The sequence below is a fragment of the Mastacembelus armatus genome, chromosome 24 (assembly GCF_900324485.2).
Source record: "Mastacembelus armatus chromosome 24, fMasArm1.2, whole genome shotgun sequence".
Taxonomy (NCBI): domain Eukaryota; kingdom Metazoa; phylum Chordata; class Actinopteri; order Synbranchiformes; family Mastacembelidae; genus Mastacembelus; species Mastacembelus armatus.
In genome coordinates, this window is record NC_046656.1 from 1,061,015 (window position 1) to 1,133,103 (window position 72,089).

General features: G+C 41.0%; 1 protein-coding gene across 2 annotated transcripts; it reads right to left on the reverse strand.

Annotated features, from left to right (window-relative positions):
- Positions 1-231: 231 nt before the first annotated feature.
- cep85l (centrosomal protein 85L) lies at positions 232-50,935 on the reverse strand. 2 transcript variants are annotated; one of them, XM_026318550.1, is made up of 11 exons: positions 50,666-50,935; positions 35,291-36,114; positions 29,897-29,982; positions 28,495-28,612; positions 28,234-28,401; positions 27,855-28,007; positions 8,069-8,223; positions 7,548-7,665; positions 7,130-7,180; positions 3,167-3,353; positions 232-1,715 (listed from the first exon to the last, which is right to left on the reverse strand). In XM_026318550.1, exons 1-11 carry the CDS (start codon positions 50,712-50,714, stop codon positions 1,585-1,587), a joined length of 2,040 nt encoding a protein of 679 aa, XP_026174335.1. In that variant the 5' UTR covers positions 50,715-50,935; the 3' UTR covers positions 232-1,584. The 2 variants fall into 2 exon arrangements, with proteins under 2 accessions (XP_026174335.1, XP_026174336.1); XM_026318551.1 differs by having other exon boundaries at positions 233-1,715; positions 27,876-28,007.
- Positions 50,936-72,089: the final 21,154 nt, after the last annotated feature.

The window sequence follows — 72,089 nt, forward strand, 5'->3', positions numbered from 1 at the left end:
ATCTGATATTTGATATCTGATAGGGTAAGGGAGCTCAGTGCACCGATGGTCCTCGGGCAGTCTAGGCCTATAGCAGCATAACTAAGGGATGGTTCAGGGTTGCCTGAAGCCAGCCCTAACTATACGCTTTGTCAAAGAGGAAGGTTTTAAGTCTAGCCTTAAAAGTACAGAGAGTGTCTGCCTCCTGAACCCAGGCTGGGAGCTGGTTCCACAGGAGAGGAGCTTGATAACTAAAGGCTCTGCCTCCCAGTCTGCTTTTGGAAACTCTGGGAACCACAAGTAGACCTGCACTCTGAGAGCGAAGTGGTCTATTGGGATAATATGGTACTATGAGGTCTTTAATTGAGTTACTGTTGCCTTTCTATTATCTCGAACCATTCTCCTCTAATCTCTGACATTAACAAGGTCCACACAACTACCCCTCACTGGGTATTTTCTCTTTTTCAGGCCATTTTCTGTATATCTTAGAGATCATCTGGTTCAGCTGTCATTTTCTCTCTTTTGCTTTGGAATAAAAAAATCACTGCTTTGGAATAAAAATCACAGTTTGTTTGGTAGATAAGCCTTTGTCATGGAATTGATTTATTTTCTGATTTGTCTGGTACCTGTCCAAGATGTACCCCTGCCTTTCACTCAAAGAGAGCTGGGATCCCAGCAGATCCCTGTGACCCTGGTTAGGAATAGGGGGGTATAGGTGATGGATGGATTTGTCTGGTTGCACAGAAGAAAAAAAATCTAAAAAAGTGCACGTTTCATTTTGCCCTTACAGCTATTTTGGCTGCAAGATTTACTGTAAGGCTAATACGGAAACAAATTAGAACCAAACAGTGTCATATAATAAATTCATTGACGAACATAATATCATTATAGAAATTTATTTGCTGTACAAGTAACTGCTCATTTGGATGTGACAAACAGGATCACCTGATTAATCAAATTACTAATCTCCACAGAGCTTAGACTCCTAAAACTGAGTTTATTTAGGAGGTTAACAGCACAGTTCCAAGGCAATATTGCTTATTAAAACATGTAACAACAAAATATTAAAACATGCAAGTCTGATATACACTTCAGTATCCAGCATGAAATTACATAAGGAGAGATGCATGACATCCACATGAATATATAATGTGAACATGTGCATAAACCTTTGGTCTTATAGTTTAAAGTCAAAGCTATTTTTGCTTGTATGTATGTATGTCTACATATGTATGTATGTTTGTATGTAGACAAGTGAAACAAGCCTTCAGTTTTATTAAAACCATAAATTTCAAGTTTTGGGGCAAGTAAAAGGCATACAGTACTAAAAATAAATAAATTTTTTATCGAAATTGTTTTAGCAATCAATTGCTTATTTGCAGATTCAGCAGAGAAATCTTAAATTCTCCATAAAGAAGAGCATAGGTGTGCAGTTGAATATGTGTCTGACTGAGACATTTCGCATTACCGTCATTTGATCCAATGTCAGTATATAAACATGATTAGTATAGCTCTTTGTATATTTCTTCAGTCAGTGATAAATTCAGCTCTGAAAAAGCAGAAAGATGCCAGTTCTCACTGGGAGACAGAACTGTCATTCATATGCTAAGCACAGTGGTTTGAGATGCTTTTTCTCAATTCCTCAATGTCTCTCCTCAACTGTCCAACCTGGAGCAGTTTGAACTTCATTTCTTCCATCACTCTGCAGTCACTGTCCTCTGCTGGAACACTCAATGCTGGTCAGACAGCAAAGAACAAAAGGTTGTCATTAGGTGTAGGATAATATACAATGAGCCAGACTGTTAAATAAATCCAGCAACAGTGAATCAAGCTGCTAACATTAAGATACCTTAAGTAACAGCTGAGACTTGTACTTTTTACAACTTAAGCCATGTTTGCCTGTAGTAACCAAGCATTAAAATATTTTACTACAAGACAAGTGTTGTGTGATTTAGGGTGTGGAAGGATCGGAGCAGGGAAGTGCAGACAACACACTTTATTTTAGGATACATCAGGCTCAGGTACAGCTGATATCACTCTCAGCACTTAGGACACTAAAAAAGTCTTCTTGACAACTCCGCCACTTGGCGTGGAAACCAAACACAAAACACAACCCCTCACTAATGCAGGTACAAACATTATTAACATTCATCCTCCAAAAAGGAACAAAAGACACAGGGAAGTATTTATGCACTAGAAACAAAAGACTGAGAACACAGGTGAAATCAATCAGGAAAATTAAATGTAAAAAGCTAAAACAGGCTAGGGTGGAAAAACGATAAGTAAAACAAGAGTCCATACAGGAAATCAAATCACCGGACCATAACACCTGGTTAGTTTTTCAGAAGACAATAGTAGATACATAAATTAGCAAAATAAACCAGTTTGGTGGCAAATCTCCATAGGTGTGCATACATATTCAGAATTTGAAGTGCCTTCTCAATAAGGGACATTCATAGGGAAATAAATGCATTCACTTTCTTGTCAAGAGTGTGATAAAAATATCAATATCACTCTGTGTTAACTCCAGAGCTGGAATCATTAGGATAGTTTAACATAGTAAACATACAGTATCTATCAGGCTCAGAAATCCACCAATCAATCAGTATCTCTACCTCTGTGGCTCTTCATTTGATCAATTGTAAACATATACATTTAAAAACAGCAACTTGTTGTTTCAGGGGAAATTATGTGTGGGAAATATTTCTTGACAAACAGCAGTCATAAGCAGTGACAGTCACAAGTCTCAGCATCACTTCTATTCAGTGTCAGAAGTCCTGGATGGACAGGTAAAGTGTTTGTGTACCACACATGTACCACATATTGAAATCAACATCCTTATCTAACTCTTAGCATAAAATCATATGGCATCAAAGATAAGCCAGTCTGCCAAATCGATTTGATAAAACCAGAAATATAAAAATTCAGTGTAAAATTAGAGTTAGTACCATTAGTACTGCTGTACTCTGCTCTTCAAATAGAACCATGATTGTTTTACAGTCGGCAGCACCAGTAAATTCAGTAAAAAATAAAAATTCCACATTTAGATGTATAGTGTGTTCTTTAAGCCACTACCACAATTTGAATATTAAGAATGTATGTGAGTTCACCCTAATTAGCAATAAGCAGGTATAGATATTGAATAAATGAATGAATGTATGTGAGTATATGTGTGTTTTCCACATACATTTCAGGCCCAGAAGCAGAGACAAGTTGGGTTCTTTCCCTTCAGCTCTCTCAGCCAGGATGCTGCAGAGAGCCTGGAGATCTGGTAGGCACAAGGACATCTCTTTCAGCAGCTGGCCCAGTTCTGGGCTACACGGAGGATGGACCAACCGACCTTCATCCGCGTCCTGCAGCTTCTCAGTGGGAAACTAGGGCACACATTAATTTCCAGTAGCACACTATTGATCTCATGTGGCAGATAACCTTGCCTTTAAAGATACACCAATTTAACCTTATCTGTGCAGATATTATTACATTTAACTGGTCAGATGCCGGTGCTATTTTCATCTAAGCATTTTATTTGCCAAAAGTAATCACAACTGGGTGGCTGAAATGTGCAGAAAAAACAAAAATTAAGCAAATCTTTTAGTTTGTTCATTATCTTGTCATTATGTTATTTGTATACCACCAAACCACAATACAATCATCTCAAGGCACTTTACAAAAAACAAAAAGCCATCTAATCCTTTATGAGCAAGCACTTGGCCTTCTTTAATGGAAGAAGCCTTTAGGAGAACTCAGCTCAGTTTAGTCTACCGCAGTCAAGGTGTATAGCAGCATAACTAATGGATGGTTCAGGGTTACCTGAAGCCAGCCCTAACTATATGCTTTGTCAAAAAGGAAGGTTTTAAGTCTAGCCTTAAAAGTACAGAGAGTGTCTGCCTCCTGAACCCAGGCTGGGAGCTGGTTTCACAGAAGAGGAGCGTGATAGCTAAAGACTCTGCCTCCCATTCTAATTTTAGAAACTCTGGGAACCACAAGTAAGGATGATATGGTAGTCCTTTAAGGTATGAAGGAGCTTGATCATGAAGGGATGTGAGAAGAAGGATTTTAAATTCTATTTGGGATTTTACAGGGAGCTGATGAAGAGAAGCTAATATAGGAGAAATATGATCTCTCTTGCTAGTTCCTGTCAGGACTCTGGCTGCAACATTTTGGATTAACTGGAGGCTTTTTATGGAGATACTGGCACATACTGATAGTAATGAGTTACAGTAATCTAGCCTTGATGTAACAAATGCATGGACTAGTTTTCTGCATCATTTTGAGAAAGGATGTTCCTAATTTTGGCAATGTTGCGCAGGTGAAAGAAGGCAGTTCTAGAGATTTGTTTTATGAGTGATTAAAGAAAACTACAAGTCACCCAGACCTTTTTGTGCCTTCTAATAACATTGCCTAAGGGAATTATGTATAAGGTGAAGAGAATCGGCCCTAGCACAGAACCTCGTGGAACTCCTTGACTAACTTTTGAGACACTATGGATCTTCTTATATACATCTTATTATAGAAACTGGAGCATGTGATTGGGATTAATGAAACAGCTATCAGACAGCTTTATAATTTATTCATAAATTGTTGTTTATTGTTGTTCTGATGGAGGTTTCTTCTGTTAAAGGGAGTTTTTTCCTCTCCACTGTCACCACGTCTTGCTAATAAGAGATTTGTTGGGTTTTGTTTTTGTTTGCCTTGAGTTGACTGTATTGTGATTTGGTGCTTTACAAATAAAATAAAAGTAAATTGAATTGAACTAAAAATGCAAGAACTCTGCCAACATTAAGACAATATAGATTACATTGGCAAGCTTTATGGACCTTTATCATAATAGAAACACTAATAAACATGCTGTTACGATTATGAAGCAGTCATTATGCTTGGGCTCACAAATTAATTTGTTTAGGTTTAGCAACAAAGACTACTTGGTTATGTTTAGAAAAAGATTGTGGTTTGAGTTTAAAATCCTTTTTTTGCTAATCCAAAAAAAAAAAAGAAAAAGATCTGACTCTGTGATACAATCCCCATGTGAAAATGTGATTCGCAGGACAGACAAAAACAGAAAAGCATTTAACGAACACTCCCAACACTAATACCTGTGGGAAGACATGGGTGACCAGTCTCTTTTCCTGATAGAACTTTTGTTGGCGAGAAGGGCATGTTTGCTTTTGCAGTCTTGTATTGGTGGTCTAATAAAGACCAAAATGCACAGGTCTTATTCCCTGAAATACGGGGTCACAATTAGCCAAAACTATACTGAAGTAAAATAACTCCTTTGTAATAACAAGTACTGTGGAAGTACAATAATAGCTACTTGAGTGAAAGAAAAAGTATCTACAGGAAACCAGCTGTGAATAATGTGTAAAGGAAAAAAATACAGCTATACCGTCTTGGTAAAGAGGAGAATATATACTTGTGTTCATACCAATGTCACCTCTTAATGTCTTGTCACAATGTCTCTCTCCCCAGTTTGTGCTCTCTCCCTCTCTCTCTGTACCTTCTGCAGGTGTCCCCAGTCCTGGAGCTGTATATTGCTGATGTGCAGTTACTGGCCCTACCAACCTGCAGTGTCTATTTGTTGTTTATTGTTGCTGTTCTTTTCTCTCTCCTCTATCCACTCACCCCAACCGGTCGAGGCAGATGGCCGCCCAAACTGAGCCCGGTTCTGCTGGAGGTTTTTTTTCTTCCGTTAAAGGGAGTTTTTTCCTCTCCACTGTCGCCAAGTGCTTGCTCATTTGTTGGGTTTTTTTGTTTTTGTAAAGTGCCTTGAGATGATTTGTATTGTGATTTGGTGCTATACAAATAAATTGAATTGAATTGAATTGGATCTTGAGTAGATAATTGGTTAAAGCCCCAGTAATTGAGTGGTTTCGGGGGACCCACTAATGAATGCACACTGCCCACCTTTCGTTAGTTTCTTTTAGGCATTACCCCTGTAAAACTACAATGGTTTATTTATTTTACATGGTTCTTTGTTTAGGTTTGTTCTTCTGTGGGAAGAAACCCACAGAAGCAGTGCTGATTTTTGCTTTAAGGAAATTGGTTAATATTTGTATGTTATTGTTATGACCCTAGGGGTCATTATGTGTGTGTGGTTGTGTGTTATTGGCCCTCCCCATTACGTGTGTATGTGTGTGGGTGTGACGGAGGATGGAGTGGGCGTGGACGTAGGAAGCCCGTGGATTGGACTTCCGGGATTGGTCCAACACTTCCCGGAAGGACTATAAGAAGCCCACGGACTGCTGTTCAGGAGAGCTATTCTCCCACCTTGGCCATTCCCAGCTATTTGATAAAGACTTCGATTTCGTAATTAATTAGTTAGAGATTATGTTTTTGTTTCGATTTTGTAGGTTTTGTATTGATAGTATTTTCGTTATTTAGATTAGAAGTACTTAGAGATTTAGGCTACGTTTGTGTTTTGTTTTCTCCTGTTTGTTTTAGGAGTTTCCAGGCTAGCGACCTGTGATTTTGTGTTGTTTCTTTTGTTTGAGATCGTAGGGCTATTGTAGCGTTTCTGTTATTGATTTTCGTTTGTTTGATATCGTAGGGCTCACGGAGCGTTTTTGTTTGAGTAGGGCTAAATTAGCGTTTTGTTTGTGTTGTACATTCTGTATTGTATTCTGTGTTCAAACAGAATAAATATTCTTGTTAATTGTAGTTCGTCCAGTTCGTGTTTGTTGAGAGTGGAAGAGGTTTGGAGGAAAACTCCACAATCGTGTTACGCTCCGGCAACCCCTAGGCTGGGGGGTAACAGTTATGTTATTAAATGTTTATATTTTTTAAACAATTTAAATGTTGGAGGGATTGCTTGCAGTGACAAATTAACAGGGAATTATCACTTGATTCTACAGTTTTCTGCTGTACAAAGCTTTGTAGCATATTTCAGCTCATTGATCTGGTTTTCAGTCCTGCAAAATGTAAATGTGTCTAAACTCATACAGATTTGTTTTAGTGCACTACAACCTAGAAGTAAAATGGGTGTAGTACATTGTACATGGGAGTTTCATTTACATGAATGAAATGGTACAACAGTTGACCTGTGTGTGCTTTTGGGTCGCATGTGGTCAACAAAATTTAAATTATATTCCTGTTTAGGATCAAGAACAGAACAGGAGCCTAATTCTCTGATTGTGTGGATTGTTTATTATCCTACCAGTAGTTGTAACGTCAGTCTGTCAATCTGCTCTTTCTGATGCTCAATCAGCTGGTGGGGACAAGAGATAACATGTTAATGGGATTTGTTTACTTTGTGTACGTGTGCATATATCTGTGTGTGTGTGTGTGTGTGTGTGTGTACTTATATTTCTACTGTTGTGAGGATGATTTTGAGCACAATTCTATTCGAGTAAAGACATTTTGGGCAGTCCTCACTTTTTTTAGACTCCTGTTTACAGGGTTAATATTTGGTTTTACGGCTAAGGCTGGAATTAGGTGTAGGTTAATGAGTTAGGGTTAGGGTAAGGACTGAGGTTAGGCATTTAGTTTTGATGGGTAAGGTTGAGGTCAAGCTCTAGAGATTGCATTATGTTAATGTGTGTCCTCACAAAGACCGAAATATAAGTATTGTGTACCCAGCTGCTGTGGTCTTGCTGATCCAGAAGTTGAGTGTTTTCTACCTCAAGCTGTTTCAGGTCTTGCATAGGCAACCTCACCCCATCATCCAAACACTGCTGCACCTTTTGCTGCAGGCTTTAACAGGATAAGATAAAGAGAGAGAAAGAGGCTTCAAATGGCAGAACAAAATATATGCAATATAATTAATGACTACTATACAATATAATTAATTAATTAATAGACATTTTTCCATTCTGGGTGCTGTGAAAATATGACCATGTGAGATACAATGTTTCAAACTGAGGAAAAAGCTTATTTCTTGATTTTATGACTCTACTTCATTAATGTATACCTTCCCACAAACATAGTTGGTGAATCTTTTGCTAATTAACCAAACAAACAGCTTTACATATTGTACACTGGCTGCCCAGCAGTCAAATAAGCATGAATAAGACAAGAGGAAGATGTCCTTTGTGTTCATCCTGAATATACCTTAACAACAAATGTTTATCAGGGCAGGTATTAGTTAATTATATACCTGTGTACAGATCCGATCAACTCCTGCTCTCTCTTGGCCTGCATCTCTATCTTGATGTCTTTCTCCTTCATGAGCGCACATCCATCCTCTAGATTCTTCTGTAACCAAGAAATTTTTTTTTCCAGATCCTTGGCTTTCTGTTGTTTTTCCTTATGCTGAGCAAAACACAGATATACACAAAAAACACTTTGAGAGAGTGATGGCTGCAGAAACTGTTAATTAAAGACAAAGAAAAGTGCTCAACCCAATTTACACCATCTGGAACTAGATTGCTCCAAAAATTATCACCATCATCTGTCATGAGGTGGCCGGACTCTCTCTCTCTTTCCCTCTCTCTCTCCTGTTTTCCCCCTCTTGTTCTTTTTCCCTTTTTTTTGTTCCTCCTGTCTGTCTATTACTGTTCTAATGATTCACAGGTGCGCAAAGCGAGATGGCACGCCCCACTATTCATCCCACACAATATAAGCTCTGGATTTCCTCAGTCAGATCGCCAGTTTGTCCGTCTACCTATATGGTAGTATTGTACCTTTGGCTTCCTACAAATTTAGTTCTGCAAACTAATTGTAGACAATCCTCTTTTTTCAGGTCGCCAGCCTTGCCGCGCCACCTGTGCCCTTTCTCGGACGTTCGCCTACGCTCTTCGCTCGAGGCCATTTCGGAGACGCCACCGCGTTCCTTCTCCACGGTCCAGAGCACCTTCTTCGCTGCAGGAATCTTTAGCGTTGCCCGCCTACCCTTCAGCTCAATTCAAATAAACTATGTGTTACTTGGTATCTGCGTGTGGGTCCTCAGTTTTCAGACGCACACATTGCATAACATCATCACTCCATTAAGAAACACACAATTTATGTCAATACTAAACATTTCAGACTGATGCTTTTCTTGATCATGCCCAACAACAACACATTTACACACAGGTGTCTCCATGTCTGAAACTATGAGCATTTTTACAGTCCATAAATCTCAAATCATTAGGTGCATCTTCCTGGATACAGAACACCTGCCATAATGATGCCTAACTGAATACCAAATACAATATTTTTACACTGCGTTTTGCCTTACTTAATGTAAAATATATTTCATAGACATTAAATTACAGAAGAAGAAGAAGTACTTTATTAATCCCCAAGGGGAAATTCAGTTGTTACAGCAGTTATTAAATTTGAGATTATTTAAATTATATTGATTAATAGTAATTCATAAAGTAATTAATAAAGTAATAAAGTAATTAACTATCTATTTGGGGGGGTTTGTGTGTGTGTGTGTGTGTATGTGTGTGTGCGTACATGCGTGTGTGTGTGTGTACATGCGTGTGTGTGTGTGTGTTATTGTTTATATTGAGGAACTATAGAGTCTTATGGCCGTGGACACAAAAGACTTCCTGAATCTTTCAGTCTTGGCTTTAGGGGGAATTAGTCTGTGGCTGAATGTACTTCCCATTCGCCACAGTTCCTCATGAAGTGGGTGGGCAGGATTGTTATGGAGTTTATTTTGTCCACCATCCTCCTCTCTGCCACAGCCTCCAGACTGTCCAGTTCCAGTCCAACAACAGATTTTGCCTTCCTGATCAACTTATTTAGTCTGTTGGCCTCACCAGCCTTGATGCCACCTCCCCAGCACACAACTGCAAAGAACAGTGCACTCGCTACTACAGACTGACAGAACATCGTCAGTGCCTTGTTGCACACACCAAAAGAACAGAGTCTCCTGAGGAAGAACAGTCTGCTCTGTCCTTTCTTGAAGAGTGCATCTGTATTGTTTGACCAGTCCAGTTTGTTGTTAATGTGGGCTCCAAGGTATTTGTAGGAGTCCACAATCTCTACTTCGTCTCCAAGGATGGAGACAGGGACTGGGGTCTTCCTGTTCCTCCTAAAGTCCACCACCAGTTCTCTGGTTTTCTTGATATTGAGCTTTAGACAGTTGTTGTTACACCAATCAACAAAGCGTTTTATCAAGCGTCTGTATTCCTCATCGTTATTATTGTTGATGCATCCAATGATTGAAGAGTCATCAGAGAACTTTTGGAGGTGACAGGTTCCTGAGTTGTAGCGGAAGTCTGAGGTGTAGAGTGTAAACAGGAATGGTGCTAGTACAGTTCCTTGAGGTGCACCGGTGCTGCTCATCACCACATCAGATATGCAGCCATCTAAGCGAAAAAACTGTGGCCGCCCAGTGAGGTAGTCTTTGATCCACTCCACCATATCTGCGGGAACTTCCATATCCTGCATCTTTGCACTTAGCAGGTGGGGCTGAATTGTGCTGAAAGCACTTGAAAAGTCAAAAAACATGACTCACAGTGTTGCCCTGCCTCTCCAGATGGGAGTATGCTCTGTGCATTAAGAAGATGATGGCATCTTCCACTCCGATGTGTTCTTGATATGCAAACTGCAGGGGGTCCAGAAATTCAGGTGTTGCAGGACCAGTCTCTCAAACACTTTCATGACATGTGATGTTAGCGCCACTGGTCTGAAGTCACTAAGGGTACTGGGACGGGTTCTTTTTGGTAATGGGACAATACAGGAGGTTTTCCATAACTTAGGTACCTTTTTGAGCCTCAGAGAGAGATTGAAGAGTTTCTGAAAAACCTCTTCAAGCTGTCCAGCACACACCTTAAGTACTCTGGGACTGATCTCATCTGGTCCTTTTGCTTTGTTGGCCTTTAGTTTCGCTAGTTCCTTCCTCACCTGTTCTGTGTCAAAGGCTGGGCCTGTGTATTGTGTTGATGAGGAGTCAGATGATGAGGGCAGGGGAGGAGTTATTGGAGGTGAGGTATACTTCAATGTTGTATGGCTGCTGATAGAGGAGATAGTATCAGTGACAATGGGGAGGCAGCATTGGCAGAGATGTTGGGTGGGGTGATGTTAAGAGACCCCAAGGCATCCGCTAAGGTGGTGTAGGGAGGAGGGATGGTGTGTGAGGACAATGGATCAGAGTAAGAAGCAGAGGTGGTGTCAAATCTATTAAAGAACAGGTTAAGTTCATTAGCAAACTTTGAGTCTCCTTCCACAGCAGTGTGCAACTTCTTATAACCAGTCATTATTTTCATCCCATTCCACACCTCTTTGATATTGTTCTGTCTCAACTTGTGCTCTACTCTGTGTCTATAGAGCTGCTTTGCCTCCCTCAGCTTCCTCTTGAGTTCCTCCTGTGCGGCTTGGAGTTCCTCCTTGTCTCTTGCCATGAATGCCCCTTCTTCTTATTAAGGAGGCCTTTAATGTCCTTATTTATCCATGGCTTATTATTGGGGAAACAACGAACTTTTTTGGATGGAACAATATTGTCCTCACAGAAGTGGATGTAATCTGTGATGCAGTGAGAGATGCCTTCGATGTCCTCACCATGAGCGCCCATGAAAAGGTCCCAGTTTGTAACCCTTGTATGTTGGTACTAAATATATTAAGTTGTGGTCTGATCCACCAAGTGGGGGTAGGGCTAAAGAGCTGTATGCCTCCTTCACATTGGCATAAGAGATCAAGAATCTTATTTTCTCGTGTTGCACAGTCCACATACTGTTTGAAGTTGGTCAGAGTTCCCAAAATACTGACATGGTTAAAATCCCCATTAATTAGTATAAGGGCACTGGGGTGTTTTGTTTGGAGACCAGTGACAACTGTGTGGATGATGTCACATGCACTCTGTGCTGCAGCTGATGGAGGAATGTAAACAGTCACAACAATGGCATGTGAAAACTCACGGGGCAGGTAGTATGGCCTCAGTCCAACCACCAACAGCTCAATGTCTGGAGTACAGATGCAGTCTTTCACTGTTACATGTCCAGGGTTGCACCATTTGGAGTTCACAAAAACTGCGAGACCACCTCCTCTTTTCTTGCCGGTCTGTTTGCCTCTGTCCGCTCGCACTAGCGAGAACCCAGGCAGTTCAAGCAAGCTGTCCGGTATATTTTCATTCAGCCAGGTCTCGATGAAGCAAAGCAAGCTACACTCTCTGTACTCTCACTGGCTGCTAGCTAAAGCTGTAAGTTCATCCACTTTGATGCAGAGTAACCTCACATTCCCCATAATAATTTTTGGGAGAAATGGTTTAAATCTCCTACGTTTTTCTCGATGCTTCACTCCTGCTCTGCAGCCCCTCCTGCGCCGCCTCAGGTCTTGGGGGATTTCAGGTTTTATACCAAGAAGCAGACTTGTTCCCTTGAGAGCTAACAGTTGCTCCTTTGTACAGATGCCGTTGCCACAGAAACGTAAATTTTCTGATGCAGTTTCCATAATCTCCATATGTCTTTCCACAGGAATTCGAAAAACCCAACTCATCCACTTTCATCCGTTATCAGAGAGAAAGCATAGATCTTGATTTGACTTGGATTAACAGATGATAATTCTAGAAGTAGTGTAGGGCCCCTACATATGATTGTACCTCTCACAGTAATACTTGTAGGATGCAAAAACAAATAGCCTCTAATCATGAAATTGCATACAGGGAAAATTGCCACTGGGTCTCTTAGCTATAGTTGTGTTGAAGTCAGAAGCATATCCAATCTAACCACATAATCTGTAAAGCTAGATGCTCTTTTGTAATAAAATCTAGATAAAGTTCTAAAAGATTTACCTATTGTAGGATCAGATGCCAATATACAGTTACAGTTATACAGTTATACCACAGTATGTTGAAGGTGGTGCCTTTGTGCCAGAAGTGCAGTGCTTTTAATCCTGCACCAGGCTAAAAAACAAAACAAAACAAGATGTAGTTCTCCACCAGGTGTCGCAAAACCTATTAGCCTTTTTGTGAATGTGCAAATATACAGGCACTGCTACAGATAAATATTTATAATCTGTTACACTGGGTTTCATGTATCCAGTCAAAGATCTATTAAACATGGAGCACAACACCATAAATTTGTCATGGGGCGGCTGTATGTCTCATTTCCCTTTTTTCCCTTTTGTCTCTTTTCCCATTTCCCTTTCTGGGTTTGTCTTCATCAGCTTAATTGGAGAGACAGCAGGCTCAATTTGTGGCAGCGGCAGCAAGTTGTGGCATCTGCAGTGGCTTTTCCAGGTGCCACTGCAGATGCTAGAAGTGCCACTACATATGCCACGGAATTTTAAGAGGTGCCACTGCATTTTGGGAGGTGCCACGGCAGATGCCATGGCATTTTAAGAGGTGCCACAACATATACCACGGCATTTAAAGAGGTGTCACTGCATTTTAGAAGGTGCCACTGCAGATGCCCGAAGTGCCACTACATCTGCCATGGCATTTTAACAGCCTCAGCATTGCATTTAATTCTATATTAGATTCAATTGGTTTCATTCAAAACGTTAATAAACCCACCCACTGTTTTAATCACACCCTTGATCTTGTTCTGACCTATGGCATCGAAATTGAACATCTAATAATTTCCCCCCCAAATCCTGTTCTGTCAGATCATTCTTTAATAACTTTCGAATTTAAAATGATGGATCATGCAGCGTCTGGAAGAAAATTCCACTACAGCAGATGTTTATCCGACAACGCTGTTAATAAATTTAAGAAAATGATTCCATCTTTATTTGCATCTATGCCAAGTATAAACATAGTGGAGGGCAGCTGCCTTAATCCTACTCCCTACCAAATTGATCATGTTGTTGACAGCGCTGTAACCTCACTGCGTGAAACGCTTGATTCTGTAGCCCCTCTGAAAAAGAAGTTAGTGATTCAGAGAAGACTAGCCCCATGGTATAATTTACATGTTCGTACCTTAAAGCAGGCATCACGAAGGCTGGAAAGGAAGTGGCGTTCCACAAACTTAGAGGAAATTTTTCTAGCCTGGAAAAACAGTCTACTAACATATAAAAAAGCTCTCCGTAAAGCCAGAACTTCATACTATTCATCACTAATAGAGGAAAATAAGAACAATCCCAGGTTTCTTTTCAGCACTGTAGCCAGGCTGACAAAAAGTCACAGCTCCGTTGAGCCCAGTGTTCCCTTAGCTCTCAGCAGTGATGAATTTATGAGTTTCTTTACAAATAAAATCACAACTATGAGAGATAAAATTCATCAGATGCTTCCTATACCTGCAATAAATGAATCTTTTACTACAGTAGCTCTTGAATCATCTGTAGGACCTCAGTTATGTTTAGACTGCTTCTCTCCTATAGATCTCTCTGAATTTACATCAGTAGTTGCTTCATCGAAATCATCAACGTGTCTCTTGGACCCCATCCCGACTAGACTGCTTAAAGGCACCCTGCCATTAATGAACTCATCTTTATTGGACTTGGTAAATTTATCTCTAGTATCAGGCTACGTACCACAGGCCTTTAAGACTGCAGTAATCAAACCTTTACTCAAAAAGCCTAGTCTTGATCCAGGTGTCTTGGCTAATTATAGACCAATATCCAACCTGCCATTTATTTCTAAAATCCTAGAAAAAGCTGTTGCTAAGCAGCTATCAGACCACTTACACAGGAATGAACTATTTGAAGATTTCCAATCAGGATTTAGAGCACATCATAGTACAGAAACAGCACTGTTGAAAGTTACCAACGATCTTCTCTTAGCCTCAGATAATGGACTTGTTTCGATACTTGTCCTCCTAGACCTTAGTGCAGCATTCGACACCATTGACCACAACATCTTATTACAGAGACTGGAGCATTCAATTCAATTCAATTCAATTTTATTTGTATAGCGCCAAATCACAATACAAATCATCTCAAGGCACTTTACAAAAACTAAAACTAAAAACCCAACAATTCCCTTATGAGCAAGCACTTGGCGACAGTGGAGAGGAAAAAACTCCCTTTAACGGAAGAAAAAAACCTCCAGCAGAACAGGGCTCAGTTTGGGCGGCCATCTGCCTCGACCGGTTGGGGTGAGTGGATAGAGCAGAGAGAAAAGAACAGCAACAATAAACAACAAATAGACAACTGCAAGTTGGTGGGGCCAGTAACTGCACATCAGCGATAAACAGCTCCAGGACCAGGGACACCTGCAGAAGGTACAGAGAGAGAGAAAGAGAGAGGGAGGGAGAGAGCACAAACTAGGGGAGAGAGAGAGCACAAGGTTAGTAACATTCAATGGTGGAATATACATGAGGTGGGAGAGAAGGGGGGTAGGGGAGCTCAGTGCACCGATGGTCCTCGGGCAGTCTAGGCCTAAAGCAGCATAACTAACTAAGGGATGGTTCAGGGTTGCCTGAAGCCAGCCCTAACTATATGCTTTGTCAAAGAGGAAGGTTTTAAGTCTAGCCTTAAAAGTACAGAGAGTGTCTGCCTCCTGAACCCAGGCTGAGAGCTGGTTCCACAGGAGAGGAGCTTGATAGCTAAAGGCTCTGCCTCCCATTCTGCTTTTGAGAACTCTGGGAACCACAAGTAGGCCTGCACTCTGAGAGCGAAGTGGTCTATTGGGATAATATGGTACTATGAGGTCTTTAAGGTATGAAGGAGCTTGATTATGAAGGGATTTGTATGTGAGAAGAAGGATTTTAAATTCTATTCTATATTTTACAGGGAGCCAATGAAGAGAAGCCAATATAGGAGAAATATGATCTCTCTTGCTAGTTCCTGTCAGGACTCTGGCTGCGGCATTCTGGATTAATTGGAGGCTTTTTATTAAGATATTAGGACATCCAGATAGTAATGAGTTACAGTAATCTAGCCTTGAGGAAACAAACGCATGGACTAGTTTTTCTGCATCATTTTGAGACAGGATGTTCCTAATTTTGGAAATGTTGCGCAGGTGAAAGAATGCAGTTCTAGAAATTTGTTTTATGTGTGAGTTAAAGGACATGTCCTGGTCAAAAATAACTTCAAGGTTTTTTACAGTAGTGCTGGAGGCCAGGGCTATGCCATCTAGAGTAGCTATAATTTTAGAAAATTTCTGAGATTTTTAGGCCCAAATATAATGACTTCTGTTTTCTCCGAGTTTAAAAGTAAAAAGTTACTGGTCATCCAAGCCTTTATGTCAGTTAGACAGGCTTGAAGTCTGGTTAACTGGTTTGTGTTAACAGGTTTAATAGATAGATATAACTGAGTGTCATCCGCATAGCAGTGGTAATTAATAGAGTGCTTCCTAATGACATATCCTAAAGGAAGCATGTACAGGATGAACAGAATCGGTCCTAGCACAGAACCTTGTGGAACTCCATAACTAACTTTTGTTCGTGTGGAAGGTTCATCATGGACATGAACAAACTGGAATCTGTCCGATAAATAGGATTGGAACCACTTTAACGCTGTTCCTCTGATACCAATCACATGCTCCAGTCTCTGTAATAAGATGTTGTGGTCAATGGTGTCGAATGCTGCACTAAGGTCTAGGAGGACAAGTATCGAAACAAGTCCATTATCTGAGGCTAAGAGAAGATCGTTGGTAACTTTCAACAGTGCTGTTTCTGTACTATGATGTGCTCTAAATCCTGATTGGAAATCTTCAAATAGTTCATTCCTGTGTAAGTGGTCTGATAGCTGCTTAGCAACAGCTTTTTCTAGGATTTTAGAAATAAATGGCAGGTTGGATATTGGTCTATAATTAGCCAAGACACCTGGATCAAGACTAGGCTTTTTGAGTAAAGGTTTGATTACTGCAGTCTTAAAGGCCTGTGGTACGTAGCCTGATACTAGAGATAAATTTACCAAGTCCAATAAAGATGAGTTCATTAATGGCAGGGTGCCTTTAAGCAGTCTAGTCGGGATGGGGTCCAAGAGACACGTTGATGATTTCGATGAAGCAACTACTGATGTAAATTCAGAGAGATCTATAGGAGAGAAGCAGTCTAAACATAACTGAGGTCCTACAGATGATTCAAGAGCTACTGTAGTAAAAGATTCATTTATTGCAGGTATAGGAAGCATCTGATGAATTTTATCTCTAATAGTTGTGATTTTATTTGTAAAGAAACTCATAAATTCATCACTGCTGAGAGCTAAGGGAACACTGGGCTCAACGGAGCTGTGATTTTTTGTCAGCCTGGCTACAGTGCTGAAAAGAAACCTGGGATTGTTCTTATTTTCCTCTATTAGTGATGAATAGTATGAAGTTCTGGCTTTACGGAGAGCTTTTTTATATGTTAGTAGACTGTTTTTCCAGGCTAGAAAAATTTCCTCTAAGTTTGTGGAACGCCACTTCCTTTCCAGCCTTCGTGATGCCTGCTTTAAGGTACGAACATGTAAATTATACCATGGGGCTAGTCTTCTCTGAATCACTAACTTCTTTTTCAGAGGGGCTACAGAATCAAGCGTTTCACGCAGTGAGGTTACAGCGCTGTCAACAACATGATCAATTTGGTAGGGAGTAGGATTAAGGCAGCTGCCCTCCACTATGTTTATACTTGGCATAGATGCAAATAAAGATGGAATCATTTTCTTAAATTTATTAACAGCGTTGTCGGATAAACATCTGCTGTAGTGGAATTTTCTTCCAGACGCTGCATGATCCATCATTTTAAATTCGAAAGTTATTAAAGAATGATCTGACAGAACAGGATTTGGGGGGGAAATTATTAGATGTTCAATTTCGATGCCATAGGTCAGAACAAGATCAAGGGTGTGATTAAAACAGTGGGTGGGTTTATTAACGTTTTGAATGAAACCAATTGAATCTAATATAGAATTAAATGCAATGCTGAGGCTGTTATTTTCAACATCTACATGAATGTTAAAATCTCCCACTATAATGACTTTATCTGATCTAAGCACTAAATCAGACAGGAAGTCAGGGAATTCAGTTAAAAACTCTGAGTAAGGAACAGGTGGACGGTACAAAATGACAAGTAGAACTGGTTTTTGTGTTTTCCAGTTTGTATGTGAGAGACTAAGAGTGAGGCTCTCAAATGAGTTATAACTGTTCTGAGGATGAAAGTTTAATAATAAGTTTGACTGGAAGATTGCAGCTACTCCTCCACCTCGACCTGTGCTTCGAGGAACATGATAATTTTTATGACTGAGGGGGGTTGATTCATTCAGACTGACATATTCATCCTGCTGTAACCAGGTTTCAGTAAGATAAAGTAGGTCAATTTGGTGATCAGTTATCAAATCATTTACTAACAGAGATTTAGAAGAAAGGGACCTAATATTTAATAATCCACATTTGACAGTTCTGTTTTTCTGTTCAATAAGAGGAGTGGTCTTAATTTTTATTAAGTTTTTATGAATAACTCCTCTTCTGTTAACTTCTGATTTGTTTGATTTATATGTTCGAGGGGCAGACACAGTCTCTATGTGGTTTGAAGGGGGCGGCGGCTCTAAGGAAACTGCAGAGAAGCGTTTTAGACTGAGTCTCTGCATCCCGGTCCCCACCCTGGATTGTCAGGCTTTAGGTCAGCTAAGAAACTCGGCCAAATTCCTAGAGATGAGAGCTGCACCATTCAAAGTGGGATGGATGCCATCTCTCGCTATCAGACCGGGCCAGCATGTGATTGGTATCAGAGGAACAGCGTTAAAGTGGTTCCAATCCTATTTATCGGACAGATTCCAGTTTATTCATGTCCATGATGAACCTTCCACACGAACAAAAGTTAGTTATGGAGTTCCACAAGGTTCTGTGCTAGGACCGATTCTGTTCACCCTGTACATGCTTCCTTTAGGATATATCATTAGGAAGCACTCTATTAATTACCACTGCTATGCGGATGACACTCAGTTATATCTATCTATTAAACCTGTTAACACAAACCAGTTAACCAGACTTCAAGCCTGTCTAACTGACATAAAGGCCTGGATGACCAGTAACTTTTTACTTTTAAACTCGGAGAAAACAGAAATTATATTTGGGCCTAAAAATCTCAGAATCAACTTTTCTAAAATTATAGCTACTCTAGATGGCATAGCCCTGGCCTCCAGCACTACTGTAAAAAACCTTGGAGTTATTTTTGACCAGGACATGTCCTTTAACTCACACATAAAACAAATTTCTAGAACTGCATTCTTTCACCTGCGCAACATTTCCAAAATTAGGAACATCCTGTCTCAAAATGATGCAGAAAAACTAGTCCATGCATTTGTTTCCTCAAGGCTAGATTACTGTAACTCATTACTATCTGGATGTCCTAATATCTTAATAAAAAGCCTCCAATTAATCCAGAATGCCGCAGCCAGAGTCCTGACAGGAACTAGCAAGAGAGATCATATTTCTCCTATATTGGCTTCTCTTCATTGGCTCCCTGTAAAATATAGAATAGAATTTAAAATCCTTCTTCTCACATACAAATCCCTTCATAATCAAGCTCCTTCATACCTTAAAGACCTCATAGTACCATATTATCCCTATAGACCACTTCGCTCTCAGAGTGCAGGCCTACTTGTGGTTCCCAGAGTTCTCAAAAGCAGAATGGGAGGCAGAGCCTTTAGCTATCAAGCTCCTCTCCTGTGGAACCAGCTCTCAGCCTGGGTTCAGGAGGCAGACACTCTCTGTACTTTTAAGGCTAGACTTAAAACCTTCCTCTTTGACAAAGCATATAGTTAGGGCTGGCTTCAGGCAACCCTGAACCATCCCTTAGTTAGTTATGCTGCTATAGGCCTAGACTGCCCGAGGACCATCGGTGCACTGAGCTCCCCTACCCTAACCCCCCCCCCCCCTCTTCTCTCCCACCTCATGTATATTCCACCATTGAATGTCACTAACCTTGTGCTCTCTCTCTCCCCTAGTTTGTGCTCTCTCCCTCCCTCTCTCTCTCTCTCTCTCTCTGTACCTTCTGCAGGTGTCCCTGGTCCTGGAGCTGTTTATCGCTGATGTGCAGTTACTGGCCCCACCAACTTGCAGTGTCTATTTGTTGTTTATTGTTGCTGTTCTTTTCTCTCTGCTCTATCCACTCACCCCAACCGGTCGAGGCAGATGGCCGCCCAAACTGAGCCCGGTTCTGCTGGAGGTTTTTTTCTTCCGTTAAAGGGTTTTTTTCTTCCGTTTTTTCCTCTCCACTGTCGCCAAGTGCTTGCTCATAAGGGAATTGTTGGGTTTTTAGTTTTAGTTTTTGTAAAGTGCCTTGAGATGATTTGTATTGTGATTTGGCGCTATACAAATAAAATTGAATTGAATTGAATTGAATTTTAAGAGGTGCCACTGCATCCGCTGGAAGTGCCACTACATCTGCCACGGGATTTTAAGAGGTGCAACTGCAGATGCCATGGCATTGTAAGAGGTGCCACTGCAGATGCCGGAAGTGCCACTACATCTGCCACGGGATTTTAAGAGGTGCCATGGCAGATGCCACAGCATTTTGCCAATAGTTAGCAGCACCCAATGCTCTTGAAATGCCCATATGTCTGTATGTCAGCTCTGATGCCACTCCATTTGTCTGTACATAACACTAAAATAGCTACCGCTGTAATTAAGGTGCCAGTCCAGTTAACATGTATGTGGCCACTGAGCTGCCAGTGTATTGTCTTCACTGTACAAAATGACATAATCTTTGATATATGTTGGTCACAAGATGATGTTTTTTGGACTGATGATTGCAATACCCACATTAAAACACCAGGGAATAATAATCATAGGCTATAGGCTAATACACAAATTTGTCCTATGTTAACTGAAGTCACATAAACATTCATAACTTAACAGCACACAACAGAAAATCCAGAAACAAAGTGTAGACTAAAAATTCAAAGATCATAATAAATGACAATTATACTTGCATATGAAAAACAGAGGAAAAACATAACTTATTGCATTTAACTCATGTGATGACTGCTGAGGAGACAAGAAACTACATTGTCCTCGCTGTCCTGGCGTATATAGAAATGTAGTTTGATCCTTGTCTTATTTTAAGCATCAAACTCTAACCCCGCATAGCTATACATTTTTACTACAGCACGACCTACTGTTTAAGAAGTCCTACTGGTTAAGAAGTCTACACCAATCTTCAAATATTGACAATAAAATAAATCACAGAAAACATTGCAGCTTATGCCATCTTTAACAGAGCGTGTCACATTAACAATAGGAAAACCATCAGGGAGCAGTGGAAATAGGCTACGTAAGCAAAGTTATATTAAGGTTATATGGTGAAATGTGCCTTTGTGTAACCCTGATTATTTTTATAGCCAATGTGTTCTTCCAGTAAATGTAACATTGTTCGCCAAGTATTGTTTTTTTCCCATGTACCATGAATGCACCACAGCGCTGCACACTGCATCTCTCGTTCACGGATAGGGAGAATTTTCTTCGCATTCATTTTGTGGAAAATGTGAATGCTACGAGCTGCTAATGAGTTGTTAGCTGTATTAGCTCTGTGAATGTAGGCTAGCGCACCCACGTGTTTTCCTGTGAGCTAGTGCACCTCCGTGCACATCCTCTGGGTTATCACTGTGAACCTGCTGAATTCAATATGTGCCCTTAGCCTTTCACAAGTGGTTTAATTTAATTTAACAACCTGTTATGGGTTGAATTATGACATATTTGTACTTTTTATTGGCCAATAAGATATGAAAATAGAAGACAACAAATTTGATAAGAGATGTTTTAATTTTTGAGATGCCGATGTAATGGAAGAGTAATTCATTAGGTGGATTATTTATTTTATTTTAAGAGAATTAAGAAATTGCTTTACACATCTGTGTGCAGGCTGTTTTTTTTGTTGGTAGTCTGCTCCTAAGAACTGAGCTGTGCTGTCCAAGGATTGGATGCCACCTTAGATGTCATCCCATGGCCACCTGTTTTCCAGGAGGGTGGTAGGACCTACAAAGGATTCCCTGTTCTTTTGAGAGGATCTGAAAGTTTCTTTTGAGATCTCAAATGTTTTATTTGTTACCTTTTCAAATTCTTATTTTTGGGTCAGGCCTGATACCACATAATAACATTCAACCTAAGGAATAACTGAACTATAACCTAACTGCTTCTAAATACTGACTGAGGAACATTAAGTGCAACTGAAATGGGCAATGTAAACTAATGTGCTTAAGGACACTTAAAAGGACAGTACTGAACTTAGAGGTAAACTGAGGAAAAAAATCGAACCAACTGAACTAAGCAAACTATTGTTTTGTTTTCTTCATGCCCATGTTTTTTTGGGAAGGTTAAAAGGTCATGTTATTGAATGACATTTGTTAAGGTACAACCTGTTAAAAGTATAAATAATTATAAAAAAATATATACATTTCATCCATTTTCATACGTACTGTGTGTGTCTCATTTTTTGGTTGGAGGTTTCTTTTAACTCTATGCAGAGTTGCCAGAGATATCTGGAGATATCTGGAGTATCCAGATATATCTAGATATCTGGATACTCCTGACTACTCAGTTAGGAAGGTTGACACTTGCATTTTTTATTTTGTTTAGAAGGGGACGACAATAACAGGACGACAATAACAGTGTGGCTGCTTATGCAACATGGGGTGTCAATAAAAATGCAAGTGGCATCTCCAGCTGCCACTTCATTAACACTGCGCAAAATACAGCAGCACCACGAGTGGCACCCAGTGATGCCACTCGTGGTGATGCCACTCGTGATGCCACTCGTCTTGAAATGCCGTGGCACCTCTTGAAATGCAGTGGCATCCGGAAGTGCCACTGCAAATGCCACTACTCGTTGCCACTGCCACAAATTGAGCCTGGCACTGATGGAGATGTTTAATTGTTCGCAGGTGTGCAAGGCAAGGTGGCATGCCCCCCCAGTATCCACTCCCTCTGCCATAAAAGCCCTGGTCTTCCTCAGTCACATCGCCAGTTCATCAGTCTGCCTCATCGGTAGTAACTCACCTTGGTTCTATTCCTACAAAGAGAATTATCTTTACTCACAGAGGATTTTTCCACAGGTCACCATCTCTGCCTCCACAACCTGTGCCTTTCCTGCCTCGAAGATTTCAGCTTCCCCGTCGGCGGTCGCCGCTGGTTTCCCTCCTGGCTACCCTGCCACTCTCCAGTGCTCGTCGGGACGTCACTTCAGCAGACCAAGACACTACTCGTCTCGTCCAACCTTAAACACTACAATAAACGTCTGTTTCACTACTCTATCTGCGTGTGGGTCCTCCTGTCTCTCACACACACATACACGTCAGCCACATGGTAACAGAATGAACTGGCCACAAATGGACCCAGAGGATACCAGACCAGATGCCTCGCCCAGCACACCCGACCTACAGCAAGCACTAATGCGGCAGGGCACGCTGCTAGGCGAGCACGACCAAACCCTTCGGTCACTCATGGAGACAAACCACCAACTATTGCTGCAAATCACGCAGTTGACAGAACAGGTGCATGCTCTCTCCACTCACCTAGTTTTCCCAGCATCATCAGCAGAGTCTCAGCATCGACTTCCCAGCCAGGCTGTCTCGCCTCCTCCTCCGGCTAGGCGGAATTCACATGTTCCGGATTGTCCTCCTTACAATGGAGACCCAGATAAGTGCCGAAGTTTTATTTTCCAGTGAACCAATGTTTTTACGTTACGCCCTCCTCCTTGCCCTCTGCCAGGGTGCACGGAGCGTTATAGACTATGCCATTGAATTTAACACACTCGCCACGGAGGCTGACTGGGGGGATAAGGAACTGAGGCGGTTGTTCATCAAAAGTCTAAATGGACAGCAGCCTGGAGGTCGGTGGGCTGTCCATCCCAGCATCCACCCCAACATCAGCGAACTCCGAGGAGCCCATGCAGCTGGGTTGCACCAGGTTCTAGCCTGCTGAATGGTGGCAACACGTGCGCCAGGGCTGTTGCTTGTATTGTGGCGGTTCTGGTCACGCGCTTGCCGCCTGCCCCGTCTGTCCCAATCACCCAAAAGACCTGGCACACCAGTAGGTCTGAGAATACTGGTTAGCCAGATGACTGCCCAGGCGTGCGTTCGTTTCCAGCTGCCCGCCGTGCTCTCAAACGCTTCTCAGAGCCATTCTCTATCTGCACTAATTGACTCAGATGCCGACGATAATTTGTTGGACGCCGAGCTAGCCACTCAGCTAAGATCCCGCTCCATCCCCTAACTCACCCAATTTAGGCGGATGTACTAGATGGGCGGCTTCTAGTGTGAATCAGTCATATCACAATTCCACTCACTCTCCTCTTATCAGGAGGAGATTATTTTTAAGATCATTACCTCGCCCGTTACGCCACTAGTTTTAGGCCATCCATGGCTTAGCTTGCAGAATCCTCAGACTGTACAAACTGTACATACATGACATACAACATATAGTAAGGTTATTAACAGCATATTTGTTTTGTAGAAATATCACTATAAGTAGAATATAAATATCTCTAACACCATTGTTAGAGAATTATACAAATTAGCTCTAGGAACCATCATTTAATAGTATAATCCTTGGGACAATGCGTCTGAATGAAACACTTAAATCTCAAAACTACATTTGAGTTGCCATCCACGAACAATTCTACACTGATGAACCGGTGCATGTCAGTAAAACTTTAATTTGAAACACACAGTAATTGTCTACGATACATTTTAGCCAGCCATGTGCTACACCATGCTAATGATTTCTGAAAGTTGGCTTAACCCTTAACCCTCCTGTTGTCTTCCGGTCAATTTGACCCATTTTCAAAAGTTAATATGTCATAACTTTGGTTTTCTTCCATATAACTGACACCTTCTGCAGGTGTCCCTGGTCCTGGAGCTGTATATTGCTGATGTGCAGTTAATGGTCCCACCAACCTGCAGTGTCTATTTGTTGTTTATTGTTGCTGTTCTTTTCTCTCTCCTCTATCCACTCACCCCAACCGGTCGAGGCAGATGGCCGCCCAAACTGAGCCTGGTTCTGCTGGGGGGGGGGGTTTCTTCCGTTAAAGGGAGTTTTTCCTCTCCACTGTCACCAAGTGCTTGCTCATTTGTTGGGATTTGTTGGGTTTTCAATTCATTTCAATTTAAATCAATTCAATTCAATTCAATAGTGCCAAATCACAATACAAATCATCCCAAGGCACTTCACAAAAACTAAAACTAAAAACTTTTGTTTTTGTTTTTTTGTAAAGTGCCTTGAGATGATTTGAATTGTGATTTGGCGCTATACAAATAAAATGGAATTGAATCGAATTGAATTAAAAATGAAATGGATGGTTCCCTACTATGCTCTTTGCAAGTCAAATTAATTATGTCTATTTTTGTTGAATTATGTGTGTTTTTTTAAAATTTATATTTTATAAATTAATACATGTTTTATTTATATATATTTGACCTGGCCACATTTTGTGGTGCAATGGGTTACTAGACTAGATACTAGACCAGAGGTGGGCACTGAGGGCCACAGCCCTAGTTGTTTTCCAACTATCCCTGCCTTACCAATGCTGATTACTTGGGTCAGATGTGTTCTGCCAATTAGAAGCTGGAAAACAAGCCCTGGAGGAACATGGATTACCCACCCCTGTACTATATATATGTGTATATATATATGTGTGTGTGTATATATATACACACACTATTGCACTTTACAGCACAATGAACATATTTACACACACACCCCAACTCCCAAATGACCTCTAACACACACACACACAACTTCAAAACTACCAATTTGCTGATTTGCTCACAGCTTCTGATCTACCTTCATGGAGCTACACACACACGCAATTTTTCTGTTGATTGTATTCTAAAGAAGTTGAAAACAGTTTTGAAATAAATGTTGTGCTTTGCAAATCATATGTTTGGTCTCTATTTATGAATTGACAATTGCATCAGTCAATTTTGACCTGACTATCCTGGTTTGCGATACGAGATGTAAAATAAGTTAAAAATAATGGTAGTGGTAATTGGAATGATGTTGGCTAAAAATATGTAACACAGAATGGTGTGATCACTTTACACTTTATGCTTAATAAACCCACTGAACCAGACGGGTTAATTTGACCCAGGAGGACAACAGGTGTGACTATATGCTGCCATTAAAGAATTTTAAAATTTTATGGTTTCAAAACAATATCTTGACTAAACTTTGATATATACCAGTGATATTCCATCTACTTGTGTGCCTCTGATCATAACCATAGTGAAAATAATTCAGTATTTATGATTTTTTTACTCAAAAATTATGCATAATTTTATGTAAATGATGTCTATCATACTATACATTAAAAAATAAATGTAAAATATATGTTAATATGTTGGAAACAAGTTCACTAAAAAGATTAAACAAAAAAATTGTTGATCATTTTATACCTCATGCTTTATAAAAGCAGTCAAAACAGACCGAGAGAAGGACAAAAAGTGTGTAGTAAATTTGAACACAATACGAGGGTTAATGAAACAGTTTCATTCTGTCATAGCCCACTATGTGTTTTCAGTCTCACAGCAGGTATTGGGCTGTGCTGTCCAGATCTATAGCAGATCCACAATCAGGGCCAATGTTTGAATGCCTCCTTTCTCTACCAAAAATGTGTCTTGTAAGAAACTGCATTAGCAGACATGTGATGGACAACAGTAGTGTGTTACAGTAAAAATATTTCCAGTAATAAATAGTGTAAGTGGTTACAATTTCCAAAACTGTAAATTTTGTAAATTTGTAGTCATGGCTACAAGCAAAAAAGCAAAACAAAGGATGGAGTATGAGTATGAGAGGAGTGCTTTCACCAGTTGGAAGTACTATCATTGTTCTGAGTGTATCTCAAAGATTGTATTGGACAGCAAAGACACATTTATTGATCAATTGATAATTGACCAAAGTTCAAACTTCTGTGACTAGGAAAGAGGGAGTGAGGTTGCTTCTAATAGTAGAGTGTTGTGCAGTCACTCCCCCAGAGGACCCTGACTTATGGCTGATTTATGCTTCACTATTTTCTGCATCACTTTTATTTCAGTAAAGGGAATTATAGGAGCTATGCTTAATATGATGCTACTGGATGTGTCTGACCCTGGGGTGACCTGATTGTCACATTTGCCTTCATTTGTTTTCTTGTTTGCTATCATTGTGCTATTTCTTTTTCAGTCCCAATCCATTCCCAATCAGACAAAACTGCATACAACTAGCAAATCCATACCTATCAGCACGATATGATCAAAAACCCTTTTTCTCTTCCAAGGCCAAACACACCCCAAGTAGTTAAGAAGTATACCTTGTATACAAAATTAACCCACAACAGGTTCAACAAGTGAATGACACAATATGCCATTTGGAGAGTAACTGCTGTTCATATATCAGTGCCAAATCCTATATGATCTGCTCAGTTACACTCACTGAAGTTTACACTCAACATGCTGGAGAAGAAACTCAGTGGCACAGAAGCCCACCACCAACTAGTGTTTGGGGAGTGTAATTGTAGCACGACACAGCAACAACAGTGTACTATAACTGCTAACAGTGGCTTGGGCTACTTACATACCGTACAGCATTGGCTCTGCAAAGATTCAACATGTAAGCATAAATGGTCCTTTACTAGTGTTCACAGCATCAACTTGTCAGGAAAAGGATTTTTTTAACGATATATAAATAAGAATAAGAAAAATAGAGCGTTATACATTATTTGAGGCCAGAGGGATATGAGGTTGAGACAGTTCATCAGAAATATTTACAAGAGGTTCAACACTCTGACCCCACCTAAGCACACTTGTGTAGCTTATGAGCTTTGGTGATGACCCTGGGAAGAAACAGACTGTCAGGTAAAAGGTTTGAGAAGCTTCTCCTAATCAGATACTATTCACTTCAGAACAGGAGGATCTAGCTTGATTGTCAGTGCAGTTAAATAGAAAAGATGCAGCATCAGAGTGTGAAAGATCTGGAGTTGTTTAAAGGCATCTTTGAAGGTGGTCACATCCGAGTAATAAAAATTAACTTAGTGTGTAATGTACTACATTTCTTTTTCTACTGAGTAATTTGTAATGTCATTACTTTTTCAATGTGTAATGTGTAATAACCGGCTAACTTGCTCAACACTGGTAGCCACAGCCCATGTGTGTTGTATGTTTATATATGTGAATACCTGCTGTGTTTGGGTATGCACCTTCTCCAGTGTTGGCAGGTCAGAAAGGTATTTCTCCAGGGTCTCAATTCGTTGCTGTTTTTCTTGGTTCTGTTCACTCTCTCTCTGACACTTCTTTTTCAGACTACTGATGTAGCGATTCCTTGTCCTTATCTGTGAAAACAAAGTCTTGATAAATACACTGATTTCATATTGTAATGTTGGACTGAATGTAAGTAATTCAAAATAACAAAACATGCAGAAATTGTAAAGAATAAAATATGTATGAACTAATTACTTAATATGAGCAAAAAAAAAAATAAAAAATTAAAGTATTTTAAATGATAAAAGTGCTTTATATTTTAGTCCCTATGGTCACCTGCAGAATCAAATGCTGTACCTTTTCCTCCAGTTTTCTGATGTCCTCTGTATATTTTTGTGTGGCTTGCTTGAAGAACTCATTCAAATGAATTATTTCTAGTTCAGCCATTTCTAGCCTCCTACCACATCCTTCATTGCAATGCAGCATACTGAATGGCTGTTTGCCTGATGTTTTCATCATTGACACCTATTGAACAAGAACCCATGATTTTTACCATGGAAATCTTTGATGTGATCGTGAAATTATGATTTTTAGGTTCACTAATTACAGACTTGTTACCTTATTATTCAGGATGTAAGGGTGATCAACACACCCTCTCTGGCTCTGCAGGACATGCTGTGCTCTGAGCTCATTCTTTCTGATAAGGACATGCAGTTGTAAGATCTGCTGCTTTTGTCTGAAACAGAATACCATCCCTCTTTCAAACACTGTCAATCATTCAGTCAATCAATCACATTTATTTCTGTAGCACTAAATGCAAGGAATAGTGCCCTAAGTATGTCATATAAAGTACAATATGTATGAAGATACGTTTTGTATGGAACTTTACGACTTACAGTATATGTGTATATTTACAGTCATTTTGTCCAGTAGTGTTAGATGACACTATTGACTCAACTGAAGATAATACTGTACTGCTGAAAAAGTAAAAACGTTTATGCTCACTCTAATTCCTAATGTAACACAAGTGAAAATGCCGCCCAAAAGAACGAGCTATACTGCAGATTTCAAAGTGCAGCTAATAAAGTCTGGAGCTGAAACAAAGCTTGGAGTGAGTGTTTGGATTCAGGTAATCCAAGACATGAAGAGGAGGAGGACATGCTGTTTCAACCCCCCCCCCCCCCCAGAGTTTAACTTTACTTGATACGGATGAATGAAGGCACTTCTGCTCGTTATGACTAGCCTATGTTCTTCATAGGCTAATACTGATACACATTTTGTGGAAGTTGGAAGCAGTGTTACAAACAAAACTTGAAACACTTTGAGAGACTGACAAATACATCAGCTGTTATTACAACAAAAATGACAATACCCAAATTAAACAGTATACAGATAATGACATGGGCGCCTTACACCAGGGGTCTCCAACCCTGGTCCTCGAGCACTACTGTCCTGCAGGTTTTCCAACCATCACTGCCCTTCCAGTTTCCGATTGGCTGAGTACACCTGATCCAGGTAATGAGCAGTGGATAAGGAAAACCAGGAGGACAGTAGCATTCGAGAACCCTACCATAAACACTTTGCTGTAGACTAGCTGCTTCTAAGGCATTATCTTGTCTTTAGATGTTCCAGCAATTGCTGCACTGATTCACTCACCACAGTCATTCATTCGCTATATCTCGTGTATGTTTTTTGTGTTAGTTGTAGCATTTAGTATTAGCCACTATAGTCTTAAAAATAAATGTGTGCACCTAAAGTTGAACTTGTTTATGCTTTCTTGTCTTGCACAGCACAGAGCATGTATTATTGGATGCAGATATAGAACAAATCTAATTCCTAATCAAGTTTCATTTGTAATCAAATCAGTGGACAGATTGTGTTCACTATCTGCAGTTAAATATACAGAACCACACACAAGTATAGAACATTCACACTGAAAATATGATTTAGTCATAGACAATTTATTCCTAAAATATATGACAAAGAATACTGCTGTTTTTGGGAGTGTGCCCTGCAGTACCTATCTATCTCAAGTTCTCTCTTTCTTAGTAATCCCTCTTTAATCTTCACCAGTGTGTTGGCTGGAAGTGAAGCCCCCATCAGCATCTGGTAACACACAAGCATAGGTAATTTACACATACAGCATACAAATACATAATACATAACATAAGTTAATGATGTTAGTATCTTATGTGAGAAATAATCTGTCAACTTAAACACCTCTCTCTAGGGAAGTAAAAATGTTAAGTATCAGTAATTTTTCAATATTACTATATAAAATACGGGGTCTGCGTTTTAAAGAAAAGTTTTCATATCACAACCAAAGTTATTAGTTATTTATATACATCTGTTTTAATCTGCCATGAAATATTTTGCACTGACATTGATAAATACTTCGACTAACTTTAACCAGTCTTAATTTACCCAAACCTAACAATCATAATGTTAATATCAGTCCTCACCACCAGATTTGACTGAAGTTTTGGCTGCAGCGTTGGTCTTATTTCTTAGTGCTAGTGCTAATTTAGTGCTCTGTGCTGCTAACATTAGTCTAGTTAATGTGGTACAAAGTATTCATATAATACTTCCCACTCATCTCACAAAGCTAATTAATACATTATTTTAAAATTATTTATCCAAAAGGTGTCCTAATACTTGTATCCATCCAATTATTCCTGTAGAGGAAGTTCATGTAAATTGTATGGAGGCAGAACAGTGACAGACTGAAAAATAATATTACTGTAAATGGATACATGCTTCAAAAATCTGTGAGTACTCTTGTATGAAAATTTGTAAACGTTCCAGCCCATACTATAATGAATGTATACTTAGAAACTGAAGTAAAGAACAAGCCCCATGATCTTGTTACTTTACTTCAATATGTTGGAAATTTTCGCCTGACTTTATGAGGACAATCAGTCAACTCTCTTTCCTAAAAAACATTCCTGTGCAGCTAAATTGCAAATATAGGCACATTTTGTAAGGAATGTATTTCATTGTTTGATTATATTCTGTACTTTTTTAATGAATGACATTCCTTATCCTACAGAAACGGTAACACGCAGCCAGCTGCTGCTGCAGCAGTAACTTTATTAGTTTTAATAAATATATCTGCATTACTTTTCTTCTTCAGTGCCCTCACCGCTTGCATGAAGACACAAGTTAGTCTTATCCTTTTGAGTCATAGACAGTTGCTCTGGTTCACTATGTGTTGCACTGCACTCACAGAGAAAGCTGAATGTTGATGTTCTGTTTGGTGTGGTTTACATGTGTCAGTCTATGCACCCTGTCAGTCTATGTGACTATTACTGTTTTGTTGCCTATAATAATTGATAAAGTTCAGAAAGAGTAAAACAAAAAAATGTACCCCAGCCTTACTTCCAGAGCAGAACTCAGACTGGAACTGAATTAGAGCTGCTGGTGTGACTACGCTATGCTTTGTGCCGTTATCATCCTCCCTGAAAATCAGCTGTATGGTAGTGTTTTTTAGGAATGACAGGGTGACTAAAAAGTGGGCTATAAAATAGTTATTTGAGAGTTGATTTAAAATAGTGCAATAGTACACAGTTAAACCTCCAGTTTGCGGTCAGCTGTACTGTGTTTCAATGAAGCCTAGTGACAATATGTTTGGTGATAAAATTAAAGACAACATATGGTTGTGACAGCAGCTGTGTGATATATCACATTTGAAATGAGTGTTCACAAAGATGTTTTCATTCCAGCAAACTGTACATGGTGTTTACTATTTTAGTAAGTCATGATGTTGTGCTCCATGTTTAATAGATAGATCTTTGACTAGATACATGGAACCTGGTGTAACAGATTATAATTATTTATCTGGAGTTATACCTGCATGTTTGAGTATACCAATAAAGCTATTAGATTTAGAGCCACCTGGTGGAGAATATTTTGGAATTTTTTTGACCACAAAAGGGTTAAAACAATTGCATTCCTGATGTAAAGTCACCACCACGTCCTCTATCTTCTCACCCCAACCATTCAAGGCAGATGGCGACCCAAACCGCTGGAGGTTTTTTTCTGTTAAAGGGAGTATTTCCTCTGTATGATTGCCTTGTTCATAAGGAATTTGTTGGGTTTCTATGTAAAGTGCCGTGAAATGATTTTATTGTGCCTTGGCACTATACAAATAAACTGAATTGAATTGAAATTTGAATTACTCCTGTAGTGCACTTTTAAATATACAATTTAAATACTTCTTAGGACTAAATTGGCCCACTTTATAAAAGTATACTTAGGTTTACTATACTAAGTATAGATTGAAGAGTAGTAAACTTTTACATAAATACTTCAATTTTGTACTGCAATTCTCAGCAGTTTATGAAAGTATATTTCATTTTATTTATAATTTTATTATATATTGCAAATAAACTTTGCATTCTGTATTCTGTTAGCTTACTTGTCACATAACACATATCCTTTTTAGTTTTTTAATATAGTTAAAGTATATTTCTATTGGTGTATTATGTTTTTATCACACAATTGATTCTCCTGAGTTGTTCTTTGCACTACAACTATATTGTAGCAAGAGACGCTGACAACTTTTAACAGCTTTCTTTTAATTTGGCCTACAGATTTAGCCTACAGAAAGCTCAGTTCAATCAGAAAGACAACCCAACTACATAACAAAAGGGCAGGACATGGATTACCACAGTAGTTTCATTTTTGGTCCAGGTAAAAATAACTGGACAAGAACAACTACAACACAGGATGAAATAATCCCCATGTTCACTGTTGCAAACACACATAACAAATGGAACGTAGCCGAGAAAAATAACAGTTGTCAAAGAGTTCCTACCCTTGGGTCATGCTGAGAAATCTCACTAGTCCAACTCCCCGCCATGGTGTATAGTGTACTAGGTACACCTTTGCAAAATTGATAGGAGCGTTCAGCAGTCTTACCACAAGTCCAGTGCTGTAGTGCAATGATTTATGTTTTAGTAAACTAGCTCATTTAGCTACTAATGGTTCAGATCCACCCATGTACTATTTACTCTAAGCTATTCCATACAAAACTACAAAACAAATACTTAAATGTTATGCATAAGTAGGGATGGGAATTGATACCAATACCATTATCAGTTCTACTTATTGGTCTGATTCTTTACGTATTCTCTTATTGATTTTTGATTTGTTTTTTGTCGGAAAAAAAGCACTAGAATTCTGCCACTATAGAGAAATACATCAAGTACACACAGTTAAAACATGACACCTATCATTTCCCTTACAAAAAGAGTATACTTAATGTTTATGTTATTAAGTTCAATTCAATTCAATTCAATTTTATTTGTATAGCGCCAAATCACAATACAAATCATCTCAAGGCACTTTACAAAAACTAAAACTAAAAACCCAACAATTCCCTTATGAGCAAGCACTTGGCGACAGTGGAGAGGAAAAAACTCCCTTTAACGGAAGAAAAAAAACCTCCAGCAGAACCGGGCTCAGTTTGGGCGGCCATCTGCCTCGACCGGTTGGGGTGAGTGGATAGAGCAGAGAGAAAAGAACAGCAACAATAAACAACAAATAGACACTGCAAGTTGGTGGGGCCAGTAACTGCACATCAGCGATAAACAGCTCCAGGACCAGGGATACCTGCAGAAGGTACAGAGAGAGAGAGAGAGAGAGGGAGGGAGAGAGCACAAACTAGGGGAGAGAGAGAGCACAAGGTTAGTAACATTCAATGGTGGAATATACATGAGGTGGGAGAGAAGGGGGGGGGGGGGGTAGGGTAGGGGAGCTCAGTGCACCGATGGTCCTCGGGCAGTTTAGGCCTATAGCAGCATAACTAACTAAGGGATGTTTCAGGGTTGCCTGAAGCCAGCCCTAACTATATGCTTTGTCAAAGAGGAAGGTTTTAAGTCTAGCCTTAAAAGTACAGAGAGTGTCTGCCTCCTGAACCCAGGCTGAGAGCTGGTTCCACAGGAGAGGAGCTTGATAGCTAAAGGCTCTGCCTCCCATTCTGCTTTTGAGAACTCTGGGAACCACAAGTAGGCCTGCACTCTGAGAGCGAAGTGGTCTATTGGGATAATATGGTACTATGAGGTCTTTAAGGTATGAAGGAGCTTGATTATGAAGGGATTTGTATGTGAGAAGAAGGATTTTAAATTCTATTCTATATTTTACAGGGAGCCAATGAAGAGAAGCCAATATAGGAGAAATATGATCTCTCTTGCTAGTTCCTGTCAGGACTCTGGCTGCGGCATTCTGGATTAATTGGAGGCTTTTTATTAAGATATTAGGACATCCAGATAGTAATGAGTTACAGTAATCTAGCCTTGAGGAAACAAACGCATGGACTAGTTTTTCTGCATCATTTTGAGACAGGATGTTCCTAATTTTGGAAATGTTGCGCAGGTGAAAGAATGCAGTTCTAGAAATTTGTTTTATGTGTGAGTTAAAGGACATGTCCTGGTCAAAAATAACTCCAAGGTTTTTTACAGTAGTGCTGGAGGCCAGGGCTATGCCATCTAGAGTAGCTTAAGTAAACTTAAGTAATATTCAAGTATATTTCATATTGTAATATGAAAAGCAGCAGCTGTGTGTAGTCTGTCATTTTCTAAAATGAATTAAATCAGAGAATACTTGTTTAGTCCTAGTCAAATACAGATCTGCTAAGCATGCGTGCATGGTGCTAATGATGTGGTCATATGCTGTATTTTTCCCTCGGTTTTTACTTTTTTTTCCTTCTGCAACAAACATGCTGTTTGGTTGGGAAACAGTGGCATCCATGCATTTATTGCATTGAAAGATATCTAAATGTAATGCAGGTGCTTTGATTATTTTACAGTATGTAGCACTTCTGCAATCTTTATGAAATTAAGTCACGCTCTGTGCCACTTCTTCCTCTCCACCATGACTCCTAGTTTCAAACAGTGGTGCTACAGCTTTAAGGTCATGACCCACGCACAATTGTCACAATTTTGAGATCGGTAAAAGGAATTGATAATCAATGAGGTGGACAATTGGAGGATTGGACAATTTGGAACTTGTACTAAACTAGAATTAAAGATATGCACAATAACCTTACTTGTAGAGACTATTTGAGAATGTCTGCAACACAGTCAACAGCTATGCAGTTAATTCCTTAACATCCAAATTATATACGCAGAACATGGTGTCCACATCCCTTAGGCTCTGCCCCTCTGATCCCTCTCCTCCATGAGAAAACAGAAATCAAATGGAAAAAATGTGTCATTAAAAAAATAACGATATTGACTGAAAAACAGAATATTGTTTCTTAAAAAAATAACTCTGGCATTGAAAAACTTTGGAAATTTAGTATTTTTTTCAGTATTAACACTTTTTCAATGCCAATATTTTATTTATTTATTTATTTGCAGCACAACTGCTTCAATGCCAACATTGATTTTTTATTATATAAACCTTCTCTCACCTGGTTCCCTGGTTCCTGCCAGTGTGGACCACCTCCACCATAGCACTCTGTTCCAGTACCACTGATCTGACCAACTTCATATCCATGCTCTGCTTTGGTCCTGTACTGCATCTGCTCAGATAGCCACATCTGAGTGAGAACTGCAGGCTGAACTGAGGAGCCTCTGTCTGTCTGATGGTACAGTGGTGGCTCTGCCTCTTTCGGTACACTGAGGCCATAAGCCAGTCGACCTCTCTGAGCTTCAGGTAAAGCACTGTAGTTTATGTCCAAACTATTGTGTTTGACTGATGATGACAAGGCTGTGGAAAGGTGCTTGCCTGTTTCCATATCAGTAGATCTAATGTCATAGTTGTAATGATAGCAGGGGCCAGCACCTGATAAGCACAAGTTACTGCAGGGCAAAGAGGAAGATAAGGGTAGATAAAGGTCCATATTTGAGCCAAGCAGTTCCTTTCTGTACCCATACAGACTTCTGTCCAGGGAGCCATGCAAATCTGGGTTGTATAGATAGTCTGTCTTAGTGCAGCTCTTATCACTCCCACATGACAGCTTGTTCAGAGAGGACCATCTCCGAATGGGCTGGTGATCCTTCATGTCCAGACAATTTGGTGCTCCCAAGGGAGACGTGATTGGCATAAGCAGCTGGCAAGACCTGCTCCAGCAACCTGTGTTGGTGGGTGAGGCTGGTATTTTAAAACTGGCGTTGGGTGAAGAGAATGGGGACGGCATGCCATGAACAATACCAATAGCATCATCATTATGGCCCAAGTGATGCGTGGACATTGGCTGGGAAGACAAAGATATGGTACTGGAACCCGCATTATCTGTAGGTAGACATACAGGCCAAAGAAACTAAAGTGTGAATCATGTCAGACACCATCATTATCAACATCTACAACATTAGTACATATTACAACAAAGTATTGAGGACTTAAATGTTCAAAAAGCACAAACTTAAAATAATGCTAAGAATACGAGAATACCTAAAGATTCAGTACATTAAATGATTTCAAAAATGCCACGTAAGGGGGAGTGTTTACTAAAATCTTTACATTCTACTGAAAATCACGGTTTGCACCTTTTGTTTAAAGTCTGCAGGCAGAGGTCCTACTGAATGACTGACTAAATACGCTAAAGAATAATCATGCTAGATGACAATAAATATAACAATTGTTGGTCAATAAAAAATACTCCTTTTTGTCTTTTCTGTTTCCAAGTTGGTACAGTCACACCAAACGTATTTGATTCACATGAAGTCAGTATCATATAACCTTCATTATAAACTCACTTCATTAGTTGTAAACATTATTTTTAGTGGGTCCTGAGAATAGCCGTGTTTTTCTATTAGCATTAGCATGCTAATTGCCGTGCTAGCACTTAGCTTATTCAATGTGTATTTTCTGTTGGCTCCACGTATATGTTCATTTAATCAGCCCCAGCTCCATTGTATGATGGTTCAAGGTATTGTAATGTCTTGAACCTGTGTTGATATGTTTTAAATAGTTAGTAAAAGGTAAAAAACAAACAAAAGAAACAACAAACTTTTGCTTGTTAGCAATGGCTGATTCAAATTGTTAGACCATAATATTATGCTAGTGTAATGCAAGTGCATACAGGTACCGTACTGTACTGAGTTATATTTTATTTTGGAACCAAGGTAGTATATTGTATAGTTTTTGCAGCATATTAACAGTTTGTGAACTGATTTTATTTTTGTATTGTGCAAAAACACAATTAAAGAAGTCCAGCAGATGCAGAGAGCAAGAACAATTTCTCTGTCGCCATTTTGTCTTTTTTGTTTAGAGAGGAACTGATCTTCACCATAAATTTATACAGTTAGCAGGATTGTCCTGCTACGTTTGACTGCCTTTTCTCCCTTCGAAATTGCTTTTGCTAAGCCATCAACATGTCTCCTAGACTCCATCCAGACAAGACTGTTCAAACTTGTCTTGCCCCTTATGTACCAACACATCTCTATCAGACCTGGTCAATTTAACTTTAGTAACAGGCTTTGTACAGTTCCACTTTTTGAGATTGCAGTAATCAAACCCACTTAAAAAGCCTACAGAGCCATTAATCAAGCAACTCACTGAGAAAAATGAAAAAGATGAACAGAGTCAATAGTAGTAGTATAAGTGTTTATTTTATGAGTGGGTGGAAGGAGGGGGGTCAAAAGTGGGTGTATCCGATCACATGACCACGTGACATCATGAACCAATAAAATAAATGTCATTAATTTCTCCTCCTCCTTTTTTATACTGAGCTAATTGTCATTGGTTGGGGGCAGTTGTGGGTGGTTCAAATTTGAAAATGACATCATTTTACTACGCCTTCTAGGCGGCGCTATCGGTTGCATCAGCCTCATGTCCATCAGTGGACAGTCCTACCTATGATGCCCTGGAGCTAAGGCAGCCTATTAATTTTAGTGACATAGACATTGACAACAACCCAACAGGTACCTGAGCTCATTAGGGAGAGGCTGGTTGATATAATAAACATTGTTTTGAGGCATGATGACGGCTACGATGTGGATGTTTTTATGGATGAGGTGGTCCAGGTAATCCAGAGTAACGACGACTCACTGACAGATGACGACCTTGAGTTTGTGGTAAGCGTAGCACAGTAGAGCGGTGGCGGTGGTACACGGCTGGCTGGGTTGTGTATCTTATGATGAAATTTTGTCAAGAAAGGGTAAGCATCTGTACAGCCCTAATAATGATGCCTCAGACAATAATTTATATTTCAGCATGTGTGTTATTCACTCAAAAAACCCTCTATGGGGGATGCTGAAATTTTACTCAGTGATAAAGAACTACACAGCACTGTAGGTCTCCACCACACACAGCTTTTAGTGACGTCACTAGATTCGAGAGAGAATTAGGATTAAAAATTATCATTTTTCATCATAGTGGGGGTAGAAAACTGCCTGTCTGCATCTAGATACATATCGCCCCTCATCCTGAGACCATTTGGTTGCACTTGCATGACAGTGACATTATTATCTAATAACAAACAAAGGTTTTTTCGGGACCTCATATGTCTGCGAGTACTGTTACAACACATATGAGTCCCCCATTCTGTACAATTGTAAACACCTGTGCATACAGCACCCTGGCCCGACTGTTAAATGTGAGGACTGTAAACGAATCTGTAAATCCCAACACTGTTTCCAGAAACACAAATCACCGGATCCAAAACACAGTGTGATACCTTGTGATACTATGAAATACTGTGAGGAGTGTGGTGAAATTTACAAGAGCTGTAAGTAGTCGTCTAAATACAAATGTGCAGCACCCCGCTGTGAGCACTGTGGGGCACTCAGAGGAGGCGAGGTACACCAGTGTTTCATACAGCCCACGCCCCCTAAAGAAGGTGAGGAGCCCCATGATAATTATATTCTGTATGACTTTGAAACCAGATACCGTGATGGCAAACAAAGAGGCTCGATTTGTGGCAGCTGCAACTTGCTGCCATTTTAAGAGGTGCCACGGCATTTTAAGAGGTGCCACTGCATTTAGGCATTTTGCCAATAGTTAGCAGCACCCAATGCTCTTGAAATGCCCATATGTCTGTATGTCAGCTCTGATGCCACTCCATTTGTCTGTACATAACACTAAAATAGCTACCGCTGTAATTAAGGTGCCAGTCCAGTTAACATGTATGTGGCCACTGAGCTGCCAGTGTATTGTCTTCACTGTACAAAATGACATAATCTTTGATATATGTTGGTCACAAAATGATGTTTTTTGGACTGATGATTGCAATACCCACATTAAAACACCAGGGAATAATAATCATAGGCTATAGGCTAATACACAAATTTGTCCTATGTTAACTGAAGTCACATAAACATTCATAACTTAACAGCACACAACAGAAAATCCAGAAACAAAGTGTAGACTAAAAATTCAACGATCATAATAAATGACAATTATACTTGCATATGAAAAACAGAGGAAAAACATAACATTGCATTTAATTCATGTGATGACTGCTGAGGAGACAAGAAACTACATTGTCCTCGCTGTCCTGGCGTATATAAAAATGTATTGTTTGATCCTTGTCTTATTTTAACTAGTCATAAATACATTACACATATATTAAATGTGAATCCTGTCTATGTATTTGATGTTAAAATGGTGTTCCATTTGCATGACAAAGCTGTTTGAGTTTTACTGTGAACCAGGGTTTGTTGTTGTATGTGCAAAAGGTTTTTGTAGGTACATGGTGTACAAAAAACCTAATGTAGATAGATAGATACTTTATTCATCCCCCATAGCGGGAATTCAGATTATCCAGCAGTTCTTATATTTATTTTAACATAGAAATTTCACTATAAAATATAATAAACAGATAAAGGCACCCAGTCAATAACATATAACATATCAACAATTAAGGTTAAAAAGTCTAATGGCTGCAGGGACAAAGGATCTCCTCAACCTCTCAGTTCTGCAGCACAGTGAGATGAGCCTCCCACTGCAGCTGCTACTCTGTTTAGTCAGTATACCGTGGAGGGGGTGTTTATTATTGTTCATTATAGCAAGCAGCTTCCTCCACATCTGCTGCTCCACCACAGTTCTTAGAGGGTCCAGCCTCCTGCCTAGCACAGAACTGGCCTTTTTCACCAGTTTGTCCAGGCACCTACCGTTCCTGTCTGTAATGCCACTCCTCCTACAGACAGCAGCATAGAACAGTGTACTTGCCATGACAGTGTGGTAGAACATGCACAGCATGTCACTGCAGACAGCTCTACATCATCTGTATGATGTCATAGTGTCACTGTGTTCGTCCAGGTCTGTATTTGTAGCTCCGAAAAGATTCCAATTTCTAAAGTGAGCCTGCAGCTCTGACTTTGCCTCTTCAGTTCATCTCTACATAGGCTTTGTAGGTTAAAGTTTCTGCCTATGGGTTGGGATGAGGTAAATTATGAGATAGATGTCCTTTATTCGACTGTTCACAGGAAATTAAGCGACACATCTAATGTCTTCCAGGGAGGACACACTCTGCAGGCAACTGGTGAATCAGAGTGGTCACATGAGTCTACCATTAGATCCTAACGACCCTCACCTGAGGTCACTCCTTTGTTCCCCTAACGAGCCTATTCAGACCAGGTGTTAAGTGAAACCAACTCAGGAGTGTAGGTCTACAGACTCTCACCTGATTTACATAGTTCACCTAAGGAGCCTGTGGGACTAGGAGTGGAGTGAAACCAACCTGAAAGATAAATTGGAGGATCCATACCAGCTTTTTCTCAGACTGATGAAGTTGGCTCTGGTAGGACAACTGATATGTTGTCGATATTTGGGCAGTTCATAGGTAGGGAGACTCAGATTCTTTTATTATTTATTTATTATATATTATATATTTTATTTTATTATTTTTATTTAATGCAAGTAATCTGGTCAGCTCAGTGTTGTAATGGCTGAATAGATTCACCAGTGCCCCAGTGTGCTTCCCCCACTGTTGTCTGCTCTTGGTGGTAAATAGAGTAGCTCCTTTTCTAACCACCATCTACATAATTAATGTTTAGAGTTATCTGATATATAGGTGTTCTTCTCTGATAAAATGCGACCCAATATAGGTTGCAGAAAACCAAAAAAACAAAATAAAAACAAAACACTAGAGAGCACGTAGCAGAGGGAGCCATCCATAACACCATCTTGAGAATTGTATCATTTTCTTGGATAATGGTGATGAGCCAACAATTTTAACCAATACACAATACACTTCTTTATATAACATAAAATCAAGTACAGCTGTTTGCCTCCAACAGTCTTATATCAGATGCAGTATGGGAGGTATGGTGCAGCCAAATAGAAAGAAGGCTTGATGGTAACTAGTTCTATCTTTATGAGCAAATGGACTACAAGGAATTTAAGACACTAAAGATATTTTCACCAGTACTATTTTGATAAGTGTGTAATACAGACTAATGTGTTGAGCACTGTCAAATGCTTTAGAAAAATCAATGAATATACAATACATCCTGCCCTTATGCTTTGTAATATATTTCTTAACAGCTGACTGACTGTAAAGATGTCCATTGTAGACATCCGTTCTGTGCAGTTGTGTAGTTACATTGTCTTGTAACAAACTAACCAAGATATCACAGCACTTTTTTCTGTATTGCACAGATGTTTATATCTGTCTCTCCATATAATGTAGCTTGTCGTGAAATTTTATTCTAGGTTGTGAGAGTTGCTAATTCTCAAGAACAAGCACGAGTGTGATGAATCATCTCATTTTAATTCGTGCAGCACAGAGAGAAGACTTCTACAGTGTTCTCTGTCTTTTCCCCCAAAATTCAGGACTATATAGCTGGGGAAAGGGGTGGACCCATCTTGAAAAGACCCCAAATGTTTTTTCAGGAATCTTCAGGCATCTAACAGCATTAAACAGTTGGCAGTCATTTCCAGGCATGTAAAACACTAAAACCCCCATACCATGCATTCTTTAGCCAAACACATTTAAGTGACCCTTTGACCACCTGTTCCAATTCTACTATGAAACCAAGCAGAAGTAAGACCTAAACTCCACTTTATAACTTATTCTGTGTAAAACAACCACATTCCCCCCTTTTGACAGTGTGACCACATTTATCAATCATAAGACATTACATGGGTTTCCTGGGGCCCAATCATTAAACTGTAATTCAGTTTGTTGATTCAGTTGGTAATTTAACATAAAGTGAAGTGTATTCTCCTCCAATTACTCCTCCTATCCATTTATACATCAAGGCTCGCATGCAAGTGAGTGCACATGTACAAAAACACATAATACCAAATATAATAACTACAGGAATTAAAATTTGTACAATTCCTGCACCCCAAGGTTATGTATTAACATATCAGGCGAGAGCAGAGGAAAAATACACACATTATGCTATGACAAGGTCCATTACGTATCTCTATCAAAAAGCGCTATAGATAATATTGAAGTAGCATTAAAGAACGACCAGAACGAGCATATCCCATTTCTCTACGGCAAGGTCATTGTAAAATTACATTTCAGACCTGTCAGGTGGGGGTTCTGAGTTAGCCAGAAAAGATGATGGTATTACAACCATGATAACGGGGAGAGACTTTTAAGTCTATGAGTCTCAGTCAGACGGGGACCTACCTGAGTCTAGTGGCTTACGTACACAATATGGTGATGGCTTAGGAGGCTTGTTTCGTAGCCTATTCAGGATGGCTGTTCCATTATTTAAAAACGTATTCAGTATAGCAAAACCTCATCTGAAAACAGCAGCAACAAATATCATGGGTTGCAAGGTGTCCAATGTTAGCCGTAGAATTGTGAATGGAAAACAGGAAGGGGGAGTGGGGAGTGTTTACACAGCCAGGGGGCTCAAGAGGCCTCCTAGGGTCCTGGCTGTGAGCAGCTCAAAGAAGAAGAAGCACTGTAAAACGGCCGTTAGAGGCTGTAATACAGCCAGAAAGAAAATGACCGGCCAGGAACGCAGAGCACCGCGTCACTACACCAGCAGTAGCAGTGCTCTAAAGACATATTCACAAACAGTCCGCAGAGTGTGTAAACACGGAGCTTGATCCGTTTACAGTACCGTATACCCAAACCTCCATTGAGAAATCAACGTTTATTGAAATCCCTCTAGTATCCGCCCTTACAGACACCGGTCCATTGGAATTCTACATATCTGCCAGCGGACAAGACTATATAGATCGGAATGAAAAACATTTGTACGTATGCGTAAAGATTACGAATCCTGATGGAAACAACCTACTTCTTAACCAGTAGGTCGCTGTACATTATTTTCGCAGGTGGATGTGATGCTCGGGGATAGACTAATTACCCAGGCTTCTAACACATACCCCTACCGCAGAATTATAGAATGTTTAATCAACTATGGGTGAGACACTCTTGACACGCAGTTCAGCACTGCACTATTTGCCATGGACAGTCTATACAGTGGGTACGGAAAGTATTCAGACCCCTTTAAATTTTTCACTCTTTGTGTCATTGCAGCCATTTGCCAAAATCAAAAAAGTTCATTTTATTTCTCATTAATGTACACTCAGCACCCCATCTTGACAGAAAAAAACAGAAATGTAGAAATTTTTGCAAATTTATTAAAAAAGAAAAACTGAAATATCACATGGTCATAAGTATTCAGACCCTGTGCTCAGTATTGAGTAGAAGCACCCTTTTGAGCTAGTACAGCCATGAGTCTTCTTGGGAATGATGCAACAAGTTTTCCATACCTGGATTTGGGGATCCTCTGCCATTCTTCCTTGCAGATCCTCTCCAGTTCTGTCAGGTTGGATGGTGAACGTTGGTGGACAGCCATTTTCAGGTCTCTCCAGAGATGCTCAATTGGGTTTAGGTCAGGGCTCTGGCTGGGCCAGTCAAGAACGGTCACAGAGTTGTTCCGAAGCCACTCCTTTGTTATTTTAGCTGTGTGCTTAGGGTCATTGTCCTGTTGAAAGGTGAACCTTCGGCCCAGTCTGAGGTCCTGAGCACTCTGGAAGAGGTTTTCTTCCAGGATATCTCTGTACTTGGCCGCATTCATCTTTCCTTCAGTTGCAACCAGTCGTCCTGTCCCTGCAGCTGAAAAACACCCCCACAACATGATGCTCCCACCACCATGTTTCACTGTAGGGATTGTATTGGGCAGGTGATGAGCAGTGCCTGGTTTTCTCCACACATACCGCTTAGAATTAACGCCAAAAAGTTCAATCTTGGTCTCATCAGACCAGAGAATCTTATTTCTCATAGTCTGGGAGTCCTTCATGTGTTTTTTGGCAAACTCTATGTGGGCTTTCATGTGTCTCACACTGAGGAGAGGCTTCCGTCGGGCCACTCTGCCATAAAGCCCCGACTGGTGGAGGGCTGCAGTGATAGTTGACTTTGTGGAACTTTCTCCCATCTCCCTACTGCATCTCTGGAGCTCAGCCACAGTGATCTTTGGGTTCTTCTTTACCTCTCTCACCAAGGCTCTTCTCCCACGATTGCTCAGTTTGGCTGGACGGCCAGGTCTAGGAAGAGTTCTGGTCGTCCCAAACCTTTTCCATTTGAGGATTATGGAGGCCACTGTGCTCTTAGGAACCTTGAGTGCTGCAGAAATTCTTTTGTAACCTTGGCCAGATCTGTGCCTTGCCACAGTTCTGTCTCTGAGCTCCTTGGGCAGTTCCTTCGACCTCATGATTCTCATTTGCTCTGACATGCACTGTGAGCTGTAAGGTCTTGTATAGACAGGTGTGTGCCTTTCCTAATCAAGTCCAATCAGTTTAATTAAACACAGCTGGACTCCAATGAAGGAGCAGAACCATCTCAAGGAGGATCAGAAGAAATGGACAGCATGTGAGTTAAATATGAGTGTCACTGCAAAGGGTCTGAATACTTATGACCATGTGATATTTCAGTTTTTCTTTTTTAATAAATTTGCAAAAATTTCTACATTTCTGTTTTTTTCTGTCAAGATGGGGTGCTGAGTGTACATTAATGAGAAATAAAATGAACTTTTTTGATTTTGGCAAATGGCTGCAATGACACAAAGAGTGAAAAATTTAAAGGGGTCTGAATACTTTCCGTACCCACTGTATATACCACCTGTCTTTCTTTGTCGCACTATTAGTTACTTAATTGTATTTGTGTTTGGAGAAGAAGGTTTTGTTTTACGCAGAGTGGCGTTATTGTTTTTGCCTGCCTGCCCGCTGAGTGGCAGAGATATTGTTGCCTGCCTGCCTGCCCGCCGAGTGGCGGGGATATTAAGCATCAAACTCTAACCCCGCATAGCTATACATTTTTACTACAGCACGACCTACTGGTTAAGAATCCTGTCACAGCTGCCGTGGCACCTCTTGAAATCCAGTGGCATCTGTAGTGGCACTTCCAGCATCTGCAGTGGCACCCGGAAGAGCCACTACAGATGCCACTACTCGCTGCCACTGCCACAAATTGAGCCCGGCCCTGCTGGGCAAGCATGAGGCCAATTTTGTATGTGCCATGGAGATGAATGATCCCTACCCATTTTGTTTGACCGGAGTCAAGTGCGTGGCTGCATTTGTCACATGCTACACGCGTAACAGATATAAGGGGTACACATTCATAGCTCATAATGTTTCAGGTTTTGACAGCTATATCATACTTGAATACTTTGTGCGCCAGCGCATCACTCCTTTTGTGATAATGAGGGGCAGAAGGGTCATCCTCATGTACTACCATAGGTGTATAAAGTGCTATCCAGAGTCCAGCGCAAATAATGTAGGGCTTTATGAACACTTTAATGGAAAGGTGGAGGCCCTCAGGATTCGTTATGGGCTCACTGTGGTTGTGATGTGGGAGTATGGCTGGACTCGGCTAAAACAGACAGATCCAGCTGTTCAGATCTTTTTTGCTGATTACAAGAAACCTGAGCAGTTGAATCCAAGGGATGAGCTTTTTGGCAGCAGGACAAATGCTATGAAACTCCTTCATGTGACAGACTGTACAATAGGGGGAAAAGTTCACTACTTTGATTTCACAAGTCTCTATCCTATTGTGCAGTCCAAAAAAGATTATCCGGTAGGGCATCCAGAGGTAATAGTAGGCAATTTTGACAGTACTGAAAATTATTTCAGCCTTGTCAAATGTAGTGTTGACACCTAGAGGTCTGTACCATCCTATTTTGCCTGGACTTACCAGGCACAGGCAACAAACACTTAACCCTCTGGGGTCTGAGGGTGTTTTGTGGCCCTGGACAAGTTTTGACATGTCCTGACATTTGTGCTTTTTTCAGTTGCTTTTAAACATATTAATGGCTAAAGTCTGATAACAGGGTAATCAGCACAAACTGGGCTACAATAATATGTGAGCAGCAAGTTTATACATGATTGTGTTTTTGAGAAAACAGCATTTATGCATGGTTAGTGAAAAACTACAATTTTTAAGTCACTGAAATAAGACCATAAAACACAAACACAACATTGGTTCACAAGACTTTTAGGAACTGCATCTCGTAGCCTAGAGCGTTTGCTTCAAAATGATGTAAAATTCATCTTGTTCACTCATTCACAGAAAACATTACACTGATTTAAATTTTCTAAGACACTTTTTGTTTAAAAAGACCCCTGAGGGTTAACTACTAGAAAAATAGTTTTCTAGATATCTATAATTACATTTTGACTAGATAAGGGCTAAATAGTTAAGAGGAGCTATACTGGAATGCTGAAAAAAAAAAACAACACTTTTTAGCCAATGGCCCTGCATTGGTTTTGAGAGACCTAGAGAACATCAACACTGTTTACAAGAACCATCATCCTATGCTGTGGAGCAGGCCCACCATGCGTCTTGCTTAGACCAAGGACAAGATGATCTCCAAAGGCCCCCTCTCTTTCTCAAGACTGCATGCAAGTAGCTGACTGGCCATAACACACACAGCACATGTTCCACTTGTACAAGTCAAATAGTTCTCATCTTCCACACACAAACTAAAACTGTAGGCCCACCATCAAAATTTAGTCATGTAGTCAACAGATAACAAACAGATGGATTATACTTTACTTCAAGATACCTGGGGAAAAAAATCCTAGTGAGACCAAACATAGATCCCTACACATAAACATCACAAATGATATATTTGTTGCTATAATAACACACTGCTTTTTTTCACATTTCTTTTCTTTCAAATTTAAATGTTTACAGGCTACTGTTGTTGTAGATACACCCATACCCATACACCTCACATGGACATTATTGTTGAATGAGCAAATAAACAAATGAAAGTCACTATACTAACCATATCCTAATGGATAGGGAGTTGGACTTGTAACCTGAAAATTGCAGGTTTGAGTCTCAGGTCCGGCGGGGAAATTGTCAGTGGCACGTAGCGAACAGCCAGCGCCCCGTCCACCTTCAATACCACGACTGAGGTGAGACCCTTGAGCAAGGCACTGGACCCCCAACTGCTCCCTGGGCACCGCAGCATTGGCTGCCCACTGCCCTGGGTGTGTGTGTTCACTTGCTGTGTGTGTGCACTTGGGTTTGGGTTAAAAAGCAGAGCACAAATCCCGAGTATGGGTCACCATACTTGGCCAGTTAAGTCACTTTCACTTTCTTTACCACACCAGAAAAACATGTCTAAAAATTTTCATCAGTTTCAGTGCCACAGGGTACAGTTTGTGCAACATGTTTCATGGTTTATTTTCTGAGTTCCTGACTTTTGACAATAGGCATGTTGGAGAGACACAGGCTTGGTGTTAAACTTTGACCTTACGGTAGTATAATAGACTAAACCATTATTTTGCATTATAGTGAGGGAAAGAAAAACTTTTTTTTTCAATCACTCTTTTAAGGAAAATTAGATAAAAATATCAAGGTTTTCATGTGGTTCGTAACTAGTAGGCCACTATATTTCACAAATGTATATTTGTGACTAATTTCTTTAGCAGATTATTCCAAAGTTATTGGGCCTACTGTGAAGAACCACTAAGAGGTGGAGAGCACAGACTATACTGCAGTTTGAAGGTCATTCCATGTTCAGCGATGAAAGTTCAGCATGCCATGATGCTACACAGAAGGGTTTAGAGATTCTTTTGTGCCTATAGTTGTGACATTTCTCAATGACTGATATGGGATATACAGTATTGTGATGTTTATTGATTTTTAAAATTTTTGTAACTATATGGACTGAGTGTAGAACTACATCAATCACTAAAGTGATTTCCACTATATCCCACATGTTTTGATATAAGTTATTTGTGTCTTAAGGATTTTGTGTTTAGTGCTATGGTTTGTATAATTACGACCAAGCACTCTTCTCTTTTGGGGAATCAATAAAGTTCTTCTACTGGTAGATTATTTTGCATGTTTTGATTACTGAGTCTTGAGTAAAATACAAGCTATACTCTCCTGTAGTCTACTGTTTTGTTGGCACTTACAGTATCTACAGACCTCTGAAATTTCTTATCCTCTGCCTACTAAACAAGCATGAGACTAACAATATGTTGCCATAATGTGGTATCATTAATTCTATAAAAAGCCTCCAGTTAATCCAGAATACTGCAGCCAGAGTCCTGATAGGAACTAGCAAGAGAGATCATATTTCCCCTATATTAGCTTCTCTTCATTGGCTCCCTGTAAAATATAGAATAGAATTTAAAATCCTTCTTCTCATATACAAATCCCTTCATGATCAAGCTCCTTCATACCTTAAAGACCTCATAGTCCCGTATTATCCCAATAGACTACTTCGCTCTCAGAGTGCAGGTCTACTTGTGGTTCCCAGAGGTTCCAAAACTAGAATGGGAGGCAGAGCCTTTAGCTGTCACGCTCCTCTCATGTGGAACCAGCTTCCAGTCTTGGTTCAGGAGGCAGACACTCTGTACTTTTAAGGCTGAACTTAAAATCTTCCTTTTTGACAAAGCGTATAGTTAGGGCAGGCTTCAGGTAACCCTGAACCATCCCTTAGTTAGTTAATCTAAAAATCATTAGTTTTATTGGTATTTAAAACCCTCTGGGGTCGACGAACGCGCCGGCGCGTTTTGACGCATCTTTTTCTGATAAGGCCGAAACAAACTTAAATTACTCCATCAATTCTGATCGTACAGATAAAAGAAGTATATCATTTAAATCTGTAAAGGGTCTAGTGTTAGTGGTATACCATCATAATAACAACAAAACGTTGTGCTTTTTTTAAATAAAGAAAGCCGACAGGGTGCGCTCTCGGACTTTTCTGTCTCTGCCATTTCTCTTCACAGACGCGTAAATAAAACAACCAGAATCTCAGCGAATACTTGCCTCATAAAAATAAGAATTATATGGCTAGAAAGCCTCAAATGTTTTCTTTTGAGTGAAACAATTCAAGTCAAAAACAAATCATCACTTTTTATTTAATCCGTATGAACGTAAGGAGAAGTCCGTTTTTTCCTGTCTCACCTCATTACAGGTAATGCGGTCCCGCCTTGTACACTGTCCACTGTTCACATGTAAATAATCTCAGGTGAACCAGGTAAATATGTGCACACCCACGAGAAATGACACAAAATATCAAACTTCATCATAGAATTTACCCACTTTTTCGGCGCGTTTGGATGATGGCGCGTTACGCACGTGAAGCGGCGCTCCTTACATTCCTCACAGAGACAAATAGTTTAGCTTGTCCTCAGAGTAAAAACACTGATTTTAACTCAAATGAGTATCGTTTGGCTCCTCATTGTGTTGTATTGTGCTGCACTAATCCGTCCCATCTACATTGACTGAAAGGCTCATTATGCGCGGCTTTGTCTGGTCGTTCAGTGCGTCTTTTGTGTTCTCAGGTAAATCAGATGACTATTCATCCTCAGACACACCCTCTTGCATATGGCCTTTCTGGACAAAAAGTGTCTTAGAAAATTTAAATCAGTGTATTGTTTACTGTGAATGTGTGAACAAGATGACATTCACAGCACTCTGAAGTAAACACTTTAGCCTACAACATGCAGGTCTCCAAAGTCTTGTGAACCAATGTTCTGTTTGTGTTTTATGGTCTTATTTCAGTGAGTGAAAAATTGTAGTTTTTCACTAACCATGCATAAACACTTTTTTCTCAAAAACACAATCATGTATAAACTTGCTGCTCACATATTATTGTAGCCAATTTTGTGCTGATTACAGTGTTATTAGACTTTAGACATTAATATGTTTAAAAAACACTGAAAAAAGCACAAATGTCAGGACATGTCAAAATTTGTCCCAAAAACCCCCTCAGACCCCAGAGGGTTAACTGAAGAAAACTGGCCTGAAACCAGTCAGCATACTTCTCCATACTGCTACATAAATTTAACAATGATAGCACCAGATCCCTGGTTTAGGTTAAGATATTAAAGGAAAACAGATACTAACAGAGAAGCAGCAAACCACTGCTGACCCTTATACACAATTAAGCTCTCCAACAGCTTAATTCAGAGAAACTGAAATTACAAATTTAGAAAATTAGTTAGTTGTCATTGATTTTGTTCTAAGCATGATGACAATTTTGTACAATATAACATTGTAACATGGTTTGTACATTAGACACCAATTTGATAGGAGTCAATATCTACACTGGCTATTTAAATACGTTTTAAATTGTTTTATTGATTTTAAGCACACTGAGCCCTGGCTGAGAATTGACTTACTAAGACTCAAGTCCTTGGTGATCAGACTGTAATCTTAGTTTTTTTACTAAGTCTGCTGTGACAACATGGCAAACTGGGCCCCATCACTTACAAACAGACAGCAGACAATGCACCACGACACACTTCCTTCTCATAAGCTGTTTCTGATAGCAGCCTGCGTGCTGCTTTGTGAAATGTGGTATATTTTTGTTACTAGCCTCTGCTAGGTGCTCTTGGCTGTTAAAACGTGATTATCCAAGTTAGCTCGTATCTGAAGCGTCATTTTATAATCACAGACTCTCACCTGTTTTAGTAGATTTGTATTCATGTCCCAAAGCACTTCTATAGCACATTCTGCTTCACGTCGGGCTTTACAGACCAGCAGAAAAAACAACGGTCCGATCCGAGGACAAAACACGAGGCCCGAAATGTGAAAACATGGATGCTGTGTTAAAATGACTTATGAGGAGTGTCTTCCATCTCAGAAACACTGTGCAACGGACAGCGGTGTCATCCTAAGACATGAATTCTAAGCCAACACCACAGTTACATTGTAGGTGTATCACAGGAAGAAAAAAAAACGGGTTTCAAAATAAAAGCCTTCTTCCGGTGAACGTGCATCCACATTCAATCAGTCAGTCGAAAATACAGTATATAAAGAAAAAATGAACAAATACATTAATAAAAAGAGGTTCAAGGCTACAAAAAGCTGAATGCTGATGCTGATGCCTAAAGCCTGATGCTGATGCTTAAAGCCTTATAAAAACAGAAAATTCTGGGTCACAATAGTAATAACAAAATTACAAAAAAGCAAAACAGAGCTTAGAAAGAACTGGAGAATACAAAAAAATAACAAAAAACGATTCAGTGGCTGCAGAGAAACTTCACTCTTGAAGAACTCGACTTGATCAGAAGTTTTCCAGAATAACTCGACATCTTAAAATATTGATAGCCTAAATCATACTTAAATAATATGAGTTTATATATTATTATATATGTTTATATATTTGTGTTTTTATAAGGAGTGTATATGCTGACATACTTTTTGAATGAATGACGTTCTGCTTTTAACTATAAATCCAGTAACAATCAATCAGCATCTATAGGTAAAGTTTGGCAAACAGCACAATGCTGTCATTCAGGAGACTTGAGTTCACTTTTCCTATCAAAAAACTAACTTTTGTGCTGGATAAAAAGATGTTGGCTGGCAACATTTTACTGTCATTTATCCACATAGCTGATAGGCAGTAGCAATTTGTACATGTTCCTGAGCAGGCTGGTCACAACAATGATGAATTGGATCTCGGCAAGCAACTATGTCTGTGGGTAAAGGACTTCCTCACCGACCGCTCAGACAGTGAGACTGGGCCCTCACTGTCTCCCCAACTCTAACCCTCAGCACAGGAGCACTACAGGGATGAGTGCTGAGCCCCCTACTCTACGCCCTCTACACCTCTGACTGCACACCTACTTACCCCACTAATGCCATAATTAAATTTGCTGATGACACCACAGTGGTGGGGCTCATCTCAAATGGCAATGAGATCGCTTACAGAGATGAAGTGCACAAACTGTCCAAGTAGTAAGTTAACAACCTGCCACGGAATATCAGAAAAACAAAGGAGCTCATAATAGACTTCAGGTGAGAACAGGAGTTCGACCCACCAAAGTTCATGGAAGAGGAGGTGGAGAGGGTGTCCAGTGTTAGGTTTCCTAGGTGTCAATGTCAGTGACGACCTCAAGTGGACTCCCAACTATGCTGCTGTGGTAAAAAAAAGGCCCCAGAGACTATATTTCCTCAGAACGCTGAACAGTGGCCTAATAATCACGCATTGTCAGCCAAAGAGACATTGGAATGAATGGGTAACTGGTATAACTATACAGCTGCTTTATCTGCCAGTAGTTGATGTTTTGCTCCACTGGTGTTCTTACCCATTACTTTCTGGGCCCCCTCATGTATTGAGCCATACACTTGTCTGTTCACGTTTCTAATAGATTTTCTCCGCTCAGCGACACACCCGTTGAGAAACCGACTCTGATATTTGGCGATTCCATAGTCAGAAACGTGAAAATAGAGACACTAGCGACCATAGTCAAATGTATTCCTGGGGCCAGAGTGGGTGACATCGAGTCAAATCTGAAGCTGCTGGCTAAGGTTAATCGTAAATATGGAAAAATTATTATTCACGTCGGCAGCAATGACACCCGATTACGCCAGGTCACAAAAGTTAAGGGTGAGTCAGCGTGTCACTTTGCCAAATTAATGTCGGACTCCGTAATTTTCTCTGGACTCCTCCCCAATCTGACCAGCGATGACATGTTTAGCCGCATGTTGTCATTCTGTCGCTGCCTGTCTAGGTGGTGTCCAGCAAACGATGTGGGCTTCATAGACAATTGGGCCACTTTCTGGGGAAAACCCAGTCTGGTAGCGAGGGACGGCATCCATCTCACTTTGAATGGTGCGGCTCTCATCTCTGGATTGTCAAACTTTAGGTTGGCTAATAAACTCTGCCAAATTTCTAGAGTGGGGACCGGGATGCAGAGACTCAGTCTAAAACGCCTCTCTGCAGTTTCCTTAGAGCCGTCACCCCCTCAAAACACATGGAGATTGTGTCTGCCCCTTGAACATATAAATCAAATAAATCAGATGTTAACAGAAGAGGAGTTATTCATAAAAACCTAATAAAAATTAAGACCACTCTTATTGAACAGAAAAATAGAACAGTCAGATGTGGATTATTAAATATTAGGTCTCTTTCGTCTAAATCTCTGTCAGTAAATGATTTCATAACTGATCACCAAATTGACTTACTCTGTCTTACTGAAACCTGGTTACAGCAGGATGAATATGTCAGTCCGAATGAATCAACCCCCCTCAGTCATAAAAATGATCATGTTCCTCAAAGCACATGTCGAGGTGGAGGAGTAGCTACAATCGTCCACTCAAACTTATTATTAAACTTTCATCCTCAGAACAATTATAACTCATCTGAGAGCCTCACTCTTAGTCTCTCACATCCAAACTGGAAAACCACCATCCACCTGTCTCTTACTCAGTTTTTAACTGAATTTTCAGACTTCCTATCTGATTTAGTGCTTAGTTCAGATAAAGTCATTATTGTGGGAGATTTTAACATTCATGTAGATGTTGAAAATAATAGTCTCAGCACTGCATTTAATTCAATATTAGATTCAATTGGTTTCACTAAAAATGTTAATAAACCCACCCACTGTTTCAATCACACCCTTGATCTTGTTCTGACCTATGGCATTAAAATTGAATATTTAATGGTTTTTCCTCAAAATCCTATTTTGTCAGATCATTCTTTAATAGCTTTTGAATTTAAGATAATGGATCATGCAGCATTTGGAAGAAAATTCCACTACAGCAGATGTTTATCCGACAATGCTGTTAATAAATTTAAGAAAATGATTCCATCTTTATTTACGTCTATGCCAAGTATAAACATAGTGGAGGGCAGCTGCCTCAATTCAATTCAATTCAATTCAATTTCAATTTCAATTTTTTTTTATTTGTATAGCGCCAAATCACAATACAAATCATCTCAAGGCACTTTACAAAAACTAAAACTAAAAACCCAACAATTCCCTTATGAGCAAGCACATGGTGACAGTGGAGAGGAAAAACTCCCTTTAACGGTAGAAAAAACCTCCAGCAGAACCGGGCTCAGTTTGGGCGGCCATCTGCCTCGACCGGTTAGGGTGAGTGGATAGAGCAGAGAGAAAAGTACAGCAACAATAAACAACAAATAGACACTGCAGGTTGGTGGGACCAGTAACTGCACATCAGCGATATACAGCTCCAGGACCAGGGACACCTGCAGAAGGTACAGAGAGAGAGGGAGAGAGCACAAACTAGGGGAGAGAGAGAGCACAAGGTTAGTAAGATTCAATGGTGGAATATACATGAGGTGGGAGGAGAGGAAGAGAGGGGAGGGGAAGGGAAAGGGGGGGGTTAGGGTAGGGGAGCTCAGTGCACCAATGGTCCTCGGGCAGTCTAGGCCTATAGCAGCATAACTAAGGGATGGTTCAGGGTTGCCTGAAGCCAGCCCTAACTATACGCTTTGTCAAAGAGGAAGGTTTTAAGTCTAGCCTTAAAAGTATAGAGAGTGTCTGCCTCCTGAACCCAGGCTGGGAGCTGGTTCCATAGGAGAGGAGCTTGATAACTAAAGGCTCTGCCTCCCATTCTACTTTTGGAAACTCTGGGAACCACAAGTAGACCTGCACTCTGAGAGCGAAGTGGTCTATTGGGATAATATGGTACTATGAGGTCATTAAGGTATGAAGGAGCTTGATTATGAAGGGATTTGTATGTGAGAAGAAGGATTTTAAATTCTATTCTATATTTTACAGGGAGCCAATGAAGAGAAGCCAATATAGGAGAAATATGATCTCTCCTGCTAGTTCCTGTCAGGACTCTGGCTGCGGCATTCTGGATTAATTGGAGGCTTTTTATGGAGATATTGGGACATCCAGATAGTAATGAGGTACAGTAATCTAGCCTTGAGGTAACAAATGCATGGACTAGTTTTTCTGCATCATTTTGAGACAGGATGTTCCTAATTTTGGAAATGTTGCGCAGGTGAAAGAAGGCAGTTCTAGAGATTTGTTTTATGTGTGAGTTAAAGGACATGTCCTGGTCAAAAATAACTCCAAGGTTTTTTACAGTAGTGCTGGAGGCCAGGGCTATGCCATCTAGAGTAGCTATTATTTGAGAAAAGTTATTTCTGAGATTTTTTGGCCCAAATATAATGACTTCTGTTTTCTCCGAGTTTAAAAGTAAAAAGATACTGGTCATCCAGGCCTTTATGTCAGTTAGACAGGCTTGAAGTCTGGTTAACTGGTTTGTGTTAACAGGTTTAATAGATAGATATAAGTGAGTGTCATCTGTATAGCAGTGGTAATTAATAGAGTGTTTCCTAATGACATATCCTAAAGGAAGCATGTACAGGGTGAACAGAATCGGTCCTAGCACGGAGCCTTGTGGAACTCCATAACTAACTTTTGTTCGTGTGTAAGGGTCATCATGGACATGAACAAACTGGAATCTGTCCAATAAATAGGATTGGAACCACTTTAACGCTGTTCCTCTGATACCAATCACATGCTCCAGTCTCTGTATTAAGATGTTGCGGTCAATGGTGTCGAATGCTGCACTAAGGTCTAGGAGGACAAGTATTGAAACAAGTCCATTATCTGAGGCTAAGAGAAGATCGTTGGTAACTTTCAACAGTGCTGTTTCTGTACTATGATGTGCTCTAAATCCTGATTGAAAATCTTCAAATAGTTCATTCCTGTGTAAGTGGTCTGATAGCTGCTTAGCAACAGCTTTTTCTAGGATTTTAGAAATAAATGGCAGGTTGGATATTGGTCTATAGCCTGATACTAGAGATAAATTTACCAAGTCTAATAAAGATGAGTTCATTAATGGCAGGGTGCCTTTAAGCAGTCTAGTCGGGATGAGGTCTAAGAGACACGTTGATGATTTCGATGAAGCAACTACTGATGTAAATTCAGAGAGATCTATGGGAGAGAAGCAGTCTAAACATAACTGAGGTCCTACAGATGATTCAAGAGCTACTGTAGTAGAAGATTCATTTATTGCAGGTATAGCAAGCATCTGCTGAATTTTATCTCTAATAGTTGTGATTTTATTTGTAAAGAAACTCATAAATTCATCACTGCTGAGAGCTAAGGGAACACTGGGCTCAACAGAGCTGTGACTTTTTGTCAGCCTGGCTACAGTGCTGAAAAGAAACCTGGGATTGTTCTTATTTTCCTCTATTAGTGATGAATAGTATGCAGTTCTGGCTTTACGGAGAGCTTTTTTATATGTTAGTAGACTGTTTTTCCAGGCTAGAAAAATTTCCTCTTAGTTTGTGGAACGCCACTTCCTTTCCAGCCTTCGCGATGCCTGCTTTAAGGTACGAATATGTAAATTATACCATGGGGCTAATCTTCTCTGATTCACTAACTTCTTTTTCAGAGGGGCTACAGAATCAAGCGTTTCACGCAGTGAGGTTACAGCGCTGTCAACACCATGATCAATTTGGTAGGGAGTGGGATTGAAGCAGCTGCCCTCCACTATGTTTATACTTGGCATTGATGTAAATAAAGATGGAATCATTTTCTTAAATTTATTAACAGCATTGTCGGATAAACATCTGCTGTAGTGGAATTTTCTTCCAAACGCTGCATGATACATCATTTTAAATTCAAAAGTTATTAAAGAATGATCTGACAAAACAGGATTTGGGGGGAAAACTATTAGATGTTCAATTTCGATGCCATAGGTCATAACAAGATCGACGGTGTGATTGAAACAGTGGGTGGGTTTATTAAGATTTTGAATGAAACCAATTGAATCTAATATAGACTTAAATGCAATGCTGAGGCCGTTATTTTCAACATCTACATGAAATAAAATCTCCCACTATAATAACTTTATCTGATCTAAGCACTAGATCAGACAGGAAGTCAGGGAATTCAGTTAAAAACTCTGAGTAAGGGACAGGTGGACGGTACACAGTGACAAGTAGAACTGGTTTTTGTGTTTTCCAGTTTGGATGTGAGAGACTAAGAGTGAGGCTCTCAAATTAGTTAAAATTGTTCTGAGGATGAAAGTTTAATAATAAGTTTGAGTGGAAGATTGTAGCTACTCCTCCACCTCGACCTGTGCTTTGAGGAACATGATCATTTTTATGACTGAGGGGGGTTGATTCATTCAGACTGACATATTCATCCTGCTGTAACCAGGTTTCAGTAAGATAAAGTAGGTCAATTTGGTGATCAGTTATCAAATCATTTACTAACAAAGATTTAGATGGAAAGGGACCTAATATTTAATAATCCACATCTGACTGTTCTATTTTTCTGTTCAATAAGGGGAGTGGTCTTAATTTTTATTAAGTTTTTATGAATAACTCCTCTTCTGTTAACTTCTGATTTATTTGATTTATATGTTCAAGGGGCAGACACAGTCTCTATGTGGTTTGAGGGGGGCGGTGGCACTAAGGAAACTGCAGAGAGGCGTTTTAGACTGAGTCTCTGCATCCCGGTCCCCACCATGGATTGTCAGGCTTTAGGTCGGCTAATAAACTTGGCCAAATTTCTAGAGATGAGAGCTGCACAATTCAAAGTGGGATGGATGCCGTCTCTCGCTACCAGACCGGGTTTTCCCCAGAAAGTGGCCCAATTGTCTATGAAGCCCACATCGTTTGCTGGACACCACCTAGACAGACAGCGACGGAACGACGACATGCGGCTAAACATGTCATCGCTGGTCAGATTGGGGAGGGGTCCAGAGAAAACTACGGAGCCCGACATTAATTTGGCAAAGTTACACACCGACTCAACATTAATTTTAGTGACCTCCAATTGGTGTAATCGGGTGTCATTGCTGCCGACGTGAATAATAATTTTTCCATATTTACGATTAGCCTTAGCCAGCAGCTTCAGATTTGACTCGATGTCGCCCGCTCTGGCCCCAGGAATACATTTGACTATGGTTGCTGGTGTCTCTATTTTCACGTTCCTGACTATGGAATCGCCAATTATCAGAGTCGGTTTCTCAGCGGGTGTGTCACTGAGCGGGGAAAATCTATTAGAAACGTGAACAGGCAGGTGATGAGCCGTGGGCTTCTGCTTAGGAGTACGTTTCCGTCGGACTGTTGCCCAGGCTAATTCTCCGGGCTGCTCCGGAGCTGCCCTTGGACCGCTAACAGACCCTGAATTCGGTGGCTCCACACCAGCTAACGGGGCTAGGCTAGCTGGCTTTTGTTCGAAGGTGTGGAGCTGCGCTTCCAAATCAGTGATCCTCGCCTCCAAGGCTAGCAGAACCTTACACTTATTACAGGTATCATTATCGCTAAAGGAGGCAGAGGAATAACTAAACATGTGGCACACCGAGCAAGAAAGAGAGAGAGAGGGAGAGGCCATGTTAGCTAAGCTAACTAGCTAATTAAGCTAACCGGTAGGCTAATCAGCGCTAAGTCAGGAAATAGCAAAAAATACCGGTCAAAATAGAAAGATACTTGACTAGTACCGGAATGTAGCAGTTAATGAATTGTTTAGAGTTTAGCTAGTTGGTTTTTAGGCGTGTTAAACTATAGCTAGTCTGTTGCTAGTCTGTAGACAAACTATACAACACACACAACACGACACGCTTGCAAGACAAAAGTGATTCGCTTACCCGGAGAGCAACACCAACAGGGGGCCCCTCTCCTCAAGATCATTACCATTCTAGTAGACAGAGGGTACTTCACTTAGTCTTGGTAACCAGCTGCAGAGGTTTCAGGTTACTCATGATCTTCAATCTCAGCTGCTCTTGTGTTGACTCGGGTGGGGATGGCATTATTTCCCTCCGACATCTCGTTCCTGGTTCCCCCTTGCTGTAGCATTTGTGTTATATGTATATATATATATAAAATTTCCCTTCTCACCCCTATGGGTGGTGTGTGTTTGTGTCTTCCTCAATCTCGGGTCCTCTACAAGAGGCCTGGGAGTTTGAGGGTTCTTCGCAGTATCTTAGCTGTTCCTAGCACTGCGCTCTTCTGGACTGAGATCTCTGATGTTGTTCCTGGGATCTGTTGGAACCACTCTCCCAGTTTGGGGGTCACAGCCCTGAGGGTGCCAATTACCACGGGGACCACTGTTGCCTTCACCTTCCACATCTTTTCTAGCTCTTCTTTAAGCCCTTGGTATTTCTCCAGCTTCTCATGTTCCTTCTTTCTGATGTTGCTGTCACTTGGGATTGCTACATCTACCACTACGGCTTTCTTCTGCTTTTTGTCCACCACTATTATGTCCGGTTGGTTAGCCATCACCAGTTTGTCGGTCTGTATCTGGAAGTCCCACAGGATCTTAGCTCGGTCATTCTCCCTCACCTTTGGAGGTGTGTCCCATTTTGACCTTGGGACCTCCAGCCCATACTTGGCACAGATGTTCCTGCACACTAATGCCGGCCACTTGGTTATGGCGTTCCATGTACGCTCTGCCTGCTAGCATCTTACAACCTGCTGTTATGTGCTGGATTGTCTCAGGGGCATCTTTGCACAGCCTGCACCTGGGGTCCTGCCTGGTGTGGTAGACCCCAGCCTCTATCGATCTTGTGCTCAGGGCCTGTTCTTGTGCTGCTATGATTAGTGCCTCTGTGTTGTCTTTCAGTCCAGCTTTTTCCAGCCACCGGTAGGACTTTTCGATATCAGCCACTTCTTGTATCTGTCGGTGGTACATGCCGTGCAGGGGTTTGTCCTGCCATGATGGTTCTTGCTCTTCTTCCACTGCATCAGGCTTCTGTTGCCTGAGATATTCACAAAGTATTCCATCGCTTGGGGCCATCTTCCTGATGTACTCGTGGATCTTTGCTGTTTCATCTTGGATGGTGGCTCTGACGCTCACCAGTCCCCGGCCTCCTTCCTTCCTCTTAGTGTACAGTCTCAGGATGCTGGATTTGGGGTGAAGTCCTCCATGCATTGTGAAGAGCTTCCTTGTCTTGACATCAGTGGCTTCTATGTCCTCTCTTGGCCAGCTTATTATGCCAGCGGGGTATCTGATGACCGGCAGGCATAGGTGTTGATGGCTTGGACCTTGTTCTTCCCATTTAGCTGACTTCTTAGGACTTGCCTTACTCTCTGTAGGTATTTGGCTGTGGCTGCTTTCCTTGCGGCTTCTTCTTGGTTCCCATTTGCCTGTGGGATTCCAAGGTACTTGTAGCTCCCCTCAACATCCGCTATGCTGCCTTCTGGGAGTTCAACTCCTTCAGTCCTGACAACCTTCCCTCTCTTTGTTATCATTCGACCACACTTGTCCAGTCCGAATGACATTCCAATGTCTTCTCTCCTCCCACCTCATGTATATTCCACCATTGAATGTTACTAACCTTGTGCTCTCTCTCTCCCCAGTTTGTGCTCTCTCCCTCTCTCTCTGTTCTCTCTGTACCTTCTGCAGGTGTCCCTGGTCCTGGAGCTGTATATCGCTGATGTGCAGTTACTGGTCCCACCAACCTGCAGTGTCTATTTGTTGTTTATTGTTGCTGTTCTTTTGTCTCTGCTCTATCCACTCACCCCAACCGGTCGAGGCAGATGGCCGCCCAAACTGAGCCCGGTTCTGCTGGAGGTTTTTTCTTCCGTTAAAGGGAGTTTTTTCCTCTCCACTGTCGCCAAGTGCTTGCTCATAAGGGAATTGTTGGGTTTTCAGTTTTAGTTTTTGTAAAGTGCCTTGAGATGATTTGTACTGTGATTTGGCGCTATACAAATAAATTGAATTGAATTGAATTGAATTGAATTGAATTGAATTTTTGGTCTCGGTGATGGTCACAGTGGGGATTGTTCGTAATGCTGCATTCACATCTTCTAGTAGACTTTCAGAGAGTACTTCACTTAGTCTTGGTAACAGGCTGCGGAGGTTCCAGGTGTCCATCTTGCCTACAATCTTCAGTCTCAGGTCAGCTGCTCTTGTGTTGAGTGTGTCGGGGCTTGTCATTGGGGCTTGGTATCCAATCTCGGGTGGTGGACTTCGCAAAAAGGATGGAAATGGCTGTAGTGAATACATTTTTCCAGAAAAGGGAGGAGCATAGGGTGACATATAAGAGTGGAGGCTGGAGCACACAAGTTGATTACATCTTGTGCAGACGTTACAACCTGAAAGAGATCAGTGACTGCAAAGTAGTGGTTGGGGAGAGTGTAGCCAGACAGCATAGGATGGTGGTGTGTAGGATGACTCTGGTGGTGAGGAAGATGAAGAGTACAAGGGCAGAGCAGAGGACCAAGTGGTGGAAGTTGAAAAAGGAAAAGTGTTGTGTGGCTTTCAGGGAGGAGCTGAAACAGGATCTGGGAGGTCAGGAGGTTCTTCCAGATGACTGGACAGCTACAGCTAAAATAATCAGGGGGACAGGTAGGAGGGTCATCTGGAAAGAGGAAAGCAGATAAGGAGACTTGGTGGTGGAATGAGGAAATTCAGGAGTGTGTTAAGAGGAAAAGGTTAGCTAAGAAGAAGTGGGACACAGATGACGTAGCAAAGATCAGTAAGGATGAAGTGAGGAAGAGAATGAAGAGTGGAAAGGCAGTCGATCCTGATGACATACCTGTGGAGGTATGGAAGTGTTTAGGAGAGGCGGCAGTAGAGTTTTTGACTGGGCTACTTAAGATTTTGGAGAGTGAGAGGATGTCTGAGGAATGGGGGAGAAGTGTACTGGTGCCCATCTTTAAAAACAAGGGAGATGTGCAGAGTTGTGGAAACTACAGAGGAATAAAGCTGATGAGTCACACAATGAAGTTATTGGAAAGAGTAGTGGAGGCTAGACTGAGGTCAGAAGTGAGGATTTGTGAGCAGCAGTATGTTTTCATGCCAAGAAAGAGTACCATATATGCAACATTTGCTTTGAGACTGCTGATGGAGAAGTACAGAGAAGGCCAGAAGGAGCTGCATTGTGCCTTTGTAGATTTGGAAAAAGCGTATGACAGGGTGCCGAGAGAGGAGCTGTGGTTTTGTATGAGGAAGTCTGGAGTGGCAGAGAAGTATGTTCGAGTGGTGCAGGACATGTATAAGAGCTGTAAGACAGTGGTGAGGTGTGCTGTAGGGGTGACAGAGGAGTTCAAGGTGGAGGTGGGACTGCACCAAGGATCGGCTTTGAGCCCTTTCTTGTTTGCTGTGATAATGGACAGGCTGACAGATGAGGTTAGACAGGAATCTCCGTGGACCATAATGTTTGTAGATGACATTGTCATTTGTAATGAGAGCAGGGAGCAGGTGGAGGAAAATCTAGAGAGGTGGAGGTTTGCTCTGGAAAGGAGAGGAATGAAGCTGAGCCGCAGTAAAACAGAGTACATGTGTATAAATGAGAGGGACTCAAGTAGAATGGTGAGGTTACAGGGAGTAGAGGTGAAGAAGGCGGAGGATTTTAAGTACCTTGGGTCAACAGTCCAGAGCAGAGAGTGTTGAAAAGAAGTGAAGCTACGTGTGCAAGCAGGTTGGAACAGGTGGAGGAAAGTGTCAGGTGTGATGTGTGACAAAAGAGTGTCAGCAAGAATGAAAGGAAAGGTGTACAAGACAGTGGTGAGACAAGCAATGTATTCAGCGAAGCCAGATTGAGATGGTTTGGACATGTTCAGCGGAGATACAGTGAATACACTGGGAAAAGGATGCTGAGGTTAGAGCTGCCAGGATGGAGGCCAAGAGGAAGAAAGAGGAGGTTCTTGGATGTAGTGAAGGAGGACATGAGGAAAGTTGGTGTGGGTGTGGAGGATACAGAGGATAGGGTTAAATGGAGGCAGATGATTCGCTGTGGCGACCCTTGAAGGGAGCAGCCAAAAGGAAAAGAAGAAGATATATACAATTGATCACCAGAGGGCAGCAGAATATCACTTAGCTCTCCCTGTACAATCTAAAAAATATCACACAAATGTGTTACCTTTGAAAGTGGTAGAGAAGAAAAGGAATAGGCTGCAGTCTCTCAATATATCTTAGTAGCTACATGTGGAGAATTTATTCAACTATTGAAGAAATTTATGCTATTTACTGCTCTAAAAAATAGTGATAATGAAAAAGCTCATCTTTAAAATTGAGTGGATTTCTACCAACAAACAAACACCTCCACCCTATCACATCGCTCTTGTCCTTCCAATTAATTCTTACCCATGACCATTCTCATCTCCTCTGACATGGCAGGACAGACATGATGAATGTGACATTAAAAGAAAATGAAGCTGGTGAAATGTGATGCCCCAGTTGAATAGTGGCATTTGTCACTGCCCTGGTCATGCAGATTGGGCCAGCCTTGCTCACAGACTAAGATAAATGATGACAGTGGCCTTGTCTTTGTCTCCTTGTGTGGCTCTGCAAGCACAGAACAGTCTCCAAACATGACCTATCTCACATTAACACCACACAGATTGAAAATACAACATGCATCTTGACATATAAATGTTTGTTCCTAACCTTTAGTATTAGTTGTGGGTGAGATGGTTGATTAATTAAACCAGAAATTTATGATTTTAGTCTGAAATCATAAATTTCACTCAAATAAAAAAGAAATAAGATGTTTCATAAAGTCACTTGTTAGCATTAGGACTAGTGTACAGTATACAGTATTTGAATCTAAGATGAAGATGCCCACACATATACAACTCTTTAAACTGATTACTTTATAGAATAATTTATAGAAGTTATATAGAAGCACATTACATTTTTTTTTAACTTGGTATGTAAACTTGCCTGTACTTCAAATGATTTATATTATCAGTATGTATTTTATCCTGAAAAATGGATGTATCTGAGTGGAAACTTGGCACTTGAAAGACCTAATTGGCTCCTCTGGTATCTTTAGCAGATTGTGAAATTGCTGATCTTTCAAAGTCCCATGTAGACTACATTTAGAATACTTCTGGTGTTAAATACTCAGAGGTTAGTCTTGGAAAGACCAAGGAAAAGGGATACAAAAATGATTGAGAACAGGCTGTTTTCATTGTTGTATTATGTAGACCACTTTGAATTACCTTTGTAGAACCTTTCCCCCATACTATATCTAACCTCCTCTTGATTTCCACTTAACTGCCCATAGGAGTCTGTGAGGTTGTTTGTCTCTATGTGGCCCTGTAAAGGACTGGTGACCTGTCCAAGGTGTAGCCCTGCCTTTCACCCAGAGAGAGCTGGGATAGGCTCCAGCAGATCCCTGTGACCCTGGTTAATGAATAAGTGGGTATAGATAATGAATGGATGGATGATTTACTCTTCCTTTTCTATTTTATCTGACTGAAGGGGCTCTGGCCTATTGGTGAGAATTATGTCTATGAGTGTACCAGATTATATGGTCCTGGTGTTAATTCTGGTAGGGGCCTGTACAATCTGCGATAAGTTTTATACATCCAGCTGTAACTGTAAGGACGGTGGAGGGTCAAATACATTTCAATTCAAGTCCCTGTTGAAAATGGAATTTTGTCCCTCAGTTCCACATATTCGTTTGATCGATGAAGCGGAGGCGATGAATATGGTCTCAAATAGTCCGTTTATTAAAACACTGAATAAAGCAGTTACAGAGCTCTGGGTCAGACTGTCCCTAATACCAACAGTGTTCTCTGTCAGTTCACGAAGTCTGACTGACTATTCTTCCCTCGACCCAGTGATTTTACAGAGTGAAATGTGCGATTCAGGAAGTTGGCGTGTGTCCCTCCCATAGGTTGAGAGCAGTGAATGAGCTGATATGTCTCCGTTACTATGCCTCCAGGCAGATTTCAGCACCCGTTTTCTGTAAGACAGAGTACAAAAACAACAGGCACATCCTTTCTGAGGTTATGTCTAGTTCACTCTTGCACTGTGAGAAACCTTGCAATTACTGATAAACATGTTCATGTCTTAAGCTTGCTACTGTTTTGCACATACCAAATGATTCAAACCTTAAGCTATAACTGTAATACTGTAATATGTCCCACATCCCCTAACAGGATAAATTCAGTAGAGATGTAAGGGGCAAACATTTCACAAAACAGAGCAAGTCATCTTTGTGGCTTGGCTTTCTGTATAATTGCCTCAAAATGCAAAGAAGTTTGTTTTCCATCCATCCAAAGGTTGATTATCCATCCATCTTCTTCCACTTATCCGGGGCTGGGTCGCGGGGGCAGTAGCCTAAGCAGGGATGCCCAGAATTCCTTTTCCCTGGACACTGCCTCCAGCTCTTCTGTCGAGACACCGAGGCGTTCCCAGGTCAGCCAAGAGACATAGTCCCTCCAGCATGTCCTGGGTCTTCCTCATGGCCTCCTCCCGGTGGGACAAGCCTAGAACACCTGTCCTGTAGGCATCCGTTACAGATCCCCGAGCCACTTCAGCTGGCTTCTCTCGATGTGGAGGAGCAGCGGCTCTGCTTTGAACTCCTCACCCTATTTCTAAGGGAACGTCCAGCCATCATTGATGAAGCATTGTGAAAAGCCATTTGTACTATTCTCAAGTGCACTTACTATTACTGGTAACTGAGTTGGATCTCTGGGACTTTGTTTTGCACTCCCCCAAAGGGCATCTGTTGAAAGAATCACAAGGGATGAAGAACTGCTGAACAAGTTGAGACGTAGTCAGCATTTTGGCACAAATCTATGGCACAAGAAGATTTTGAAATGCATATACCAAGGCACCTTTTTCCATTTGTGTTGTAAAACGTTGCATGGCTTGGCCTTAAAATGTAGGGGCACACATGCAATTCCCATGTACAGGACAGATGCACGTTTGCAAGTGAATGGACATTTTAGATATTTATACTTTTTAATTAAGGTTCCTTCATTGTTGAAACATGACTGTTCATTAAAGCTTCTCAGGTTTTACCTGATTTTTGACCATTTTGAATTTATTCAAATATATTGAAGCAGGAAACCATATTTTGGAGATATCTAACTTTAATCAATACAAATAAAGTATTAGTAGTAATCATCATATTTGAAAAAATGCTTTAGGAAACTTTATTTATTCCTAGACTGACAGTTAATACCATAGCCCTTAAGTCTATATTTAACAGACCAATATCAATCAGTTTACGATAAAACATGTTATTAGTTACGTACAGAGAAAATACAAAACAAACAAAAAAAACTCAATATATAAGCCCCACATATCCAGATATGGGAAAAACAAGTACTTGCTTTGCATTTCATACAGTTGAATATACATAAGCTACCGTATTTTCCAGACTATAAATTGCCCTTATAGACCAGAAGAGAAGAAGCGGCTTATACTGTATGTGTATATTTACAGTCATGTTGTCAGTAGTCACTAGTGTTACTGTTAGTGTAACACAAGTGAAAATGTCGCCCAAAAGAAAGAGCTATACTGCAGACTTTAAAGTGCACGTAATAAAGTCAGGTGAAACACAGTTTGGAGTGAGTGTCAGCATTCAGGCAATCCAAGAGATTAGGTGGAGATGCTGTTTCATCTCCCTCCACCCCAATGTTGGTGCAGTTTAGCATTACTTGTCACAGATGAATGAATTTTGTAATGCACTTCTGCTCGTTGTTATTCCTATCCTACGTTCTTCATAGACTAATTTAGACTATAGTTGTTAGAATTAGAAATGCACCTTATACACAGAAGCAACTTACATATGTTTTTTTCTGTTCAACAATGCACTGGAGGCTCTGGCTGTGGCTCTGGAGGCTGAGGCTGGACAGCTTTGGGCTCTACATGGACAGCTCTGGGCTCCAGCTGGGAGGTTCTGGGCTAGAGGCTGCAGGACTGGGAGCTCAGCCTGCAGGGCTGGGGGCTCAGGCTGAAGAACTGGACATAGCCCCCTGCAATGCCACTGTCGTCATGGGATGGCGAGGGTGCAGCTAGCAGGAACTGGGGTGAAGTCCCACAGAGCCAGAGCCACCAGGGACTGAGCCTTGAGCTCCAGTGGCAGGGGAGACTCATCATCCAGCGAGGGAGAAGAGCGAGTCAGTGTTGAAGCCTGGAGAGCTGACAGCGAGGAGGGAAAAACCAGCATTGGGGGGTGAGCCTCCGGTGACGGAGAGCAGTGAAGCGCCAGCATCGGAGACTGGGAAGCCAGGTTTAAGGTGAAGAAGCTCCGGCGGTAAAGGCTGGCAAGCCAGCGTCGACTACTGGGGAGCCGACGACAAGCACTGGGAAGCCAATGACGAGCACTGGTAAGCCGGCGTGAAGGGGTGAAGCTCCAGCAGCGGGGGTTGGCAAGCCGGTGTCAAACTCCGGGGAGCCAGTGGCGAGTGCTGAGAAATCGGCGTCGGAGGCTGGGAAGCCAGCGTTAAGGGTGAAGCTAGACTGTGGTATATTGGATTGAGCACTCGGTGCTCGACTGGTTCTGTGTATTGATTGGGTGTGACTGTTCGGTGACATGTTGTAGAATAAAGACCTTATGGTGCTTATCATCCAGCCCTGCCTGACATGATATTCTGCCTGATCAAAACCTGATTTCTGAGGTCTCACCTGTTTTCTGACAGCCTTACCTGATCCCTGAGGGTCTTACCTGTTTCCTGAAGGCATTATCTGAGTCCTGATGGCGAAACCTGTTTCCTAAAGGCCAAACCTGACTTCTATGAGCTAACCTGATACCTGAAAGCTAAAGGATACATGAGAGCTCATCTAACTATTGAAGGTAGAACCTGTCTCTTGAGGACCTAACCTGATTTCTGAAGGCCTCACCTGACTCCTGAGAATCTAACCTGATTCGGATGGTCTCACCTGATTTCTGATGATCAAAACCTGACTCCTGAAGGGTGCTCAACATTATTGATGCAGAGACCAGAGAATTTCCCAGTTCTTCTAGGAAAAGCTACGCAGATATGTCATTCAAATTAAAAATAGCATCTGTGGCCACTGATTGGTCCTCCTTCTACAGCTGTAGGTGCCGACAAACTACAAAGTCAAAAGCTCCGGTTTATTTTTCCTGATTGTCCCGACCAAGGCTACTTTCTTCTGCAGAAGCTCCTGAGCAAGTGAGTAGGAGGTAAAAGTTGTCACAAGTGATAGTGAGGCCCCTGAAGTCCTTCTGTAATCTCCATGACAGAAGACCCTCCTGGCCCCCTCTGCAACATCACTGTTTTTTAAATGTCGCACCTCCACTGGTGGCCTGTCCAGGGTGTACCCCTGCCTTTCACCCAAAGAGAGCTGAGATAGGCTCCAGCAGATCCCTGTGACCCTGATTAGGAATAAGGGGGTATAGATAATGGATGGATGGATGGATGTCACATCTCCAGGCATAGGATAGCAGTCACCCAAATTTTTAGTCCTCTGTCCTCTCTATGACAAGCTTGTCTCTGCAGCTTGTTGTCAAAGCACAGAGCTCTGCTGATTTTATGAATTCCTGAGAAGGACATGGTGGTTCTGAAAACCGTACAACCACTGTGATCATTCCACAGGCAACTTGTGGACTCCCCTCTGGACCTGTAGTCTCTGGCCAAAATCAGTAGCCCAATGTAGGCATGGAGATCTATTGAGTCCACTTTGGTCCAGTTTCTTTCTCACTGTGTGGCGCCCATTGAGAGTGGCCTTTTGTCAGCATGACCTCATTGTCAGCATGACAATATGGTCAATCATCTTCGTTAACCGATTGAATGCAGAATCCATCTTCTGGACCCTCACGATGGTGTAACACATCAGCCATAAAGTCACAGCCTCTGTCAGGCTGAAAAAAGGGATTTGTCTCCATGTTGGTGGGAAACCACACTTTACCATTTCTCCCAGTCCACCCAGATTCAGGTTCCTCAGAATCCTCCTTGCTTTCAGTGGAAAAAGCTGGACAGGACAATGAGAGTGCCACAGCAAAATCAGGACTCTTTTGAATCAGTGGTGTCAGAGGGAGAAGACGACAGCAGCTTGCTGGGGTCAGGCTGCATAATCATTTCCAAAGCTTTGGTACGAGTGAAGCACTACTCATGATGCTTGCTGCTCGTCTCACCATGAGATGACCAGCAGGATAGCATGTCAGTGTTTAAATCCACTTACCTTGTTTTTGTTTAGTCTGTACTTCTCCCCATCAAAACGCAGCAGGTGCATAAATACACTTTGCTTTTGTTTGCTCAATGTAGAGCCTTTGTTCTCTGAGAGCTGAGGGACATATTCTGATTTCCTCAGACACCTTTGGGTCAACACACAAACATCTCTATCTCTCTCTCTCTCTCTCTCTCACACACACACACACACACACACACACAGTATAATATGCTGATATAGTCCATATAAAACATAAAAACTCCCTTTAACAGAAAAAACCTCCAACAGAACCAGGCTCAGTTTGGGCGGCCATCTGCCTCGACCGGTTGGGGTGAGTGGATAGAGGAGAGAGAAAAGAGTTAATTAGCATTTAAAAAGATAAAATCCTGGAAATTAGTTTTTAACATGCTTGCTACTCATTACGTGTTCCTTGGCTTCCCTTAGTTTCTGCCAAGTATCTGGCTCAAACCTGGTTTCTAATTTATTCTGCCTGAGACATTTAAGTCACATTGGTGTGTTTTGTAATTTGTAATTTTATTTTTGATTTCTGTATTGTTGCCTGGTTCACCTGAACCTCTATCACAGCCACTTCTGTTTTAATAAACACTATAAGTCAGTCTCTCCTGTCAAGCCTCTTACCTGAACTCAAAACACAGAAATCTCCAAACCTAACAGTTGCTGTTTAAATTGGGTTATACCATTTGAATCATGAGGTTTCCTTCTTTCAAATGGTAGTTTGTCAGATTTGATTCAAATTAGGCCGACAATGTTTGGAAATACATTCAGAAATAGTTTCTGGCCTGAATATGGGCAGTGGGGTTTTAACAGGTAGCAAGTATAGAAATGATGCATTGTAAGATTCACACCCCTACTTGTTACTACCACTTTTCTGTCTGTATTGGATTATGGTGATGTCATCTATATGCCTGCATCTACTCAGTTTACATGCTCTTGATACAGTTCATCATGGAACTGAGGTTCATCACAAATTCCAAAGCTCTGACTCATTTTGTTTACAGCTTGTGTTGGATGTTCTACTTTATCCACTCAGACTTAAACACTGTTATGTTCTTATTTATAAGTGTATAAGTTTTTAGGTCTGAAGGTTAAGTAATGTCTGCCAAGAGAGCCAAGGGGAATACACCTATTGTGGTTGAGCAGCATGAATGTTGTTTAAACATGTTGTCAGGATCTGTGTTTCTGAGTTCCTGTTTTGTGCTTTTATTTTGTAGTTCCTTTAGGATATGGTTTTGTTTTCCCTTGTTCCACTTTACTTTGACCCAATTAGTTGATTGTTTGCACCCTTGCCTCGTTTGTGTTCCTTCCCTTCTTATACCTTGGTTCAGTCTTTGTTTGTTTGCCAGGTCATCTGCCCTGATATGTGGTTGTCTGCCCTCACATGCGTTTGTCTGCCGTTACTGCCAGATCTGCCGTCACTGCCTTTTGTTCTCCTGGGTTTAAGTTAAGTTTTATCTGCTTCTGTTCGTATGTGTTTTTCACGATGTCTCGTCTTCTTGTTTAGCTCACCATATGTTTAGTCCCTCTTGTTCCTGCTTTGTTTCCCTAGTGTTTAGGTTTGCCTTGTGCAAGTCTTGTCTCGTCTCTTGCTTGTTCCCTTTAGTCTGCCTGTTTGTTTGTGTGAGTCTGGTGTGTCCCCGTGGTGTGTGTGACCCCAGACCTTCGACCCTTGTCTCTCTGTGTAAGCCTGGTGTGTCCCCGAGGTGTGTGTGATCCCAGGCCTTCGACCCTTGTTTGTTGTGTGAGTCTGGTGTGTCCCCGAGGTGTGTGTGATCCCAGACCTTCGACCCTGTGTTGTCTGCGTAAGCCTGGTGTGTCCCCGAGGTGTGTGTGTGATCCCAGGCCTTCGACCCTTGCTTGTTGTGTGAGTCTGGTGTGTCCCAGAGGTGTGTGTGACCCCAGGCCTTTGATCGTGTTGGTATCCCCCCTAGGTGTGTGACCTTGACCCTCTTGTCTCGTCTCCTTGGTTTGTGTTGTCTTGGCCCCTGGCTTATGTACTTATGTCCCGTTAGTTCTCTATGTGCATGTTTTGACTTTCTGGAGTTCTGTTTAAAATAAAGTTTCATTTGAACCTTGAGTACCAGAGTGGGCAATCCTTGGTCCGAACTTCCAACCCCCCTGCACCAACCCTGACACATGTTTATCCTTGGATATTGAATATTTGGATGTGGAAATGTCAAACATTTCTTAATTTAAGCATTATGCACTGCGGTCTATGGTGGGAGCTGGATTGAGTGCTGATCATACATAATCGTAAAACTGAGGGTTGAGGGAGCTTGCAAAAAACACCCTCTTTTAAAATGCAAACTTCTGTATTTTATTTTTAAAATGTAATAATGTAACAAAACTCTATGAATAAGGTATATCTAGCCTGACTACTTTTGCAAGGTCAGATGAAGGGATCAGTAACAGTGTCCATTTCAAATTTGTCCAAACTACAGGATACTTTTTTCAAAATTAACTTAGATGTGAGTTCATTCATTACATCTAATGCTAAGCTAGCTAGTGAAAGCTCAGTACATCCATCCAACCTATGGCTGACTGATTGTAAAATTGTAATGACTATATGTGAAACAACAGATAAAACACAAAGCTATTCCTTAGTATAGTCTCAATACTATAGGACACATTTTTATTGTAAGCGTTTAATGGGAACTCTGTTACTGTTACCACCTAACTCTGCCTCTGAGGTAAGTCATGGAAAAAGAAAAGCTTTGCTCCATTACTTCCACTCACAGGACTGCATGCACCTCATGTTTCATCGCCTCTATTGTCTATGTGCTCTAAATGTGAATCCTAAGCTTGCATTAAATTTTCCAGTCCAATCTAATCAGCATCATCCCGTCTAGGGATGCTAGCTGAGGCTCTGAAGTATCCTTTGTGTGACTGGACAGGTGTCTAACTGAATGATGAATGGCTCTGTTTCTCGCCATATAATTGACTCCTTGCCGCTTGGCCTTAGACTGGCTACATGTCTAATGGTCAGCTACCTCCATCTGTCAATCACCAACCTTCTGCTGCCTAGCTGGACCTCTGATAGCTATGGTAATTTACACTCCTTGTACCCCATTGGCTGAAATTGCACAGGTCCAAGCTAATCCATTAAAGCTGTGACAGTAATCTCCCACCAAAGACAGGGAGCCCAGTGTGCTAAATGTTATTTGACCATTCTAGTCATGTTGTCAGATGAGGTGAGGATGAGCTGGTAAGGTTACGGATGGGCCTGGGCCTGCCTGCTCATTTGTCTGCTGCCTTATTTTTGTGTG

Coding starts and splice junctions, on each gene's coding strand:
- cep85l (XM_026318550.1), bottom strand. CDS start 50,714: ATGTGCTATAGAAGTGCTTTGGGACATGAATACAAATCTACTAAAACA. Junction 28,402..28,494: donor CTTACATCCTGAATAATAAG/GTAACAAGTCTG, acceptor CTTGTTCAATAG/GTGTCAATGATGAAAACATC. Junction 7,181..7,547: donor AGCAAGACCACAGCAGCTGG/GTACACAATACT, acceptor TGTCCCCACCAG/CTGATTGAGCATCAGAAAGA.